We start from the raw sequence: 72089 nt of genomic DNA, 5'->3' as shown, positions 1-72089 counted from the left end.
TGCTACAGCCTATTATCATATAGTGGCTGAATCTGTGAACTCCCAGTGATCACAAAAAACACTTAAAATCGCTCTATCTCTTCTAGTTTAGCCAGAAAACGCGTTTAAAGTTTTGCAGAAGATTTTTTTAAATATCTCCAAAAATATTTTTGCTACAGCCTATTATCTTATTACTCCCAGTGATCACAAAAAAACACTTAAAATCGCTCTATCTCTTCTGGTTTAGCCGGAAAATGCGTTTAAAGTTTTGCAAAAGATTTTTTTAAATATCTCCAAAAATATTTTTGCTACAGCCTATTATCATATAGTGGCGGAATCTGTGAACTCCCAGTGATCACAAAAAACACTTAAAATCGCTCTATCTCTTCTAGTTTAGCCAGAAAACGCGTTTAAAGTTTTGCAAAAGATTTTTTTAAATATCTCCAAAAATATTTTTGCTACAGCCTATTATCTTATTACTCCCAGTGATCACAAAAAAACACTTAAAATCGCTCTATCTCTTCTAGTTTAGTCGGAAAATGCGTTTAAAGTTTTGCAAAAGATTTTTTTAAATATCTCCAAAAATATTTTTGCTACAGCCTATTATTATATATTGGCGGAATCTGTGAACTCCCACTGATCACAAAAAACACTTAGAATTGGAAGAAGAGCTTGTTTAACCAGAAAACGCGTTTAAAGTTTTCAAGAAAAAAAGAAAACGCGTTCAAATTTTGTAAATGCCCTATAAAAGCAAGAATTATTATGAATATATCATATAAAAATTTGAATGTTACCCCAAAAAATTTCCTTATTGTCATTTTTGTCGCATTTAGAACATTCCATTGTCATAGCATTTAATTTTTTAATAAAAAAATTAAATTTCTTTATTTTTAAGAAAAATTTGAATTTTCTTTGCATAAATATCCTATTTCTTTTGATTTAATAATGATAATATAATTTGCTTATCTTTAAATATTTGTAGTTTTGATTAAAAAAATGGTGCAATTTTTAAATTACATTTAAATCAGCAAAGAGACAAAGAAAATGAAAATTATAGAATTTAAATTTTAGACCACGTATGGGGATCTATTGTTCCCCACCACCCATAAGTGCGGAACATGGCCCTACAGCTTTCGCTGGAACGGCACCGCTCTGATGTAATCAAAAAACTTGTGAAGCGCGGAGAACCGAAATTTTTCCGCCGTAAAAGCAAAATTCCCCAGTGTTTGCGATTTCCTGCTAGCGAGAGCAACATATTATTCTCCAACATATTTCAACTGAACATGCAGGTGTCTTCACTTTTCTGACCCAGCCTACTAAGGTGCGCCCTAAATTTATGGTGACCCGTAAAGACCCCATGATTCTAGCCCATCTGCTGTAATATTTTTAAATCTCTTCAGCTCATAATCTCCCAAAAGCCAATTGAAAGACTTATCCATCTGTCTTCCTTGATTTCTTTCTTTATTCTCATCATTTTTCGCATGTTTTTAAAACACATTCAACACATATTAATGCAAAACTATGAATGCACTGCAGCGCATCGAAAAACAAAAAAAAATAGTACAAAAAATTTTCAAGAAATTTCAAGTTTTTTAAAATAAAATTTCATAAAAAGCAAAAATTCTGACTTTGACGAGCTTTATCTTGAAAAATGTGGCTCAGATAGAATTAATTGTAAGACTGAAAATAAACAACAATCAATCAACGGTAAAACGAATATATCTGAATACTCGTATATCGAATATCCACACAATTTTTTACTGGAAATCATCCCTGAAAACATTTTCCACCTCATGCGAAACCCTCTTTATAAAAAACCAATTTCATCCTATATAAAAAATATATACAAACATATTTTATTTACAAATTTAATTAAAAAAAAATATTCTTCTCTATATTTCTTAATTTGAAATTCATTAATAATCTCAAATAATGAATTTTTCGTATTTATATTCCATTATTTAACCACATATTTATGAAAATTTCAATTATAACTGACCATGAAATTTTTAAGAAAAACAGCACGTGCTTCATTTTTCAAATGAACATGCATAACATATACATACATACTTACATAGATATAGTAAAGAAGAAACCAAAATTTAAACAAAATTTATCAAAATTTACAATAAGCAAACATTGTTTTTCCATAAATCATCAAAAATTAATTAAAATTTTCTCCTTGATAAATGAAACTTTTCTATTGGTTCTTCTAATATAGGAATTCTAATATAGGAATTTTTTCATGTAACATATTTTTTAATAAAGAAAAAAAAAAATAATAAAATTACAATATTTCGTTGCAACAGGACAAAATAAAAACACTTGCAGTGAATGCAACAAATTTTTAACAATACGGTTTAGTAACATGTTCAATTAATATTTTAAAACAACAACAATGATATTATACGATTTTGGTATTAGTCAGGGTTGTATAGTTATTTTACTGCCATAACGATTAATGTCCACTATAATATGTAGTCAATGTTTTAGTGAGACTAGAAAAGTAAAATTTTCAAGCGTCATTATAATTAATTATTTATAACATTAAATAATTAAAATTTTAATTCTTCTGGCAATCAAAAATTTCAAAATTTTTCTTGATGCATTCTTTAATGAAACCCTGACATTTCAATTTCTCTCTAAAGCCAATTGGAAATATATTTAAAAGGTAAATAAATAAAAGATTATTTTAATATTGAAAAGCTTAAAAATAATTATTAGCAGTTTTCTGGTAACATTATCGGATAAAAAAAATCCATGTTTTACCATTGCAAATAAAAAAGAACAAATTAAAGTTCAAATTACTTAAACTGAAGATCTACAAATGATGCATAATCACATTTAAAAATGGTTTTTAGTACATTTTCATTTTCCGCTGCCCAAAAGTTTAAATAGTTAATTTCGTAAATTAGTTCCTGAAATATAAACAAATATAGAATATCGGACCTTAGAGAGAATTCTGTTTCCGAGCCCTGAACATAGCCCGGACAATTTGCCGGTTCATTTTCTTAATATTCAGATTTCAAATATAAAATTTCAAACAAATTAATTGATTATTTCTCACTATATGTGCCAAAACGTAAAACCGTCTCTTAATCTAGTTCCAGTGACCTGACAAAAGTTGATCAAACCGTACCAGATATAAATTTTCGTGAAAATCGATTTAACCGGACTTGAAATATTGATTTGCACAAATATATTAACAGACAGATCCACAGACATGTTTTTGAAATAAAATTTATTTACGCTTACTAACCATACAGAAGTGTATTTCCTACGAAAAATCAACATGTGAAATTTTGGAGACATTACGCGACCTCACTTATTGTATGCAATGTGATTGATGAAAATTTACTAATTAAAGTGGGAATCATCCCTGATTGAAAAAGGTTGTGGCATAATACCTACTATTGTAATGTTATTTTTTAATATCGTATACACACCTACTGTATGTATGTAAGGAGTAAAGGGAAACGCAATATAAAATATAAATTGCATTCACACATCCATCTATACATTTATAATAAAATGTATGCCATGTATGCGCATATTATATGTGTGAATAGTTCAGGATGGAAGAGAAAACCGATTAATTTGAACTAAAAAAAAAGAAAAAAGCCAAAAAAAAAAACAAAACCCCTAATGAAAACCTTAATTATTACAATGAATTTTTACATCAAAAAATGTACAATTGTAAGTTATTTTACGTTATGGTCTGTTATAGAATTTCGTTTTTATATTCTTTATTGGAAATGGTACTTGATTTGTAATATTATGTACATACATATGTATGTATTGAATTTCGTTGAATTTTGTAATTACATTATTATTATTACACAATAATATTCTAAATTTTTACGAGTTTGTGTGGTAAGTGCAAAAAACATTTTTACCTCATTTTAAACGTTGGCTGTATTATACGTCATATGTTACACGTTTAAAATCAACATACAAACATAATATTATACATATACCCACACACACACATATATATGCAATCATAACTACATACATTATAATAATAACTGTATATAGGTATAGCAATATTTTTATGTTATTCATGTGTGAAGTGTTGAATGCAACTAAAATTTTGTGTTAAACAATAAATCAGTAGTAATACAGATTTTATTTGTGATCATACAGGATACATTTTGTACACTAAACTAATTTATATTGGCCACTTGCAATAATATTGACATACATAATATAAAATGTATGAATGTACATAATTATATACACACATGCTTACACAAATAGCGAATTCATTTATAATAGCAATCTAGTTTTCTTATATTGTTCAATAGTATTGGAAGTGGGTGTACATTTGTTCAATAATATTCTGTATAAATATTGTAGGGAGAAATGTAATAAAGAAAAATAATTAATTGACAAGTACTTTTCATGATTGTATTCAATTTAACGTATAAATACGTAAATATATATATATATATATCTGCAAAGATGTATATTTTTTTAACACATTTTGTTAATTAAAAGAAGGTTAAAATTATTAAATTTTACGTTTGAAAACGATAAGGGACTGCAAAATTATTCTTAGAAAATAAAAATTTTTGCATTGTTCCATTGTTGAAATAAAATAATTAAAACTAAGTAAAAAGTAAAACATCAATATGTCTATGAAAATTTGAGACGTAATACAATAACGCGAATTTTTTTTATCCGAGATCTCTTTATCCCTAACGCTACATCTGTACAAGTTATAGATTTTTATAACAAAAATAGTTTGTGTTGTAATTAGTGAGGTGAAGAAGTTCTTATGCATATATATAATATATTAGGTCCGTTCACAAACCACATGTTATACAATAATGGAGGTCATGTTAGTTATAGCATTAAATTTCGCATGTCAACTGTCGGAGGAAAGGAACTTCTCCATTAATATCTCTTCCATGACATCATATCCTTAGTTTTTTTTTTTTATTTTCATAAACAATTTGGCACTTTCACAATTTTGTAGACATTTTGGTGATAGTTAAGGCTTGCTCGTATCAAATTTTTTTTATATCTGTAAAGTATTGAGTATTTGCATAATCATTTTAAGAACAGTTTTTTTGTGAGCCGCATATTATGACAAAATATTATTATATAACATTGTTCTATTAATCGAATCTATTAAATTAAAGAGGTTCTAAACGAGCTGATTATTGTCATTCATTAAGTTATATTATTGGGATTAGTAACAAACCAGTTTAGACATTTCAAATTTTGGAATATTAAGCAGCTGAGTAAGTATACACTTTATTCTATTCATTAAACAACCAAAATTATTGCAAAATCAAATTATCAATATAAAAATTATTTTATTCAAAAAAATTTCAAAAACTATTTTTCACGCAAACTTTTAATATTAAATTTCTAATTTGATATGGTTAGTTAGAAATTTACCCTTGCACAAAAAATATTGTTATACCTACATAAGTAATATATGAAATAATTGAGATTATTTACTTACCATGGTAGTTATCTTTTCTATTACTCAAACAAAAAAGGCATTTATTCGTTATAAACCTATTTTAATACGGTTTTCAAGTAGAAAAATAAATAATGAATTTAATAATTGGTGTATCCTTTAGTCATGATAAGGATCTAATAAATAAATTTTACATAAATTTTAAAATGCCTTTTTAATTAAAAGTTTTTAATACTCTAAAGTACTATGTAAAAAAGAAAAATTACATTATAAGCATGCAGATTGAAGAATGCCCTTTTTTTTATGAAAAAAATTTTAATTTGAAAAAAAAAATCAATTTTATGAACTATTTTATAGAACAAAATTCGAAAGGACAATTTATGAAAAAAATTTTAAATAAAAAATAAACAATGATTTCCAATATATTTCTGGACTTTCCTAATGCTATAGAATTGATATAATTTTTAAAAGTATCTATTCTGTACAGTGTTTTTGTATAGTTCCAAAACAAGGAAATGACTGCAAAACCGGTTCCCGAATCGGAGTCTCTGACCGAAAAAAAAGGGTCTCCAATTTAAAGTGTCCGAATTCAACCATGACATCAACTTCAAATCTCTCTATATAAATTTAAAAAATATTAAAACTAATCAAAACTTCGAAGATCCGTTTCCGTATCGGTGACTAAGAGTGAATACCAATTTCCAGATTATTATAAAATTCATTAATGGAACTAATTATAGAGTTTTTAAACCCTTTAAGATATGTAGCTGAAATTTTATATATATGTAGATCTTTGCTAAAAACTTATTTCGTATAGAAGAAAGTCTTTACCTAATTTATCCCTATCCCTCTTCTAAAAATTACAGCCCGTGAAAGTTCTAAAAATGCTATTTTTTGACTATTTATTGTAACCAAAGCCCAAGCATTTTTGAAATTGTGTAAAAGCAGTAATAAAAATGTAGTGTTGGGCCCCTTCTACCACGACAAGGCATTATTCAATATTAAAAATACAAAATGACTGCTAAAGTTAACTGTTATATAAGACCCGTTTTTTTTCAAATTTTGATATCACTTTTGCACCACTTGTTGATCAATGACAATATTTTAATCTAATCAATCAAGGCAATTTGTGACACAACGTAAATCAAAATCAAAATATGGACTTTGAAATTAAAACAGATTATTAAATATTAAGAATGCTCACCATTACTCTTACAGATTAATGATCGTCTCTTATATTGTTGACCTCAGTCTCCGGCATTTTCATTTCACTCTATTCTACAATTTTATATCTGATCATGAATTCTTCACTCTGCAAAGTATTGAAACTTAAATTACTTTTTGTTAAATACTTACCCAAAGATTGGATTTTAAACCAATCCTCAGCACTTTATAAAATTGCAAAATAAACCTCCAATTGCTACTGCATTCTAAATTCACTACATAACATTAAAAAATAAACTTAAAAAACATAAACTTAAAAAAAAATTAAAATTTTAAAATAGTAGAAAACTTTGTTAATTGTATGAACTTTTTTACTCTTATATTAAATTAAATTAATTAAACTACGTATAAACATAGATTATCCATATAATATAACATTATGGAAAAAGTTATACACACATATATATATTTTATATAAAAGAAGCTACGTACTGTACTCGGGTACATAGGGTTTAGTTATTAGAAGAATTTTCAAGGAAAAATTAAACTGTAAGGACATTTTTGTATGTATGATAAAAAATATTTAATCTACATAAAGAATATGAATGTGTACATATATACATACAATTTATATTATGAACAAATTACCCGTAAATGATCAATTTATCTTTTCACTTTTAAGACAAAATCTAATTTATCAATTGTTGATGTTGTTGTGGTTTCACAGTTTATTCCAGTTAAAAACTTTTTATATATCATACAAACGAGTTTAAGAAATATAATTTTGTGTATGTAGGTATGCATGAAATATATTGTAAGGTCTACTAACATACAAAGAATGATGAAACGTTTGATTAAATTTGAAAAATCGATATTTAAAGTATGGTTTGATGAGCCGTTCAGAATTTTCCCAATATTTTTTTTTTATGTAATTTTCAATGGAGACCTGGAATGGATTGCTCAAAATTGATAAATTCTTAAAATTACAATGCTTAAATTCTTTATGGAAATACAGAGCAGAAAAGGCGGATTTACTGACGTTGAACAGGAAAAATCTTTGTGCTGCTTTAAGTACTTGAATGGAAATCTTTATATCAGGTAATATGATTAGAAGAGTGAGTTTTACGACATCGAACGTGATCCATTATTTTCTAGTTGTTGCGTAGCAAAGTGTCTCGTTTGACATTTAAGAGACAAAAGCTTCTTGACCCATTTTGCTACTTGAAAATTTGGAAGAAATTCGAGGAATGGGAATCATTTAATATTGTCTAGTTAATACTAAGGATTATATTGCCCTTCCACTGCTTACTGATTCGCGTATTAGTCGCTTAGACGTGAAAGAAGTGGCTCTAATTGTACATAAATGTTGAGATCAGAAACATAAAATGGGTCGTCGTTGACTCGTAAGAATATCTGATAATTGATTTAATTTATACCAATTATAAAAAGGAAATCTGAAAATGCTAGATGCAAGAGTACGAATGATTCAATCACTTTCTCTTGAAAAAGCATGACGGGCATATAAAGGTCAAGAGTAAAAGTCTTTTGTAAGAAACACTCAATCCGAGCATATTCTAAAATATATATTATCTATGTATCTGTGACATAGTTTGATATTTTGCACTAAATTTCTTAACAATCCAGGTTTTATTTGTATTTTGGTATAAAAAAGAAAATTTATGATTTGCATGTTTTGTATCTGTAGGTTTTGCTGTGATGTTTGCGATATTAAGACCTTGTATTGGTTCAGTTTTTATTCAATATGTTAGCATGTGCGTATATGTATATATTTTGTTAAGATATGTAAACTAAATTCAATATTTTTTATAGTTACATAGTTTAACCGAGTGGAATAATGCAAAAATATTTTTTAGGGATTTCATTTTTATTATTTTAGTTTTAGTAAATTTTTAACAATAAATATTAAATAAAATAATCATCAATTTATTAAGGTTATACAAAGAGTGATTAATAAGTCTAGCCGAATTGAAATAGAAATTAATTGGCACATAAAATGATTTGGCATATGGCGTTAATTTAATGAAAAATTATTTTTTATAATAGGTTTGGTAAATTTATTTTGCAACTATTATAAATTTCATTTTGATTTTTTCAACTATTTTAGAAATTTTATTTACCTTCACATCAATACTTTCCTTTTTTTGAGTATCCTTATTAACTGTATATTACCCACTATTACCGGTGGAGGTTTATACTTTTTAAGTTCAGCATTTTTCTCTGGTGGAGATTTCTCTACTGTATAGTAACAATTTCTAGTGGCGGTTTCATATCTGGTGAACTTTTGGCTTTTCTTTTCCTTGAGTTTCTTTTGATTTCAGGAATCCAATCGGTTTCTTCTTTCTCATCTGCTTCATGCCGGACCACATCTATTTCTTGATTTTCTTGCCATTTGAAACTGTATTCTGGAGTCCAAATAATCTTAGATTTTCTGCCTACAGTCTGCAGAATTGTTGGCTTCATCAGACTTTCTTTCTATATAACTCATGGTTTTTCTTAAATAACATGATGGGGTCTGATCAAAAAAGGCATTTTTCGACAAGGTCGGGGTTGCAATAAAAAACATATTTTTTAACAAGATGGATGTACGGTACAAAAAGATATTTTTTGACAAGGTCGGAAACAGTCAAAAAACTCGTTTCATGACAAGGTCGGGGTATGGTGAAAAACGCAATAGGTATGGTGAAAAACGCAACAATATCTGGGTACGGTCGAAAAACGCGTTTTTTTTAAATGTCGTGGTATAGTCAAAAACAATAATTAATAATCGTAAATTAACAAGGATCATTACGGAGTTCCAATATAACTGCATGAAGGAACAAATTTTCGATTATTAAATCTTATACAGTAATCTAGATTTTTCTTACAATTTTATAAGAGTTAAGCGCTCGCGGTAATTAAATAACAATATGAATAATTTTGACTTATATTTCACTTAATTATTGGAACGCAATCTTAACCTTAAATAAAGCCTTTAAAATCATTACGTCATTATTTTCACAAAGCCCAATAAGATAGCAAGTAAAACATCGATTCTTCGAATTTCAAAATTTACATTAAAAACAAGTGCAGAAACAAAGAAAAAAAAATTCTCCAAGTAAAAAGAGATTATGGATGACAGGATTTTAATTGAAAACTTAAACAAAATGAAAAAAAAAAAATTACAAAATACAAACATTTGGTCTCATTCTTATTTTCGTTACAAGTTTTCATTCACTTTTCTTCCCGCACTTCCTTTTCTATTATTCTTCAAGTTTTCTTTAACAATTCTGTTGTATGTTAAATAAAATTTTTTTTTCCCTCAAATCTTAAGCGTTCGATTATTCTATTGTTGTACGTGTTGTCGTCTTCAAAAAAGAATAAAAGTGAAATGGGACAAAATTTCCTAGAAAGAAAAATTTTATTTAACGAAAAACTTTTTAAATTAAGCGTTTTATAAAAAAAGAGAAAAAAAAAGTGATTTTGTCTAATCGCTGTATAAGATAAGTTATAAGGAACTTATAAGGAAGAAGTAAGTAACGACAATAGAATAAAAAGTTCAATTGATTTAAAAGAAAAGGAACGGCAATATTGATATGAAACTTCATGTTAAGTAACATGGAATATTGAATTGAGCATATTAGAAACTTATTTTATAATTTTTAAAGATTTTCATTTATTCACGTTTAAAAAATTTATATTGAATTTAAATTAATATTTTTCAATTATTTTCTCTTTTTGATTATTGATTTTTAATACATTGTCATTGACAAGTTTTCAGTGTCCTTATCATGTCAATAGAATTGAATAATTAAATTCACTTGTAACAATCAAATGGAAGAAATCACAAAATAATAGAGCAATAGTTTAGGTATCCGTTATATTATTATTTTTAACTCTCCCTCCATTTTTGAGAATTAAATGACAAGAATAAATGAGTATAATAAAAAATAAAAGAGTAATAAAACAAACAATTTTTAACATTTACTTGCAACAGTATGTATTGTCACAGCAGTATAATTTACTCACTCTGAATTAAAAAGAAATCTTTGAATTTTTAAATTATTCTTTAAGAGATATAAATATTTATTTGAAAATACCGACATTATCTCTCTCTCTCTCTCAGGGCTGTTGTTTGGACTCGGAACGGAGCTTGTTTTGTGCTCACTTTTGTTTACACGTTCTCTCGTGCCCCACTGCTCTATGAAATTGGAACGTGTTTTGGAACATAGCATTTCATAGTATATTACAATATCAAATTGGTGGGTTCCTTTTCAAATTTGAAAACTCCGTTTTTTTTTTAATCGGCTACTCTGTAAAATTGTTAATCGACAGCCTTGCTCCCCTTATTATAAACACAAACCATTTCTATTAAAATTATACTTAAATATTCACTTCTTCAATATTCTATTAGTTGAATTTGCAACTTAAAGATAAAGATTTTAATTAAGCTTGCAATCTGTAAGTTTTCTGTAAATTTAGTTGTTCCTAACCACAACCATTGTCAATAGTTTTGTATAATTCTATTATTTTCGAAATAATTTTTAATTCTTTAAAATTTTCAATTTGAAAAACTTATAAGACTAAAAATGATTTCTTAAGTAATTTTATATTTTAAATTTAAGAATTAAAAATTTAAATTACAGAATTCATTTTATAAATCAAAATGCAAAAAAAAAATGAAAAAAACAAAAACCCTTTAAGATTCAAAATGTCGTAAAGAAAGAGAAAACAAAAAATCTTGAAAATTTTATGAATGGTCATTTGATTAATTACCATTGCATGAATTGCATTTACAATTAAAATAAAATTACAAAAAAAAAAAGAAAAAGAAAAAATAAAAACCAAAAGTACATGACGGAAAATTTTATCATCATCTTCAGATCTTCAGAGTTTTAAAATTTCATTATCCTTTTTTTTCCCTTCATTTTACATATTTTTTTGGTTCAAGTTTCCTATGTTCCATTTTCATATCCGGATCATTATATATAATATCCTTATTTTATTTCTCTTTGACATTGGCAATCCTCCTCATATTTACCTCTTACCCAATCCATGAATTTAGAAATGGAAGATTCATTTTAATTTTTTTTGTTTTTGTGTTCTCTTTTTTGAATCCAAGTCAGTTCAAGTTTCTTAACATTCCAGTGACCTATCCTCTATATACCTCAATTCAATATGTAAAAAAAAAAAATTCTTTTAATTCAGAAATCTTGAAAAATGGGTCCTAAAAAAAAAAAACAAAAACAAAAAGTTCAACTTAAAATACTTGAATAATTTAACTTTGAACTTTTTATATAGCTTAAAGTAAAATGTTCCTGGATACCTTTTGATTTCTTTACTTCCGTTTTTACCTTATTTCAAATTTTAATGATAACTGAATAGGAAAAGAATCACACAAGTATAAAAATACAGCTAATATGTCATTAAAGAGAAACAGTTAAAAGGAGTTGTTGAATGATTCCTTATTTTAGTTACAACAAAATTCTCATCTTATGTACACACAATTATATACAAAGTAAAGGATTTAAATTATCCTTGTCTATATCTACATCATTTTTATATTTTTTTTCATGCAACATCAGATGTTTACACAAGATAATTTAAATTTTTTTAAGAGAAAAAAAATATTTTTATAAAAAGTGTTACCATAAATAGAAATTGAAAATTTTTAGGAAGTAGTAAATTTTACTAATTTAATTATAGTTTTCATAACCCAAGGGTAATTGATTTTTTATTACAATACAATTGGCAATTTCCGACATAATTGATGAACTATATAATTGGGGGAATTGGAAATATTATAATTAATAATATTTATTCAAATTTTAAAACTGAATCATCATCTTTTCTAGGCAAGAGTCAATTTTTATTGGCTCTATTTCCAGTCACTCTTTGCATAATTGAATAATTTAGACTATTACAGGGTCATCATTAATAAAACAAGTATAATTTGCGCCTTGTTTCAAGAGAAAACCCTAAGTAACCTAAACAGCGTGATCAACTAATAATATGGATGTGCAAGGGCTACTCGTGGTTTTTTCTTAAAATTGAAAGAAATTTTTTTTCCAACCGTATTTAAAACAGAAACATACCCAAATTCTTGACAGACTATACTTCATTTACAATAGAAATCTCAAAATATACAAAGATTCCAATTTAAAATGGTGGTAGTACAAATGATTGCACCAAACAGTTAAAATTTTCTTACTTTGATGGCAACACTGTAATTTTTATTTACATTCTGTAAATAAAAATATTATTTTTATCTCCTTGTTTTTTTTGCTTCACTTTCAATGAAACTTTGTAATTGTTATGCAGTTAAGATGAATTTTATACAAAATTTTACAACCTGAATCTTTCTTGAATCTTAGATAATCGCATGAATGAAAGAATAAATTGGGGTTAAAACTTTCTTTTAATTGCTTGTTAATTCATTCTATCCAGAATATCTACAAGCTTTCATTTAAAACCATCTTCTTTTCATTCAAATTTTTATGTACACTTTTTGTAAGAATAAAAAATTTAAGAAGCATTAAGTATTATCAGTGTTTCCATTTCGTTTACAATGAAAAATAAGAAGAATGCTATGGAAATTCTAATTTTGTCTTAGAACAAAAATTTTACAAAGATCCTAAGAAATGTCTTCCACACGAAATCTCACTGCAATTTTGAAGAAATTCTTGAAACAAATAGATTTATGGGAGAAAGAAGATCCCAGTGTATGTTTTGTCTTAAGAATTACTGTAAATTCCTCTACAGAAAGAATATCCTATTATACGAGTGCATCAGTCTTCACAAACATTTTAGGGAAAACATCACCAAAATTATCATTATCATCACCAAAACTAAAATGAAAGGTTTTTCTCTAAAAATCCTACTCAAATGCTTCAATTTTCATTTTTACTTATTTCGAAATTTTCACTTACTTTTCGCTGTTTCCTGAAACCTTAAAATTACTTAAATACAAATTTAAGCATTACTTTGTATTCCTGCTTGCTTCGCATCACTTAGTGGTCCTCCCTCTATCGTATAACTTAATCATTTGCCTCTCAGAATATGTCCCTAATATGCTACTAGGAGCAATTAAAAACAGTTTAAATCTACTAAAAAGTAACTTAAGAAATTTTAAATAAATTTCTATTCTTGAGTACCTTATAGCTATTTAGATCATTCTTTTCATCTTTTATGTATACTTACGGTAAATATCCAATTCTAATCTGGAATCTTAAATCAGGTTTAAGAGAAATAAACTATTTTAGATAAGCAAAATCAAATATTCTGCATAGAAAATTTAATTTTAAAATGGAAAGCACTTTTAGCTATAAAAAAAATAAAGAACTGCACGTGCATTTAGTTTTCATATTTGTCATTTTTAACACTTAGAAAAATTCATGCAACACATGAAAGATTAAAAAATTAACTATGAAAAAAAAAAGGATAATAAAACAAAAAAATCCTTTCTTGAAAATCCTTTTTTTATACCTTTTTCTCTTAAATTTCTTTTATTTTTGAATTTTCTTGACTTTTCATTCATAATTTATGATTTTTCTTTTTTATCTTATGATGTGTGAAAAGTGAATGAAAAATAAGGATTTTTTTTTTATTTTTTATTTTATTTTCTTTTAAGGTTTTGTTAACATGCAGTTTAATTCATAAATAAAAAATATGTACGTGTAAATAAGTAAAGAAAATATTTTATAAAAGGATTCACTGAATATAAAAAAAAAATCCTTAACATTTTAAATTTGTATAGGTTTAAGGTTCTTAAGGTGAAATAATTAATGGAGATTTACAACGAATAAAAAACATAAGTGAATGAATGAATGAAAGGACATTCTTGAGTCCTTATAGAAAAAAAAAAAAAAGATTTTTTTATGGAGGCGCATTTATTTGTTTTTGGATGGAAATGTAGGGGCAGGAGGAGGGTCACTCAAAATTTTATTTAAAATTCTTTATAATTCTAAGTAATTTTCTTATATTTTAATTTGGAAAGAGTTAGAAATAGTAGGTACTTAACGAAGGTTAAATTTATAAGAACAAAAGTAATTCTTAAGAAGTTTATTACATAACTGGCACAAGGACAAAAATAATATTAATTATAGATATAGGGACAATGAATTCTAATTCATATAAATTGTATACCCTGACGATTCAAATAGTTTTCGTTTCAAAGATTCTGTAAGCCTTGAGATATTTCTTTGAATTTATTTTTGTTAAAGTAATTAGAGGCCAATATTATTTAAATAATTAATAAAATTTAATAAATATAGATTTTGTTAGTTTAAAGAATTAAATTTTTAAATTAAAGAAATTATTATTGTTATTTATATGGTGTGCTTATTGAATTTATTTTTAAAATTCAACTATTTTAATGGAGGTGAGTGGAAATATAAAATACAAATTAAGCTACAATGTGTTTGTTATAAGATTTTCAATATTGAGGAAACGGACTATGAGCTCATATTCTATTAATTATATAAAGTTTCATAATACAGTGAAATGGTTTTTAAGTTCCTGGTTAGAATTTTTGAATTCACATTCAGAAAATTAACAAATTCACATTCCATTTTTTTCACGGGATTGAGACCCTTTTGTCATTCGCATTAGAAGGTGTAACAAAACCTTGCCCAAACACCACCACCGTCTCATGCTCTTCGAAGCAGAGACGACACAACTCTCTTTCACCCTTGAACATCCATTTCAGGTGAACTATGGGAAAGCAATGCCTAGTGAGTAGTCCGACCACTAGCCTCAAGTCAGGATGGCTCAACGAGATCAGCTCTTTCCTCTGGTCCATGGCTCAATAATAAACTAATTGAACTGTTCCATTTTTAGACTTCCAAAGTGAATTGTACAATAGTTGATCTATTTGGACCGCTGTGGGCAGTCTCCCAAAAGTTTTTCAATTTATAATATTATTAAAAATTTTCAAAGGATTTTTTAAATACAGTAGCGAATAAGTTCTGTTATTGCAAACAAAATCTGTGTACAATTTGAACTTTCGAAGGATGTTTTCCATACAATTTAAATTTGGGGCATTATTTTCTATAGATTAACAATAGCAACAAATATAGACAATAGCAAAGCAATAAATGTAGCACATTGCGTATAATAATTACTTACTCTGCATATATGATAGATCCAGCGCTGCTAACACATTTGGTATGCTTGAAATTAAACATAATTTTACGTTTATACACTTGATTCATAACAAACGTGGGCAGACAATAATTAAAATATAATTTAATTTTAAATCTTATTAGCCTCAAGTTACATGTGCACATTTTTTGCTTTTCTATTTCTAAACTGTTTGTAAAAATGTAATTTCTATATACCAATGTATTAATAGTCTAGTTACATATTTCCCTGTGCTAGCGTTCATTTCATATTTTAATTTTCTTTCTTAAATACCTAAATCTATTTTTTTAATAAACTTTGAATTGACAAAGAACAAATTCTTAGTACACAATACAAAAATATTAAAAAATACTTAAAATTCATATAGAAATAATGTAAACCTTGAATTTATTAAGGATTTTATTTAAATATTATTTTAAAATCAGCTTTTTCTTGTTTATTGTATTTTCATATCAAATATGATGACAATAACATATTTACATACACACATACATAAATGGAAAGCAGACATAGTAAAAAATAAAGAACATTTTTATAAAATCATCTTAAATTTATTTCAATAATAATATTGCCTTAGTAGATATTCAAGGGCTCAAAACCCTTAAAACTTGTAAAATGAAAAACAAAATGAAAGAAAAAACAAAATGGCATTCAACTTAAATCTAGTGGCATTTCTTTTAATTTTTTTCTCTTTCATTTTAAATTTTTTTTGTTTTCTTCTTTTGTCTTTTTGATTTTTCTCTTTTTCAGCACTTTTCCAAAAAATTTTTGAAAAAAAGTGCTTATATATTTGGACAGTTTCACTTTGTCCGTCCGTCCTTCCGTGGATATGTTTACAAAACTTTTACACCCTTGAAGATAGAAATCTGAAATTTTATATATACATATCTTTGCTAGAAACTTATTTTCGTAGAACAAAATTTTTACCTATCTGACCCTCTCTGAAAGTTATACCCCCCAAAACCCTAAAAAAGGCTTTTTTTAACTATTATTATATAAAGACAGTGACTTGCTTCTCCTATCGTGAAAAAACAAAATGGCCATTCAAAATTACCGTTATCTAAAATCCGTTTTTTCCTAATTTTTGATGTCGTTTTTCTTCTAAACCCCAGGCTGTAGGAGCTTGAAGTAGATACTATTTATTAGTATCTAAAAGTAGCAGATTTGAGATACTAACAATTAGTTTATTTCGTTAGAAGAAATTTTTTTTCCATCTCCACCCCCTCTCAACTTATCACCCTTTGAAATTTGTAAAATTTGAATTTTTGACGCTTTATATTTCCGAAACCGCAAGTTTTTTCAAATTTCTATAAACTCAAAAAGCTAACGGTAAATTCCATAGCATTAAAAAATATAATTATTTTTCTTTACTCACGCAATTAACCCTTAAATCGAGCATTATGTTAACCCCACTTTATACTAATTTTTGCTTTATTTCAAAGACTGCATAAATCGTTCATCCTAAATATATGCAATCCTAGAAAGAGTTTTGTATATGAATGAAAATAATTTTTAGAATGTGTGATAGGTATACATAGACTGTATTTAAAAGCAGAATTTTCACTTGCTGAAGGGAAAAGTGCTACAATACAAACCATTGGTTTGACCCAACTTTATGTTTTTCTATATTTATTTTAAATTAATTATTTATTTGCATATTTCATTATAATGGTCATAAATGATAATGATGATGATTATAATAATGGTGCTCAATTCTATTTCTATCCAAGAATTATTGTAAAATGTAAAGCTATAATAATCTTGGATATAGAAGGTATGAGCTATGATTATTTTTAGTTTATACTTGTATATCTACTGTATGTGTGTATAAGATAAAGGAAGAATACTTGAATTACAATATTTAATTTTCTATTGCTTCCGTCCAGTTTCATTCGATGGTTACTATAGGCACGTTGTGTTTTTTTTTTATTTAAATATAATTTTAAATTAAAAAATATTTTCTATATATTTTATTTAAATTTTATTTTTAGTTATTTTAGAATGTGTTTGTTTTTTTTTTTATTTTTTTGTTCATCAACCACAATCTCTATTAAAAACAGACATTGTCTAGGGATTTTATGAGATTTGTTTTTTAAATTCATTTATATATTTTCGCGTTCTTCTAATATTCATAACGACCAAATACAAATTTTAAATTTATTAAAAAATTTTAAGTAAATAAGCAAAAGAAATTTCTTCATGCAACTTCAGGACTGGTGGATGACGTAGACCAAACTATGAGGTTAAGGCAAAAAAATTCTTCTCAAATTGAACTGGAACCAGTGATCTATACCATATTCAAAATGGACGCTCCATCAACTGAACTTCAGATGTATGAAGTAATCATGGGGAAACTTCAAGTAATGAGAGTGAAATTGAGATATTTAATAGTCTTCATATAGAAATTAAAAAACAAAAATTTCAATTTCTAAATTTTCAAATTTAAAACTATTTTTATTATTCACGAATCACGTGACATATAACTTGTTAATATAATTTAATAAAACTCGTATTCAAATATCGACCATATGCTTGGTATTAATATGACAATTACAGGAAACTTACTTATTATGTATTCCGTATTTATTTTTGAACTAACGATTCTACAAGTGAATATTTCGTTATAAATAAAAGAAGCCATTAATGTCACTGAAAAGAACGATTAAAATTTCATAAATTTTGTAGAACTTCAAAAATAAATTTACTTGATAATGCTCCATTCAACTGCGTAACTATCACAAAATATTGAAACTTCACTAACACCATTTTCATATTCAAAATTAAAATTTTCTTTTATTATCTTTTAAACAAAAAAACACTGAAAGAAAATATTGAAATGAATTAAGATTATTCTCAATAGACAAGACAGTATAGAAAGAAATATCCTTAAGGAAAAATTTATCCTTATTCCAATCATAACATTTATTCTATAATATTGTTGCATTACTTGGAATAAATTTTGAAGTACTTGTTAGATATATATATATATATGCATAAATAAATATTATTATTACACAAGTACAAAAGTACATCCACAACATCAAAAATATCAACAAAAATTATTCAAAATGAAAACTACAAGTCATTATAATTTCTTATGTTGTAGAGAAAAAGCAACATGAATAATCTATATAGAGTGATAGAGAGAGAGAGAGAGAGAGAAGGAGATGATATCAGAAGGAAATCAAGTACATGAGAAGAAACACAATTATTTAAATTTTAATATCTAAAGTTAACAATAATGAAAATTGTGTAAAATTCTTCCAGTTCCAATTTAAAAATCTTATACCTTCAATGTTGAACATTCAAAGGTTTTCAATTCTCTTGAATACCATCCTTTAATTTCATCACTGAAATTTTGATGACAGAAATTTTTTTTTTTTTGGAAAAAAATTTCTTTTGAAAAATATTATGAATGATATTGGTAAAATCAGATTGATAAATTGGGACACCCACCGACTACATAGGGTAGTTTTTCTATATAGAAATAGCTACCCTTTGTTGTATCTTGTTCTTAAATATTTTCAATTTTTTAGTCTTTTATTACATTTTCAATTTTTGTAATTTACTTTGTAGATGTTTTCTTTTTTGTGCTCTGCATATAATGAAAGTAAAGTGCACTTTTAATGGAATTTTTTTTTTTGTATCATTTTTATTTTCTCTTTCAATTGATTCTAATTTTTATGAATTTATTCTAGACGTAGCCTTTATATATGCAATTGAATTGTTCATAATTTTGTTTTTTTTTTAGTATTTATCAATTCGTATATTGAAAGATATTTTTTAGAAGAGACAAGAAAAATAACAGTAAAATGTTTTCAACGTCGAATTTTATAAAGTTATATTGGAGTTGTCCAATACCAGATATTTGTATCGATAGTATCGACTATACAAATTCAATGGGGTAATTTGAATACATTTCAAATTAAATTTTGTATTGGTTCTACAATATTCTAATAATCTCAAATAAATCAAAACTACAGTTAAAACCGACTGAATTATACCCTGTACCTGGACTTTCTAAATACAAAAACTTGTGTTTGAAATATTAAAACAATAAATTATGACAACTACCCGAACGCGTTATCCGAATCAGCCCAATTACAATAGCGGCCGTCCTTGAAAGAAAAGTAACAACTTGAAAAAATTATTGATGGCATTTATTTTATTCGTTTTTGAGTTATCAAGCGATCGGACGGATGAATGGACCAAATGGACATGTCTACATCAACGCAGAATTTTACCTAGAGTAGGAATATATATACATGTCCATACCGCAGAGTGACTCCTTCAAGTGGTTACAAACTCCATACCAATGTTAATATACCCTTCACGAAAATGTACGACATGGAAAAACCTAAAATTTTCTATTCATTTTCAAATGGTAAATCAATTTATCAATCTTTGTACAATTGCGACTAAAATACTGTAAAATATAGGAAACTAAATACAACAGGAAAAAAAACATAAACTCTATTTTAAAAGCTTTCAAAAATTCAAAAAAAAAAAAATCAGAAAAAACGTAGACCCCATTCTGAGTGCACCTTATTTACAATTATTTTGAATTCTAATTGATTGCTGTTCACTTGAAAGATATAGGAAAAGTTCAAAAACATTAAAAATCTAAAATGCAACTAACTTTTATACATATTATATGTATGTATGTATGTTTGTGTGTGCATAAAATGAAATATTTTAGTTTCAATGATGATTTTAGGATGACAAATAATATGTGCAATAAAACATTGCCCTATATAATTTACTAAAGCCGTTCATAGTTGTAGTTGTAGCTGTTGTCAAGACCAAATAAATTGCATGAAAAATTAAAATTTAGTTTCTTCTTCATGAAAATATTTTAAAAGAAGATGAAACAGAAAGGAGTATAGGAACTGATTTATATACGGCAGTAACAAAAATAAGGACCAAATCTGAAATAAATCTGAAGAAACAGTAAAGTAAAAGAAATTAACAAAATTTTATTTAATTTTTTTTTTAAGGATAACCAACAAGGTTATTGAAAATTCATATAGAAATAAATCAACATTATATTGATTATTTTTGTATATAAAAAATTGAAAGGATATGCAAAAAAATAAAACCAAATTGTAAATGGACAAAAGTGCATAAGTCTATATGTACAGGAGGACATATAGGACATAAGGATATACAAAAAGATAATATCAAATTGAAAAGAAAATTCTGATGTTGACATTGAAAGATAGAATAGAAAAAATGCAATTTCAAGTGAGTCTATGCCGTCTATACCTGCATACCTAACCCTATACATATATTAAAGCAATTGGTTATAAATTTTAATGAAAAATTCAAATTTATTTTTGTAAAAATAACCTTGTCCTTTCTATTTATTCATTTGCATTTTTTGTCCTATATTTCTATAGGTACCTTATATTTTTCAAATAGAAATTATTTTTTTTATTGATTTTGGTCATCTCTTTTATAATTTATTCGATGAAATCTCTTATTACAATATAAGAATCATCATAAAATGAACTTCAGACTGAAGACTATTGGTACCTGATATAGTTTATTGGATAAGATACCATCCTTATAATCCATTAAGAGTAAACACTTTAGACAAAAAATATTTTTGTTTATTAAAAAAAAAAAAATTGCAAAAAAAATAATCAAAATAAAATGGAAAAACAAAATTTCCTTTGAATGCAAATTCATTTGCGACATTAAAAAAAATATTGGAATTTTTTTATTGGGGTACTTGGTTTTACAAAATTGTGAAAAAATTTTAAGGTTTTCGTTTATTTTTGCTGGACAAACAGGTCCTTTTGACTTAAAAAATAAAATTTTGTCACAATAAAAATATTGTTTTTGAAATATTAAAAATTTTTTTATAGCTATAATGGAAAATAATCAAAAAATCCTTGGATAATTAAAAAAAACCCTGATGTAGTCAAGACAGCACATATAACCGACCACATGGTGTATTTTCTGAATAAAATTTTAAATAGTTGATTTAAGTTTTAAGAAAATGAACATCTAAGAAGTTAGTCTTCCTCCAAAAATGTTAAATAGCTTTTAAGTAAATATTTTACTTCCTAGAGCTCAATTTTTCGGAATATTGATCAATTAGTTTCGTTCGTAAATAAAGCAGAAACACGGGATTCCGTTTCTCAAATATTATCAGAAATATGAAATAGAACCATAATGAAAACTCGACTTCCTTATCCTGATTTTAGTTTAGAATCCAGTTAATCTCACTAATAAACTGAAATGAAATATCGAGTCTGAAGGAACTTGGTTGATTATTGCCTAAGACATTGTCGAAAACGTAAATTGAACCTGTACTACAAATGCAGTTGCTAGTCATGTGTAGCATTTCATTTCCTTGGAAAATATTTGTGGCCTCTGTGAATTAGAGCAGATTTTATAAACCCCAATTTCAAGAAAACGTAAAATAAAGAACTGAACAGACTTCAGAAACCATAAAAATTTATGATTATTTCACTAGATCTAGATACCTTTGATTAAAATTAGATCTAAGCTCGCATTTTATAGTGTTTTTCTTATTTTTAAATCTCTTTTTAAAGTGTTTTTAATCTGAAATTTTTTACCATTTTAATTTACAAATACCCACAACTGATAATCAAAGCTGCCACAACAACATTGTTTTTTCACATTAATTCCTTTTCAAAATTTTTTTCGGATACTTTCCATTTTTTTTTCTCTTTTTTGCATTTAAAAATGACTAATTGAATTAATTACGCATGTGTGCCGTTTATTTAGAAAAAATATTTTTTTCACTTTTTTACAATTTAAATGCAGACATACGCCTAAACAAACTGGAAAAGAACAATTCATCCGAACTACAAATAACTTGCATGTACAAAAAAAAAAAAACGATTTATAAATCAACAAATCAAATTTTAAAGTGGATTCTTTTTAAAATTATGCTTCCGTTCGAAACAGGAGAGCGACCAACACACATCGAACGTATGCCATTTTAGAAAAACAAAGTGAAAAATTTTGTCAGGACTGTTCCGTTTATCCTTTTGTTTGCTTTTAAAATTTTTACATAATTGTTTTGTAAGGAAATTGACTGGTCGTACACTGATACGTCTTGAAAAAACAAATGCAACACAAAATAAAGGAAAAAGATTACAATTTTTTTTATAGTTTCCAAGAACTGCAAGAGCATTAATGTAAAAATTTACTCTTGTAAAAGATCTTAATTTACTTACACTAATAAAGCATAACGTTATTCTTCAACGTCTTTAAAGTAAGTGATGATTCGTACAGTTCAATTAAGTGAACACAAAAGTGTTTTTGAGAAAGAGATAGATATATAGTGTAAAATGTAATTATTATTGTTAGTTAATAAAATTAGTTTCATTTATTTTAAAATTTAAAATCTTTTTTGAACCCTTCTGAATGGTATAGCAGTAATATTGTGAGAAGAGACATCGTAAAACGAAAACGTAGAAGAAGGTGAATCATCCCCCATTTAAAAATATTTCAAAGATGATGCTAAGCTGGTATACACATATTATGTATGTAGTAATATGTTTAATGGGTATTCTAGATCAGAAATGTTATTATAATCTCTGTAAAGATTTTTTAAATTGTAAATAAAAACAATAATTAAAAATAAATAAGTGAGAGTGTGTTCCTAAGAACAAAAAGTTTTATATGGAAGGCATTTTACCTTTAGTGCAATGAATACAATGAATATAATTTTGCTTTGGGGCAGATATTTGTACATTGCTGCCATGGTTTTGTGAGATTTGAAATAAGTAAATTCTTGAATAAGGCTCAACCTCTATTTTTAAACCGATACCGGGAGTATATGGGATCTTTTAGGTTAACATTCACCAACAGTATAAACTTTATACTATAAAGTATTGGCATCTCAGAATTATAATTAAAATATAAAAAGTGTTTTTCTTTAATAAAACATGCTCAATTGTGCGAGACCTACTATAGGGAACTCAGAATATGATGGCTGCTTTAGATAGGATTTTGTCCTGTCAATGATGAGTATTTCTGTCGCGACTTCCGTTTGTGATGTGGTAGATGTTTATTGTGGCGGTGCCGTTTTTAACTTACGAAGCTTTTGTAAAAATCTCTTGGACTATGAGAACATACCAAAGCATAACAATGGAGTTGATTCTCGGAGTTAATCCGTTGAACTATTTAACAGACGTTTTTTATTAGATCCATAGCATAATTAATAACAACGCATAGAGCCTTTTAATTATTATTTTCGCAATAACAAAATCCAGCAAACTAACTTTAAAATGCCCCATCATATAATAAGAAGAATGCAAAAATTAAAAGAATTCGAATAATAAATCAATACAAAATAAATCACTAGGCCATAACGAGGGCCACGGTAATTAATTTCATAAATTTAAATTATGCTTTTAAAATACAATATTTACGTCAGCTGGAGGCAACACCTTGAAATCAGCATTGTCTGCAATTTACATACTATGCAATGTACACTTTACAAAGCGCTTACGTTGAACGATTTCTTCCTTGACAGTATTTATGAAGTTTTCATTGTGGGTCCTTCAATACTTTGAAAATTTTTGATATGCTGGTTGCATAAGTTATTTCAATACAAATTTTTGTTAGGAGTTTAATTCAAATTAGAGATTGAATTTTAAAAATTTTAAGAATTTTTGTATTAGAATTTGAATAATATATGGGGGAATCTTAAATAAACTTATAAGACATAAATTCTACATAATTACAATTAAAATCAATAGAACCGTTTAAAATATTTTATTAAATTCACTCTGTTAATCAAGTTTATTTTATTCAACTGTATTCTTTATTATATTTAAATTTTATATTATCCTTTTAAAGGAACCGATAAAAGGAAATAGATTTTTGAAAAGGAAATTAAGTCTACTACGTAAGCAGTCAATGCACTCCCAATCCGTTCATTTGTCGTTGTAAATGAATACTAAAGACATAATATCCTTACAAAAGTTGTCTTTATTCACGCTAATTGCTTCAATAGCATCTATATACAAAGGTATAAGAACAATAATATATTATTGATGGTAGTTAGCTGATTTGGAAAGAATTGGATTCAAAAAAAGACGCATTTTAGTTTTTTTCATTTTTAATTTTTATTATTTTTCATTTTTAATTTTTGTCAATGAATATAAATTGGGGATTTCAAATAATAAATTAGTAAAAATTTACAATGTTATAAAAATGTGAATATTGCGCATAAGTTCATTTAAAAAAGAAATCATAAAATTTATAGTTAATCAGTGCACGTGCCAGAGGCGTTTTAATGTTGGCTCTTATACTCTTTTACTACATAAGGACATCTTTTTCTCCTGTTTTTTTGTTTTTTAAACTTTTTGTAATTTAAATTGTTTCTTAAAATAAAAGTTTTTTGTTTTAAAAAAAAACGATTACAATTGTTACAGAATTATTTATAAGGGTAATTTTGATGAAAATCAACAAGGAAATGAGAAAAGAAAAACATTGATTAATGGAATTAAAAGGACTTAAAAAGGATATTTTAAATACCCTTTAAAAAAATTCCGGTTTATTTAAGCAAAACTATACTTTTCCGAAAATATGCATAATTTATTTTGTCTGGAGCTCAAGTCACTTAGTTGTTTTTTTTTTGATGACAATATCTTTGAACGTCAAATAAAATTTATTTCATAAAAATTGTATATTTTTGCGGAAAATGTTGAACTATTTTATTACGATTTAATTTTTTTATTCATTCTTAAAAGTACACCACTTAAAATGACTACACTTTTTTTGAACACTGTGTGCTATATTGTGCGTTGTGAAAAGTAGATTGGTTTATATAACAAAATCAGAGTACCGTTTACCAAATTAATTGACAATACATCCATATATAGAGGTATTGGTAGATTCCAAAGTAACTGAGTCGGGCAACAGGACATAACCTGCGGGTCACCACAGTAATTCATGACTTATTGTAGCTTCCCCACGCTCCGACCTATAATATCCGCTCCCCAAGGGTGTTGAAGCACTTAGGAAACTCTGCCGAAGACAATTGCGACGTCGGATAGCCAGGACTAGGCCGTAGCAGAGAATGTACTCAATCTGCACAAGAGGGAGTCTGATTTCCCCAGCTTACGCAGGTGATACCTTACTAGGGAATGTTTTGTAAAGAAATTCGGAACATCACGAACCCGGTTTCTATCAATCCCCAACAACTCTGCGGTTAACTTTGCGAAGCGCGATGGAAGAAAAACCTTTCACCATTTCACGTTTCGCCAATGAAAGTCGCATTCCACTCCAAGCAGGCAGACACGCCTAGACCCCACGGCAGAAGACAGCAAACCACAGAAAAGCAGCGGCCACACAAAGTCACCCCCAGGTACATATAGAGGCACAGTAAAAATTTAAAATCAAAGTACTTGGGTTGTGGTTTGGACTACTGAAATACATAAATTCCGTATTTTCCATTATTTTAACAAATTAACTATGAATAGCAGTTTAGTTGCAAATACGCTTAGAAGTTTATCAACTTGCCTATATCATGTTTCTTTAAAAATTGAAATTTTACGATCATTTGTTGTAGCTATACTTTTTATTCCAGGAATTCAGATCTATTACAAAAAATAGTTTCCGTACACATATGGTGGTGGTATAGAGGATTGATTGTACCACTATGTAATTTTATTAATAACACTTTTATTAATGTAACTATTTATTATTAATTTAGTTATAATTATTATAAGGCTAATTATTATATTAGTATTAGTAAATAATTAATGAGAAGGAGGAGTAGGAAGCATATTACTTTAGGAGTAGGAAGTGGCGGTATTCATATAGGGATAGAGGTAGATAAAAATTTAAATTTCCGTCAAAAATCCGACATGCTAAATTTAGTACCATCACATAATAAAAACACTTCTATTACAAATGTTTCCACAATATGTTTAGTATTAAAATGCGCTTTAACTAACACAACTTGTATCTATGAATTTTAGAGCAAAATTGTCTTATAAGTGAGGGCGAGTATATTATGTAAGTATGGCTTTACCTTCATTATAAACTTACTTTTCTTAACATAACATTCTTTCTGTTCTAACCGAACAGAATTTTTATTTTAACAGTCTGAACTTTTATTTCCGATTAAGCAAATATTTAAACCACATCAATTATGTTATAGAGAGACATCTAATTATTTTGAATTCAATTATTGCTTAAAATGCAAATAAAATTAAAATTTATGCTTTGAAAAAATAAAATGTTTAAAATTTCACTATAAATTTACTATAACCTGCACCCGACATAGCAAATGTAAAAATATTCTAAAAATATACGGAGACTTTCCATGTAGTACCAACATTACAAAACTAAAATAGGAAAATTTTTGCTTTTTAACAGTTAGTATTGATGGAGTGCCATCTAGTGACCGGTATTTTAACTTTTTACTTTGCTATATTATTTTGGCCATCTGTTGAGAAAAAGATGTTCTATAAAAATTAAATACGAGATTTTACTTGTTTATTCATTGATTTTTGTTATTTTTGAATTTTATCGTCCTTATTCCTTTACTAAAAATAAATGCATAAATAATCATATTCCACCACGGATAACAGATAATGTTACTACTGCTACTTTTTGAGGAATAGAATACTCATAATACATTATGTAGTATGAAATTGAGCCAAGAGTAAAAAAACAACAAGGTTTACATAGTTTGTATTCCGTTGATAATTACTCTTACTGTCCACTATGCCTGTTGTAATATAGACCACACTTAATTGTAAATTGTAAAGGAATAGATAGCAGGAATAGTTACGGCCATTTTCTTTTTCAGGTGGCCGTAATAAAATATTCTACAGTATGTTGAAATTTTTCATTCATTGAGAGGTTTAACATTATTTTTGTTTTTCCTATGAATTTTAATGCTCAAAGAATCATTAACATTAACATTATTAGTACACAAACAATCCTTCTAGTTTTTTAACGAAAACTTTATTTCTAATATTATGGATTAAAACCATGTTGGATTTTTCGTTATATTTGCGGAATATACCTAATTCTAATTTCTATACTTAAATTGAATATTATTTTCGCTTTCTAGTACTAGATGTCGGTAAAACTGAAAAAAGGAAATAATTTCTATATGTTTAGCAAAAACACAAACCTACTCTTTAACTTGGAAAAAATCAATAGAGGTAGTAGGCTTGAAGTAAATTGAAAAGATAAAAGGATTGTTTCCTTTATCACTCCTCGATATGCCGATTTTTTGAAATGTATTAAATTAAAACCAGTTTTGATTTATATGCAATTTTGTATTATCAAGGTTTCTAATGAAAATCAATGTAAATTAAGATGAAATTATAAAAAATCAAAAAAATCATCATTCGGTCTGTTATAATATAAAACAATGAAGCTTTGAATGTTTTTGTTCAAATTGCATAAAGTGTACAATAATTAATTTCCCCCACTTTATAACAATCCCCTCTCTGATAAACAATTTATAATCTTGGTAACTGAAAATTCACAACCCTTATATTTCTAAAATTTTTTTCAAAATTATTTTGTAACTAAATATGCGAAAATAATAGCGAAAAATCATTACATGAAGAAATGCAATGCACCATTTAAAGTGTAAATGCAAAAATTATCCCCATATCGTTTGTTCTAACTTCTGACTGATATGATGCAAATCGTTATGAAATTCAGATGTGATTTACTTCAGAGATTTTTCTCTATTATACAAAGAATGAATAAAATAATTTGATACAGAAATTTTATTACCATATTGGAGAAGATTATTTTTGAGATATTTAATAGCAAGAACACATACCTTTCCATCATTTATATTTTCTCCCTCTGAACATGGATCAGGATCCTTAAAATTTAATTTGACTTATTTGTGACAAGTTTACTATTTAAATATTGTGATATCATGGTGCAATCTGTTATCAGTAAGTGAATACTGTGAATTGCTTTGCGAAACTCTATATTATTACACTCAAGTGTTCCCACACTTAAAATATGTATGGTTATATAGGGTATAAGCTAGTAACATCAGGTGAACGTTTTTATCGTACATTACTTTAATCTGTACATGCATCTAGGTTAAGTGGTATGGATGGATATAACGTGATATATATACGTATACTATGATATATGATATATATATACATATATAAGAATTATGCAATTGCTTAAGAATGGGAATCTGGAATATATTATTAAAAAGTTAGAGTTCATATACTATAGAAAAAGTGCATATACATTTTTTCTTCCCTGGAAATAAATTTTTACAAATATTTAAATTTTGTTCATATGAATATGTTCAAGTAGTTGATATTGAATTGGAATATACCTGAAAAACACCTATAATACACAATCCTTATGGTTCAAATGTTGGTGAAAAAAAATTCTTTTTTGGGATTTCCTTATGAAAATTGTAAAATTTTGAAAAAATGAAAAATATTCAGTATCACTATGCTGCGATATATCATTATACGTTACAATTACGTTGCATAAAGTGACTTTAGAAATGATAAAGTATTAAACACGGATATAAGGATAACATTTACATAATAAAAATTTAGTGATATTGCATTTACATAATAAGGACTCTCTTCAGATTTAAGATGGTTATTGAGTTTTATTATAAAACTAAGATTATGTTTAGTGGTGTATTCGTTGACATATTTTTGAAAATAAATTAATAATGTGATACACTGCGAAAAATTATTTTAAAAACAGAGTTTAAGTATAATAAATTGAACGTTTTAACAAATATAAACTGAACGCAAAATGAACACATTCTGAATTTTCAAAGAAATTGCTGGAGCTGAGTTTATTTATTGGAATTAGGGAATGCAATTTGCTGATGTGTTCCAATTTTCTAATTTTCGCATAACACGTAAATTTTCTTTTACTCATGGAATAGTGTTAAAAATTTTCGAATGAATTGTTACAACACTAATACCTTTTTTTTATTATGTGTACGTCCCTTGCTGGAATTCCGTATGATTTAATTGAAGGGAGAAAACGAACCAAATAGATATCCGAATAATTCGGAATTCGATTTATTTGGATTCCAGAATTTCGAATTTCATAAAAACAAACGCATTTCCTAATTTCGGAATTCCGAAATCCGGGTTGGGATTCCATCCGGATATTTCACGTTATTTTAGTCTTTTATGGAAATTATAATTTTATTTTTTTTTAAAACCAAACTGGTCAAACGCTTTCTTAATTCTCACATACATATACACTAGTTTCAATTAATTTTAATCACATACTTATTGCTTCCTATAAACAGTTTAAGGAATAAAATGGAATTAATAAATTGAAACGGTTAGGTGAATCGAAAAATTCTTGAAAAGATCTTCCTTCCTACCACTTTTACTTGTTTTAATTGCAATTCATAATAAAGCAACTAGTAGCTAACTTCTATTAACTACCTTCAAATTTTTTGAACCAAATTTTAACGCTTTAATTATTATAAAATTTCCCTAAATAAATCAGTTTTCCATATAATTTTATAAAAATTTCATTCCTTTAACCCTTTCTTCTCACTTATTTTTAAAATACCTTTAAAAAGCTTAAAATAATATTTTCCATTTCTCTTTTACTTCATCGAAAATTCATAGAACAAACATTAACTTAAAAATTTTTTTACTAAATATAAAAGAATTTTATAAAAATTTTTCTTCAACATCAAAATATTCACTGCAAATTTTTACCGACCGTATTGTGTAAACAATAGGTAGGTTATGTGATGGCAACAAATTTTGCATATCGAGTTTTCTGTGGGAACGTACTTCTCCATAGTAGGGAAGTGTAAATAAACTATTTTTAGCAACCTGTCGGTCTGTCGGTCTGTCGGTCTGTCGGTCTGTCGGTCTGTGTGTGCACGCGTGTATCTCAAGTTCGGCTGAACCGATTTTGATGAAATTTTATATGTAAGTTTGTTTCCACCATGGCACGGATCGATCAACTTTTGGTGTATATCAGGCCTCGGGAACTGCACTTTTTAGCGGGCCTGTTTTACATTTTTTAACATTTTGAAGAAAATATTCAACCGATTTACTTGAAATTTTATATATAAGCTCAGCTCGACCGTCCGCAAAAATTCGTATGTTTTGGAAGAAATCAGGCATCGGCAACTAGACGTTTACTACGGGCCAAATATACATTTTTGTGTATATAAAGAGAAATAATCAACCGAATTCATTGAAATTTAATATATGAACTCCTCGTATCAAAACAATGAACATGTAAATTTTTTGGAAAGATCAGGCATCGGCAACTAGACGTTTACTACGGGCCAAATGTACATTTTTGTGTATATAAAGAGAAATAATCAACCGATTTCATTGAAATTTAATATATGAATTCCCCGTATTAAAACAATGAACATGTAAATTTTTTGGAAAGATCAGGCATCGGCAACTAGACGTTTACTACGGGCCAAATATACATTTTTGTGTATATAAAGAGAAATAATCAACCGATTTCATTGAAATTTAATATATGAATTCCTCATATTAAAGCAATGAACATATAACTTTTTTGGAAAGATCAGGGCTCGAGAACTGATTTGCGGGCCGATTTTACATTTTTCACCATATCCACAGAACAAATTGATGGAATTTCTTGAAATTTGATATTTGAGTTCTGGTTGTTACCGAAACTAACTGGCGAGCATTTCAGGGAATTCGGGTAGCACAAAGCGAATCTCTACTAAGAGCCAAATTTACATTTTTCTAAGTATGTTAACTATAAGCTTACTAATGTCCTAAAAATTGGAAAGAAGTATTTATCAGACATTTTTATAATACTCTGTAACACTTTCATTTAACTAGACAATATACAATGCGGTCGGTTATGTGCTGATCACATCAGATTTTTTTTCTTAAATTCCAAAATGCTTTTTTGTACCATAAAAAACGTATGAGGAATGCATTGAATACAATTATCATCAGAATCATCATTAAGGTCGCAATTATATACGAAAACTCCATTAAATTACCATCATAGAGAGAATGAGAGAAAATTCTTTTTTTCTCGCAAGGATTTTTAACACACAAGGCGGAAAATGATATAAGCGTAAAAGAAAAAAAGGAAATGATTTCATTTTATTTTTGTATTCAATGCACCACGTAACGGAATACCTGTATGCTCATGGTTCATTAGATATTGAATGATTGGAAAGGAAAAAAAGGTGTCCTGATTTTGTCTGTTATTCTGCTTTTTATTTTTTTTCTTTTTTATTTTTCTTTTATGCATTTGTTTTCCCTATGCGGTGATAATGCCACATGAGTTCCGATTCGAGGTAATTTTCTTCATATTATTTTGAAATTTCAGTCATTTGTCTTCAGAGACAGATATAATATATAGAAAAGAGCAATAAGCGAGAGAGAACAGGTATAGATGAGAAGGATAAAATAAAAAATACAAACAGAAAAAAACGAGGTGAAAATAAAAAAAAAACAAATTTTTGCTAAGAGCAGAATTTTTTTTAATTTTTTGCATATTTTTATTTAATTCTTTCTATTATTTTCCCGACGTAATACCGCAATATATTGCAGTTGAATAAAGCATTGCAGATCAAGAGCTTTGAGGTGTTGTTAAACAATGTGTGAAATAAAATTTTTAATTCTGGCCTAATATCAATTTGTAAAACTCAATCATTACATATCATCAAATAAATATCTTAGCAAATCAAACATTATTCATTAATCTTACAAGATGAAAATTGTATAATGTTCTCCTTTTACACATCTAGTCTTCATTTAATTCTAATTACATTAAAAAATTTCAGTAAAATACCGGCTTTCTAACTATTGTAAAATACTGGAATTTGTTGTAGCTTTAAGGAAAAACTTCTTAAATCAAAAGAACTGCGAAATCTCATTTATACTTAAAGAACTATAATTATAGTATTTTAGATTTTCTAAAAACTTTATTTTGTACATTGCACTCTTTGGAAATTACGGGAACATTCGAGAAAATCACGCCGTGATGTAAATTTTTTTTTCATACTGTTTGATGACACAATATGGAAAATATGTTTTTGAGAAAGGGTGTATGATGTTGACTTGATACCTCTTATAATATTTTATTCCTCTTATATCCTTAATATACACACAATAATATTATTGAAATATTTTGAAAATATTTAAAATCATACAGAGTGTATGTATAAACGGTTTCCAGTTATAATGTAATGGAATCAAAAAGCAAGCTGCTAAAAGACTTAATAAAATTTTGCAGAAATAAATTTGGCATACGAGATCCTAGATATCTGTGGATAAATTGGTGAATTTTGAAAAAATGGTTTGGGACGTAGGTATAGATACAAAGAAGACAAAATTAGTTTTATAACGTAAAGCTAATAAAAATGAGTCGTAAAAAAATTCAAGCTTTGTTTGAATGACAGGACGAATTAGCCACCCTAGGCGGCTGAATTTTAACTGACTTCTGCTCTTTGAGACTCCCGCTCTCTAAATCATACAAATATTATTAAAAAAAATATGAGAACAAATTTGTTTCCTCGCATTTTTCTCAAGAGAAATTTCAAATAAAATTGTGAAACACTCATTCAATTTACTCATACTCATTCTCTCAATTACTTTTAAACAATATTATTCTCATTGTGAGCATAGAAAAAGTTACTTTTTTTTACTGTTAGAAATAAAGAAGTTACTGTTTTTTTTTTTGCTTTGTGTCTTTATAGTCAAAGATTGTTACTTTATTTAAAATAATTTATTTTTTCTTTATAAAAGTTTTGGTTTTATTTGCCCTTTTCTGACATTTTGAATAAGAGAGGAGCGCGTCAGAAACGATCAACCGTGAAAGCGTAAATTGTAAAAAAACGAAAACAATATCTGTGGAACCGAAAAAAAATGTTCTCTTACCTTCTGTTTTTTTTTTCATTATGTTTTTTAATATACGATAAATGTGACACTTAAAGTGAATTATGACTCTTAGTAATTGGCTTTGTGCTTATGCTTATGTTCAATGTATAAGAACATTGTATTGCACATGATTGTACACCTGAAACATCTGAGAAAAAAACTTACTGTTTTTTTTTTTTAATAAAAAACAGAAACGTGAAAAAAACTAAAATGAAAAATCGCTTTAAAACATAAAGAGTAAAACAAATAGATATTAAGGGGCGGGGCGGAGAGGATTTACTACCATATAGAAAAGGAAGTTTCAAGGAAATTTTGTGATTTAAAAATGTTGTCAACTCTCTTTTCTGTTCTACTCAATGTAGGTATACGGTATACGGAGTTATTATAGAAAATTGAGTTAATAAATTGCTTTAATCTATATGAGACAAGTTAATTTTTAAAAATAAATTAATAATAGAAGAATAATGGTTGATGTAATTTATTTAGAGAGGAGAAATTTTATTGTATTAAAATAAAAAAAAAAAAGAAATCTTTTAATAAATTTTATTAAAATAATGAGAACAAAGGTTCTATTTTAGTATAAAATTAGAATATTAAATTGATCGTCATGAAATATGTTTCAGGTGTTTATACACTATAATTTCATAAAGAGTACAATATTAACTAGAGTCTAGCTAGAGAATTCAGAATGAGAATCTCTAGCTAGAATCTTGATAAGATGCTGGAAATTTTCATAAAATTTCTATTGCTGATGTAAATATTTGAGTTAAAGTGCAAGAGAAATAGGAGTTTTAAAAAAAAATATTTTCAAAATAGTTAATAAAGCTCTTAAAGCTACTGTAATAATTAATTGATGGCTTCCGGAACGATTCCGGCGATATCCGTTATCCTCAAAAATATATATTACGTATAATATTCTAGTGACACCTTTAAAAATCAGTCCAATGACATTTCAAGTACACTAATACCTCGCTTGACGACATTTCATATTGCCTTAAAAAGGAAATTTTTGCATCTTTTCACTTTGCGACGTAAAAAATTTTGCCTTGCGACGACGTATGTATTGTATGCTGTGTGTAGCATTAACATTGTAAACACGTTAGCGCAATTATAATAAGGAAAATCCAATATAAAATATTTATAGCTATTAGTGTCTATGTCTGTACATCTAATAACATCAGCCAATATAGAATTCCTAATAAAGCCAAATTCTGATTATTCGTAAACATTAAAAATTCTAGATTTTAACAGCATTGACACAATCTCTTTCCAATTTTAATTTTTTAACACTTTTCCAAAAAAATTTTTGGAAAAAAACTGCTTATTAGTTTTACTTTGTCCGTCCGTCTAAGGGTTTAGAAGTAAATATGTCCGTTCGTCCGTCCGTGGACATATATACTTCTAAACCCTTGAAGATAGAAATCGGAAATTTAATAGATCTTTACAAGAAACTTATTTCCGTAGAAGAAAATTTTTACCTATTTAGTTTCTTCAAATTCTAAATAAATTTAAAAAAGAAAAATTATGTTATTCCTCTCCTTAGAAGAATTTTTTAAATTATATTTTCATAAAATAGAAAATTGTTGATTTCATTATGAAAATTTCATATTTTATAAATTTTATTCTGAAAATAATTAAATTTCTATTGAATTTATTTTTGATTAGCAAAATTAAATTAAATTCTCTATTGAATGAAAATTGAATATAGAAAAGAAATTAAAAGATATTGGCATCATTTTGCCCATGTATGTATATATATATCATCTATAGAAGAGAATATGTTAATAGAAATTTAAAATTAATTTCAAATGAATTTTCAAAATTACAAAAATCTTTTATTATTTCAGTAAACCAAAGATGCATAATAAATATTTTGAATAAAAAACAACATATTGTAAGTTCTGAATAATAAAGATTATTGCACAGTAACACTTCGGATTATTTTAGTGCCTGCAGATATTTAATATGACTGTGCAATACGCCAAGCAATTTAATTTCAAGAAAAGCTTTCTTAATGTGCCCAAAAGCTCTCAAATAACTGAAACTGTGTCATACAAATGTGCAAGGCAGGTGATACATCAAAAGAATTCAATGTTCAATTCAATTCGGTGGCCTTCTGTATTCAAAATTCAATTCGGTGGTCTTCTGTATTATTCATTAAATTTAATATTTAAAATAAATAAGAACACTAAATTAATATTGTCAAAAACTAATGTAAAATTCATATATAAAGGTACTTAATTAAAGTTAAATAGAAAATTTTTAATTAAAAATTAAATTGAAATTTAAGAACAAAGGGAACAAATAGAATTTAATTAAGGGTACAATGATCAAGTAACAAAAAAAGAATTGTTTTTGTTTAAATAACTTTTTTTTGTTTTCTATTGGCAATTAAATTAATTTATTACAAACATTTAAATATTTTATTAATTTGCACATTGCATACAAATGAACAAGACAAAAATGGTCTAATGTAAAACACATTAGACCTAAGATCAATAGAACAACTTTTTTTGTTATACAAGCAAGTTCTTACCAATATTTAACTATGTTCTTTCTTAAAAATGTTTCAATAAATTTTTAATTCAATAATCATACAGGTGATAGAACAATCGAATATATTATGTATATAGATCACTTCCTTCTATAGGATATTGTGCGTCTTCTTTTGTCAAAAATGAAAGATAGTGAGGTGTTATATAGAATATGTGTATATAACTTGCTATAGCGTTTTCATTCTTCTTTCTATTTTAGCAAATTTCAAGCAAAAAGGTAGTAAATTTTAAATATAGCCATAGTATAACTCATATACAGTTTGTAGGATCCAAATCGCGCTTGTTTTAGTACAAAATATTTATAACCTACACCAAGTGTTGTAATTACTGTGGGTAATTGTATTTTTGGGTAAAAAATAAAGAGGGTAATTTGTTGAGATATTATGAAATTCTTGAAATTATTTGGTCTCATATATAACATGTCTTTAGAGTACTTATACATATTTTAAAAATGAAAAGTAAATATTGTCTTTATTTTCTAAATTTTTCAGTAAAAAACAACATTGTGTATGAATTAAGAATTGAAAATAAATTGATTTTGAATAAAAATTACTATTCTATTAAAATTTAAAGTAAAAAAAAAAATTATTTATGGCTACAGAATTTTATTCTATTATTTTATATTGTTCTATAATATTATTAGATCTCTGGTTTATCAAAAATTTCTTTCAAAGCCAACATGTTCATAAATTAATGTGGTTTTTAAAGTTATGTAAAAAATAATCCAATATAAACATATACATGTATAAATGCATGTATGTTTTCCTTAATAACTTCAAGATAATTTACTTTAAGATATTTTGGTCGAATTTTGAAATCTGAACACGAATTGCCAAAAATACGAATTCGAATTGCCATTTTTAAAATATTCCACTAGAATATTCAAAAACTATAAAATGTAATTGATGATTTTTGGGAATATAAGGTATAGAAAAAGTGGTTCAATTTCATTGAAATTTAATAATAACAAAAGTCTGATGTGGCCAGCAGATAACCGACCGCAAATTTTTCAGCTTAGTTTAGCAAAAAACGTTCCAGAAGATTATGAAAATGCCTTTTAAATATTTCATTCAAATTTAAAAGACGCTAGTGAACTTTTAGTTAACACACCCATAGAAAAACGGAATGTTGGCTCTGAGTAGAATTTTGTTTTGGGCCACCAGAATTTTCTGAAAAAGCAATGTCTGTATATCTGTCCGTTTGCCCGTATGTTCGTCTGTCCGTTTGTCCATCTGTCCGTCTGTAACTCTGTCCATCTGTCCGTCCGTCGATCTGCCGTATATTCGTCTGTGCGTTTGCCCATCTGTCCATCTGGCCGTTTGTCCATCTGTCCGTCTATTCATCGTATATCTTTCCGTCCGTCAATCAAGCATTACTTTTTGTTAAAATTGTAATGTGATTCGAAAACCCTTCCTTCCTGTACATTTTTAAAGTAATTCATCTATGTCCAATTATCAAATATATTCTATTTTACTAGCTTTAAAAAATTAGAATTCTCGTTCCATTCTGAAAACTTACACGAAAGAAATACATATCATGCTAGGTAATTTTTATATATGCATTTATCCTTAAGATTATCACAAATTTTCAGCTTCTTCAACGAGCACAATATTGTAATATCCTTAAAATCAAGATTGTTACTATGTCATTGAAATTACTTTAAAAAGACAAAAATTAAAAGAAAGTGAAATTCTACTGAAAAGATTAACGAGATATCAATTACCACCATTACCACTATTACCATCACCATATCATAATTATTATACACGTATCATCATTTCAATCATCATTATTTTCATTATTATATCAACATCAAAGCATTATCATTTTCATATCAAATTAAGAAGTTTTGCTTTAAGACGATAATGGAACACACATCCTAACATAACATGTATGTATACTTTATGTACAATTATATGAATTGTATATATGTACATATTATATATAGAGATATGAGAAATACATAATGTGAATGAAAATGTAATGTTAATGCTATGATTTCAAAACAATTTTACATAATAAATTAAAATTAAAAGTTATAAAGAAAATTTCTCATTTTTTCTAATATTTATATCCTATAGAGTATAAACTAAGATTACAGCTCTTTTGCGGAGAGCTTCTATGTATTTCCTGCATGATTTACATTAATGAGTGTTTCAAATTTGCACCATTGTCATGTTCATGTGTTTTGTTTAAATCATAATGGAAAAACTTCATATAGAAACTTTATATTTTGATAAAATATAATTTTTGCTCATTATGTGGTTACCAATAGCTAAATCGAATTCGAAAATGACATTCCAATAAATTCGTTTTTTAAATTTTTGAAAATATATTCCCGATTTCTTAAAAGAAAGTACTCGTATGTAAGTCTTTGAAAAATTTGGTTCATATGTTTTGATCAAAAAAAGTTCAATATAGTACGGCAGCTCGAGTCATCGAAAAACTTTTTTCCCCCTTTTAAAGTTATTGCTTCTTAGAGTACTAAAAATATACAATTTTCTGACAATGCCACCGCTTCCAAGTTGTTGCCTTTTGAATTTCGAAAAAATTTTGATTTTCGTTTCCTAATATACGAAAACGGCAAGCTTTTTCAAATTTCTTCTCTCGTACCGAATGATAAATCGAAGCTGTTAAAATAATTATCGAGTTTTCTAGCTCTAAAATAATTTAAGAGTATCAAAAATCTAAAAGAAACTTAATAAAATTCCACTTCTAAAGGATTGTATGTTTGTGGGTTGGTTAATTTTTTTTTCGTTTTTAAAAATATGGTTATTATTATTGAGTTGAAATTCAATTTACAACACAAAAATTTCTAATGAAATATAAGTACGTATACATACTGTACGTATATTAACTGTACATATGTACAGTTTTGTACAGTTCAAAATAAATTACTCAATCGAATAAAAAAAAAAATTGTATTTTCACTCTAATTTTGATGAAAAAATTCAATTTCATAAAATAAAATTAAAATTTTTCAATCGACTTACAAAAATATTACAAAAATTATTGAACCGAAATAAAACACATACGTGACCAACTTCATTTCTAGAGAAAACCAAAAACGAAAACCCCAAAAATTTTGCAAACAACTATCAGGATCATTTACAGATTTGTTCTACGACAGAAGTAAAATTTATAAATTTGCGAAAACTGTACTTGGAGGTATTAAACCAATTTTTTTAATGACTGGAATTTTGTGGATAAAAAAGTAAGTTCTGAAAATTTACCATGCTTTAGTCAAAAGTTCAACCAATTATTCTTAAATTGAAGACAGAACTAGTTTCTCCAATATTCTCCTGGCAGAATTGTATTATTAATTGTATTATTAAGTGCCAGAACTTATTTCATATTATGTTCATAATATGCAAAAGCTTCATTTGCTAATCAAAACGGCTGCCAGTTCCAAATGCAAGAAACTTGAAGAAATTTTCTGAAAAATCTATTTAAATAACGTCATTTAGTGCAAAGAGCTTTTACAATTAAAATTTTAGATGATTTTAGTAATTTTTTAAAAATCACTCACTATCTTGAGTCTAAGCTGTAATTTGACCATGTATGTTATAGGTTTTAATATAAGTACCATCCTTTAATTCATATGCATAATAAGTATGTAATATGTAAAATGAGTGTAGAAAAATTTTGTAAATAAAATGAATTTTAATAACATTTTCCACGAAATTAATGAATGCAAAGTTGATGGACGTCATATATTTTTGAAAAACGTATGGGTTTTATTAAATTTCTGTTGGTTTCATGTTCACAAAGAATATTCCTGGAATGACTGTCAAAAGTTTCTGAAATGAAAAGAAAAAGTTTCATTTTTATTCAATAATTAAAAATTTTTAGAACAAATTTTAAAAAAAAAGAAATTCCTATTTCCATTACAATTTCAGCGACATCCAATATGCTTAATAGTGTTTCAATAGGATTAGCGAGAAATTTGAAGTATTTTTAGTCAGGGTAACAAAAATTAATAAAAAAGAAGTATAAATAATTCAAGTATGTGAGGAATTCGACTACTATTTTAAATTTACTGAATTTATATTTTGTGAAATCGTGGCTTTTTGCTGGAAAAAATGCTCTAGCAATTCTGAAGATAAACATGTGAAGATAAGGTTTGTGACCCAATGAAAAAAAAACAAATTGGATCCTCAAATATAAAATTTTTTTTATAATCTGGCACTGAAATCAATTGAACATCAAATATTAGATTAGAAGATTGTCTTTATTAAACAGCCTTACGATAATCAAACGCCAAGTCTTACTAACCAATCAAAAAGTCTTGCATTCGACATTTTGTTTTTTTTCTTCAAAAATTTCAATAACTCAGATATCTAAACCCTTTGAAGCTCCGGAATACTCAACCTTTAAGTTGTAACTTGCGTATGCTTATCCTTGTTCACTTATTTCATATATAAACACATATTTTTCCAAAGAATTTTAATTATACCAGAAAAAAAAAACAAACAAATTTTAATATTCTTAATAATTTTTGGAAAATTAAATTTTTTCTCCTCTAATCAACAATCGCATCATAATTTCAATTTCCAATGAAAAAAAAAATTCATTTAATTCTCAATTCTACTTTGTATGCATTCAATTTTCTGTAAAATTAATTTCTAAAATTCAAAAAATAAAAAAAAAAAAAAAAAATTAAAAAATGGAAAAAAATTGGTTTTTATTTATTTGCTCTTTTTTTTTCTGCAACAAAATTATAAACAATACAATTGAACTCACCATGAATTGTACATGGTTTTGAAAAGGGAAAAAAATGGAAAAATTTAAAAATTTAATAACCATTTAAAGGATAACTGAAATTTTTAGAAACCCATTTTGCTAACAATAATCTACTACAAATTAATATAGCTATTAAACATCGTTCTACTAGTCAATCTATAATTTAAGGTGCACAAATTGACCGGAACCCCACAATTTTGATATTTCGAATACGACCCGATTTCAGTTTTTTTTTTAAATTTCAAATTCATCGCAGGCTTCAACTTTAAACCTTTGCATATAAAAACAAATATTTTGTGAACTTGGAATTCCGGATCTCTCCAGCCAAATTTTATTTTTGTGAAGAAGACTCTGACCTCTGCCTCCAGCAATGAAAAGACATGAAAACTTCGACTCGAACTTCAACTTCGAAGCCCATATTTTCTTTATTGAGTTAAAAAATATTAATTTGTACTCTAAGCCACAAATGTTTGAAATGTCAAATACATTTATTACCAAAATTGGCAAACACTTATATTCTCATCTGGAGCTTTTGCAAAGTTACAATTATTTTGAATTCATGTGATCACAATATGTTTAATCAGGAACCTAGATTAGCAATATCTCCAGATTTGATTTGTTGACAAAACCTAAAAAAAAAATAATATTTTTTTTACAAAATTCTAAGAAATAAGAAAGAATGACCAAAAATTCTTTTTGTTTACTCTAAATTGTTTAAAGTCTAAAAATCTATTCCATAATATTGATATTAACAGGAAATTGTATTTTTACACTACCGTACAAAAATTTTAAAACAAATTTTAATTTTAATAGACGATCGAAATAAAAAAAACACATTAGCCTATCTCCGACGTAATGAATATGCTTGGAAGAGTGGCGAACAGGTTATTTTAACGTTTCTATTATAAAAGAAGAAGACGCCTTAAAGTGCGATATTTTAAGTTTTATTAAAACTTTCTATCCAATACTTTTATACTGTAGTGTGAGTTCTATACATGTATTTACATTGTCATTGTTTATTTTTAGTAAAGTCAGTGACCTAGATAAATATATAGACTAAGTAACACAAATACAATGAATATATAGGAGGAATAACCTATACATTGTAAAATTTCTATAGTATTTTATAATAAACAATCCATTGTTTATTCATTCAAAGATATCGCCATGCTTATCAATGTTTTTGTTTTTTCTACTGGTGAATAGAACATTTGAAAATAAAATCTATAGAGGACTTGAGAGGACTCTATAGAGTATTTTGAAAAACATGTTTTTTTTTTTAACTGAAATTTTTGTTTTTGCAAATATAAACGTATTCAACAGTATAAAAAATTATTGTATGCAGTGCAGACACATACACGTATGTTTATGTAGAAATAATCATGGTTGAAGTGTTCTATGCTTTTAAATTGTAATGTTACTGGGATGTATTAAAATTGTATTTAACACATTTTGTTACAATATTTTTTAGGAAAATGTGTTGAATATATCAATATGTTTTTAGAATACTAATTAATTTCAATCTCTCCGTTCTAACGACCATCTAACCGCCTTTGCATCTGTCCGGTTGTCTATTTTCCCTATTTCTGTTTTGTTTCCCTACTATAAAATTATTACATCTTTTAAAGCTGAAATAAAAATATCTAAATAAAAATATTACATTTACCTTTCACTTAGCTAAAAATAAGGATTCTCAACTCAATTATGTATCTATGCCTAATTCCACGAAACTAAAACTGAGAGTCTATTGAGGGAAACAGAAAAATGCAAAATGACTACTGTTATATAGGATTATATTTTGTTTCATTTTAAGCTTGTAACAAAATTAACTTCAACAATAGTAGACTAAACAAGTTTTTTAAATGAAATTAATTAATTCTCTGAGGCTCATGCTTATTCTACAGATAACTCAATAATCTATGTAATCTATGTTTTTTTATGAGTTGGAGTCAAATATTAATGACGGTTCAGTTTGACGACATCCTGATCCTACAGATGTAAATACCTTTGTTTTTTATTGATTCAGTTGAAAATTAACTTTATTAACTCTTTTTTTCTTTTTTTTTTTTTTGCGAGACATAATTTTATTTATTCAAATGCGAAATGAAATATTTTTATAAAAAAAATATTACTTAAGAGAATTTTATTTATATAGTCCTAAAAATGTCCAAGATTACAATTAAAATTAATAAAATTTTCCTTGAAAATAGTACTAAAGTTTTTGGGACGGCTATCCAAAACGAAAATTTCATTCTTCCACAAAAATATGAGATTCATTACATTAACTTTATTTGGTTTGTTAAAGCTCTTCTATCATGTACATATATTAATTTGAATTTTATAACTTTGGGGTTCTTATAGCTTATTTGATGATTAATGACAAAGTAAAATGCGATAACGTAAATCCAAACTGTGATACCTACATTTGTGTTTATACAAAAGATTCAAATAAACCAGAATGCAGTTTTGATTCTTCTGCAGAAATTGATTCTTTAATCATGAACCAGGTCATGGCATTTGTAAACGTATGATATTTTAAATTCCTACAAAATATAGAATATTGCCAACATGATTTTATATTTATTTCAGCATATAAAGCAGCTGATAATCAAGATTGCCGAAGAAAAGAATGTAAATGTATAACGCCTACTGGTCCTACTGCACCTTAATATTTAGAAATACATAGGTAAAAGAAAAGAAAGTAAATGTAATTTATTGAAGGTATAATAAAAGAATAAAAAATAAAAATTTTATTATAGTTGTTGAGATTGTTTTTATTGTCTCTATTGACAGCACTAACGATAACCGAGCGTTACCAAAATAGTAACAAATTACTCATTTGGAGCTGCCAAGGGAAATACCCACTTCATATGGGGCAGACGTGAAAAAGTAGATACATTTTTGTTTCCAAATATATTTTAGTTTGTGTCCGCACTTCTGTATATAAGTTTTGAGCCAAGTTTCGTAAAAGTTAATTATGTGAATTTAGTCTGCGAATGTTATATATTAATACGAGTATTAACTTTTGAGACCCAACTTTTGAGCTATTAGCACAATTATCAATGAATTCGCTTGGAATTTTAATGATGAACCTTTTTAACTAGGAAAATGCTATCCATGAGGCAATTTTTATATTGAACAATATTTATAAATCTTTCTGTGAGTTGATTTTCAGGCTGTTACGATGAAAAAGCATAGTTATTTATAGTATACAAACTTATTCCTAGCTGTACCTGAAAATCATAAATATGCTTCCATATTGGCAACAAAAAGCAAAATATGCAATAAAGTTTGAAAGCACTTAATATTTGGGACAAAGAACTTTGAACTTGAAAATTTTTTGACACTAAAGATTATTTGTCCAGTCTACAATAAACAAGTACAATATGTTAAATTTCTGGAAGTAAATATTTTGGTCGCCATCAAAATTAAATATTTATTCCTATAGGTACATTCATAATTTACATAAAAAGTTTTATTTTTAAATATCATAAATGCGCTTTCAGTAAGTCATAATTGAAATGAGTCATTATATAATGTACAATATAGTGTTGTGAATTAAAGCACTAAGTGCACAGAGGAGTTAACTTACATTTGCATTTTAACACATTTTTCATTAACAAATTGTAAAAGTATTAGCTTTTTTGTTACTTAACACCTATGTGCACTGTCAATCTCGTTTTCTATTAAGTTTCTTGCTATAAGAGTAATCACAGTTAAAAATATATGAAATTTAATGATGTTCTATCCGAAAAGCTCGATTTTCGTTAAAATGTTAGTTAACGTCTTTGTTCACTTGCCTCTTCTGTTACATATAAGTGAAGAGGTTAATTTGATATTAGATTACAAGGCAGATTAATGCTATTCTTTTGTCCAGGTTTACATATATCGATATATTATATACCTTAACAATAGGCCTCTTCATAAACACGGTATATCTCGATGTATAGTAGAAACTATACTATATTTATGATCAAAAGCAAATATTTTTTTAATATTGCCAATTCCATAAATCATAAGAAATGTTTTGATTTCATAGAATAGTTAAAATATATTGCATATTCATCACGTTATGCTATTGCAGTATTCCGTTTTGCAGTTTTTATTTTCTAGTACTGAGTTTATGAGAAAATCACTAACGTTTTTTTCCATTTACAGCAATGCAGCGAAATTCTGTTCGTTTTCTAACTTAAATTCCTTTATAAGATTTTTGATTTTATTTTAAATGACATTAAAACAAACGATTACCGGCGAACAGAAACAAATATTTAATTGATAATTTTAGGTTGATCGTGACTTTCTTTCTGCTAGATTTTGTGCAAGAACACTATGTTGAAGTTGAGTTGCTAAATTATTTGTGATGGATGGCAAGAATTTTCATTTGAATTTTTGAAAAGATGTTAAAATGCTTTTTTCCATGACATTAATGTTAACAACAGTTTAGTAAGTAAAACATTAAATTATAATTTTTATTACCGCAAAAGTTCAAATTTATTTTTTTTTTCAATTATACTTATAGATTTATTTAACAAACTTCACTAAGAAAATTTCTAGTCAATATTGTCTAATTATTTAATTTTGGATATCTTAATAGTCTATTGCGTTATATAGGATATTGTGTTTTTAAATAAAACCATACTTGATAACTATATAAAATTAAATACTATACAATTTACACAGTTATTATTATTATAAAAGGGCTATTATAAGACTCGTTTACTTATTCTAGATTTAATTAAATCTTCCTCTTAGTAATTAAAGAAAAAACTTTCCTTTTAAGGATTTATTTTTGAACAATAAATTAACAAGTGTTATTCAAAACAAGTGTTTTTCTTTTTTTATATTCGCTATTTTCAGCACAAAAATATTGATTTTAAATTTAATAATTAAAATAATTTACTTTAATTTTACACTTCTTTAATTTTACACTTCTCTATTTTAAATTAGAAATTATTAGCCCTTTGATTTTAATAATATTTTTTAAGTTACTCAAACTGTACTGCACATTTTGAATCACTTTGTAAATAAACAAATAAATAATGATTGCATAGCAGGGAAAAATATAGTATTTGAAGTAGGAGAACGTATCCAGAAAAAAAAGTTTCACTAGCGTTAGCTATAAAATAACTTTTTAGAATAATAAAATTATTTTCTTGCTCGGCACTTGCATTTCCGCCGTCTGCAATTTTGATTCTTTGCCACTTTGTACGCTATTAAAAAACATTCATTATTTTTAAAATAATTTCATTTCTAAAATAAATACTTACGTAAACATTTTCCTCTATATCTTTTGTTCCACTTTCTTCTTGCCTGTTCTGATTCAAAGGTACATAAAACTTTTTTCGGATTCACTGTATACACACATATGTACTTATTATTACAAGGAGGTTTTGTTGGTGGTTTAGTTGGTGGTTTTGTTGGTGGTTTCGTAGGAGGTTTTGTTGGACAATGAGTTGGGGGTGTCGGCGGAGGTGTCGGTTGTGATGTTGGTGGTGGAGTAGGAGGAGAACTTGGTGGTGGAGTTGGTGGAGTTGCTCCAGTTGGTGCAGGTGTCGGCGCAGGCGTGGGCGCTGGTGTTGGTGCGGGTGTTGGCGCAGGCGTTGGTGGTGTAGCTCCACCCGGTGCAGGTGTTGGGGCAGGTGTTGCTCCAGTTGGTGCAGGTGTTGGGGCAGGTGTTGCTCCAGTTGGTGCAGGTGTTGGAGCAGGTGTTGCTCCAGTTGGTGCAGGTGTTGGTGGTGTTGCACCTCCCGGTGCAGGCGTTGGAGCAGGTGTTGCACCCCCAGGTGCAGGCGTTGGAGCAGGTGTTGCGCCCCTAGGTGCAGGCGTTGGTGCAGGTGTCGAACCAGTTGGAGCAGGTGTTGAACCTCCAGGTGCAGGTGTTGGCGCAGGTGTTGAACCAGTTGGAGCAGGTATTGAGCCTCCAGGTGCAGGTGTTGGCGCAGGTGTTGAGCCTCCTGGTGCAGGTGTTGGAGCAGGTGTTGCACCTTCTGGTGCAGGTGTTGGCGCAGGTGTTGTGTCCTGGCTATTAACGTGTGTTACCAGTATGGCTACATAAAAAAAGGTGATTATATATTTTTGTTTTATATTTTTTTTATCTTATCATACATACCACTTAAAATAATTATGAGACATTTCATTTTATACGAAAACAATGTTTGATAGTCCAATGCCAAATAAAATGGATTTAAAAATTTTTGTAGATTATATACCACTTTTTCGGGACTATATATTGTCTGTTTGCGAAAAATCTAAAAATAGTTTTGTAAAATAAATTATATTGACATTTAAATTTTTAAGAATTTTATTAATTATTATGGAACTAAATTACATGAGGTACAGCATAGCATAAGATAAATTAAATATTATTATGGAAATTCAGGAAATGACGTTTTCATTTCTATATTGTTTTTTTATATTAATCACTTGTTTAAATATTGTAAATAAATACAATATTAATAAAGTAAATAAATATGCTGGTGAACTAATAAAAAACTGAAATCATTCTGTGTTTTTCCTGTGTGTGTTTTCAATAAAAATACAAATAAATCAATATTTGAACTAAAATACGTCCGCTCGCTCATTGACATAATTTAACTTCGCCTTTATCGTAAATTGAGATTAAGTTTAAAATCAAATCATAAAAATGTCAAATGTCTTGATATTTTGTATTCTAAATAAAAATATCCTATTGATATTTGATTTGTTCCCCATCCCCTACCATAATAATTATTTGATAAAAGTTATATAACGCCCACCCGCACTCCCTCCCTCCTGACAACAAAATGATAAAATGCAAAATGTTTTTATTTATAAAGGAATTGTATGCAGATTTAGTTTCGGATGCATAGAATTTGCCGTGAAATTTGTAACTGCATTATTTTTATGCTTTTCAGGAATATTATTAGTCTTTAAATGTTTAATTTGAGAGCAATTAAATTTTACACTGGTGTTACACCATTGACGTGTTATTCTATTCCATCTTCAAGGAAAGGAAGCAGAATCTCTCTTGATATATTTAATCTAGTATTTCAACAAATTTTCTAGAAAACTTTTATATTTTTTCTTTTAATAATTTTAAAGTCTCCGAATCACCAAGATTTCAAAATCTTTTTCTTTAAAAACCATCGCTTTTGGGTGCACAGAGACATTCAGAAATACATTCATTTATATTTTAGACTGAATTACTTTAGCAGTGGAAGATAAGAAATTAATGGAAAAATAATGTTTTTTCCACAGGATTTTAAAATAAAATATGTATGCACTGAGAATCTTAGGATAACATTGATTCAGTTTCGTTATACAATATTATAACAAGCACAAGAGCACAAATGAGACATTTCTTTAATATAAAGAATAGTGCCATTGGAAGGAAAAATTGAGCAAGCGAAAAAATGTTATTAAATTTACTTTTAATAAATTTCATTACCTGACTGTGTTATTATTTGTGTATATAGATGAAGAAATACGTTTTCAATCCGTGATATAGCCAAAATAAACTCACATATAAAATTTCCAAATTGGTTCAGCCGAACTTGAGGTGCACGCTGCAACCATAGACAGATCGACGCACCGACAATTCTGTAAAAATAGTTTATTTAGGCTTCCCTACCATGGAAAAGAGAATAATGTAAAAAATTGATACATATCTAGCTACATAATTAAATATTTTCATCTTATATTTTTATTGCATAACTTTAGGATATTAAGAATTCAGAATTTTTTAACTTTGATCAATTTTTCATCTTAATATTTTATGCTACTTAACTTTTGTTTTTGCTTGCAGTTCTGTAAATTTTTGAAATAAAGCGCTTAAATTAAGAATACAACAAAATTTTTGTTCAAATAAAAGACTTTCGGATAAATCACTTAACTAGTTAGTAGGATTATAACAAGTATTTTCACATTTTTAGAGCTTCCACAATATTTCAAGAGATACAGATGATGCTCGAAATAGACAAAATATTCAAAACAAATAATTGTAACACAAGGAGCATTAAGTTAGATATTCTAGTGTTAAAAATCCAAAAATGTGTTGTTTTTTTTGAGGCTCCAATTTTGCAGCGGGAGCACCAATATTTTTTTCGATGTATGATTCTCGCAAAATCTAAAAACACCTACGTTTTTTTTTTATTACAGATTTTAAGTCAAAGCCTTAGGTAACGTACAGAAAAGGTTGATCTCTATGACTTATACGCATTACCCACTTTAATTAATTATTTTTCGAACAAAATGAAATTTCCCAAAGGCCATTAAATAGAATTTTATTATTTTCTAGTCATACTTTGTTATAACCAGAAAATTAAATAAGGAACATTATAAACCTTTACGAATATTATTTGAACTGAATGAATGTTTTCCGATTACTAGAACTTTTATATTTTATTGTATTATATCTGCCCGACTTGGGAAAATGTGTACATAATATTGTGTACCCTTTTGTTTATAATGCTATATTTATCCAGATGCATTTTTTTGTCTTTTATATTTAAAAACTCAAAAACATAATTTTGTAGTTTTTTTGTTACAGGAGAAGTATTGATTATTCATCATTCATGAGGTCATTAGATCATTGACCTTTTCAAAAGTGTAATTGATTATAAATTGATAAACTAATACTTAGATTCGATAACTGAATTGTTTTCCCATCTTATTTTTTTTTACTCCATTTTGCTAAAATTTTATTATTCAAAACATTCGTTCTATAAGAAGCACCCTATCCTATAAATACAGAAATCATAATAACATATTTACTTATAAATTTATTTAACGTGCAATAATTCAATGCATATTCGTCGTCCGTTGGCAAATAATATTAACCAAGGTATTAGTTAAGTGCTTAACGTAAATACTTCACTCAAAGAGATGTAATCGTTTTATTTAACACAATTTTCAATATTGGCTGCTTTAGCGATTGAGTAGAGAAATATTTTAAACAGTTTACTCAATGCTCCAGTAGCAAAAGCTTGGCCTTAAACCTGAATCGTCAGTAAGATAAAAATGATCGCCATAACCACTAACACAGACCTGATGAACAACACAGATCTAATTTTAAGTTTTTGCAGAAACAATGCAAGAGACACCGAAAATTAAAAAATAGTTTATCTAATAAAGTTGATAAATATATGAACTGCTAATGTAGACTACCTACACGATTATCTTGTTGGCGAAATTTACTTCTTATAGCAGACAATCCTAATATACGCTTTATTATTATTACGAGTAGAGTAATTGAGAGAGAGACAAAAAAAAAATAAACCTAATTTAATAATTCCAATTTTAATAATTCCAGTTTGGTCGTTAAGGGGTTAAAATTTCGTTTTGTTTTTTGTTGAGTATGTTATTCAATAATTTTTGTTATTAACTTTTACATACATATATATGACTCGTATTTGTTCATCTTTGACATGCTCACCGTAATTATTTAAATAATTGTTAATGCTTACTCACAAAAAAAACTTATAAAAGAAAGTGGTGACATTCAAAAAAAAATATTTCATTCTTGTGTGGTCGAAAGTGGAGTAAATAAGTTTTTCTATATAAGAGTTTTGTAGACTTATTGCGGGAAACAGAGCAAAAACTAAATATGAAACTGTTATACGTTATACTAATTAGTTAGTTAAAAAAATTTTTTATAAACTGTTAGAAAAAAAATATATATATATCTTAATAATTTTAATCAAATTTAGTATGCATATTGGGAATTGATTGTGGAAAAACTCCTACTGCAACACGTAAAACATCAACAACTACAACAACTTCAACAACTACAACAACACCAGCTCCAACAACAACACGCACAACGCCAACAACAACTAGTACAACAACAACGAGCACAACTACAACAAGCACAACAACTACCAGTACAACGACGACATCAACATCTACAACAACGACAACAACGACAACAACGACGCCAGCTCCCAAACCAATTTGTGCATGTTTAGATTGTGAAAAACCTATATGTACCTTTAATAGTGTCAAAGAAATGCAAAATTGGAATAAAAATCATCCTAAATGCAAATGTAAGAAAATGGTATTCAAAGCAATTTTAAAAAATTTTAATAACATTTTAACTTACAGCATATAGAGTGTGCTCCAAACAATGCTGCATGAGAAAACAATGTCCTTGTTTTAAAAAACCAACGCACTGGTGGTGGAGAAAATAAGCATTAAAGCCCGAACTTCATATTCTTTAATGGGGTCTTGTTTATAACGATATATAAAAGATGTATAGGAAAAAAATTTCTATTTTGATTATTAAAAAGTGAATAATGTTGTTTTCTTGGACCTATTGTTGAAACCCATAGAAACTGATATAGTTTGTAATAGGTCCACACGAGCTAGATATTAAAAAAAAAAATAAATAAAATTTAAGAAAGTCTGTATACTTTTAAGTTTGAGTTTACCGAAAGTATTTGGGTTTACCGAAACCATATAAGTATACATAATGTTCGCTTAGATGGATTTTGTGTTCGTCCTTTGAAAATGTAGCCTTTTGAACTTCAGCTGAACTTGAATGACTTTTGTCTTAAATGATTTTGTACTCTTGTTTTTGATTGAATTTCACTATTCGCTCTGAGGGTGTTAATTTGACTACATTTGCTAACGTTGCGGCAATATTAGCAGTAGGATCTTATGTTGAAGAATCGAGAAAAAAATTACAGGAAGCAAGTTCATATAAGTGAATGGGCAATAAATACATGGAAAATAAGACTAAATGAAAGTTAACCTGTCTATAAAAATAAAAGAGAAAGTTAACCTGTCTATAAAAACCTGTCTATATAAATTTCACAAACAAAAATATGATAAACCCACCACAATTGAATTCGAATAGCGTTATAGTATCAATCCAAAACTCAGCGAAATACCTAAGTATGATTTTGCATGTCAAGCTCAGATCGAAAGAACATGCAAAGAAGGAAAAACAGAATTAGAAAATAAATATAGAGAAAACTATTGGATCCTAGGTCTAAATTGGCAACATACAATAAGGTTTTGATACATAACCAAATGATAAAGCCTATATGGACATATGGCTTGCTGCTATGGTATTAAGCCAAGCAAACACATATCAAGAAAATACAAACTTTCCAGAACAAATTCCTTCGTGATATTGTGGTTGCTTCTTAGTATGTTCATAATAGTGACATTTTTAGGAATCTGGATGTTCCCGGAGTAAGTGAGGAAATGTGCCATGAAACGCGCTTAGAACAGCATATTTATGTCGACCTCCCGATTTATAGATCCTTCGATGGATATTAACACCTGTATCAAAAAAAAGAAAAAAGGGTATTAGCTGTGGAATCGTATTCACTTCAACCAATTATCTGTATCCATTAGTGACTGGAGAAATAATATTCAAGGAACATAAATAGTTCACAGTGTTCACATAAATAACATTTATTATATAATAATAATTACACTAATTTTATACTACATTCTAATTACAAAATTAAAAAATAATTTAAAACTAGAATTCTACAAGTCACTTCTCACAATTTGTTTTCAATAACTGGATATAACTGGATCCGTCCATTTCCACTCCATTCCATTTTCATTGAAAATTATTTCCATTCAACATTTTTAACCTTATAATGGTGAAATTGATAAACAGTTTTACTTGTGAAAGGCTCTCCTATTAAACCATAATAATTTAAATCTGGGAACCAAATTGCTTGAAAAATTGATGGAAAATTTATTACCAGATTTCGTACATAAATCACTACAATTCAATTAGAAATTTAGAATTAAATATTTTTAATAAATAAAATATTTTATTTTACTGAGAAATACTTACCAAAAATAACTATGACTGATTTGAAAATCATTTTTAATTGAAATGCTTAAACAAAATGTTTTATTGCTCTTTTATAATCATTTGAAAAATGAGTTCGCAAGCCATTTTATTAGTCTCGTATGTCTATATGAAAGCACAATATTCTAATGAAAAAAAAATTTTCCCTAATAATATAATTACGGTAATTCAAATGAATAATGTCTTTCAAAAACAAGCTGAACTAATAAATCCGCTTTAGAATAATTGTTCCTTGTTTATAATATTGTTATTGAGAAAATAAAAATATTCAATAAATATTGATTAAGACTTTGTTAACAATATTAGCATTTTGTGTTATTAATAAAGTCATCAATAAAATTAGGAATCCCAAATGGTATTCCCAATATTTTTTGCTTTTTTTTTTTGAGTTCATATACGCGTCTATCAGTGTCGTTTAAGATATTTTGCAAATTGGGAACACTTACTTACTTTTTAAGAATTGTTTGAGTTTAATAAAGCAAACAATGCAAAATTGATGATGTAATGGAAGCATTTGATTTTTAAATTTGAAAAATACATGGGAAAGATGTGTGCTTGAATGAATTGCCGCAATTCACTGCAACTTTTCTTTTCTTTTATCCTATTTCACCTCTGGGAGAAATATAGGAATAATACATAATATGATAGAGGAAAACATCCGAATTTCATGTGCTCCTTCGGTTACAGGACCGGTGCGATAACTACTGCACCATTGTTCAGGTTATTAACTTTGACTAGTTGACGATTATATTTTAGCTGAGACAATCGTAGAACTCAATTTTGAGCTGTAGAATAAAAGAGATTTTCTAAATATCAATATAGACACCATGTTAGCATATTTATAGCAGCTTATTATTAAAGTAATGCAAATATATTTTCGCTCATTTTAATTTAAAATGTCCGCGGCATAGTTTGATTTATTCAACTAAATTTACTTAGGAACTTATAACAATTTTACCCTTAACTACCCTAAAATTTAGGGTAGATCACGCATGTAACCAAATGCCTTCACACAAAACTGCAACTTTGTTCAATGCTATTTTTGTTGAAACACAAAATTACAATTAAATTTTCTAACATTTTATTCATTTAAAAAACACTTAAATGTTAAATACTTTAAAATTACTCTTGTTATCATAAGCAACTAGAACCTGACAGAACCGTAAGTCTTACGTTATTATCTCTTTAAACTTAAACTCAAAAAAAAAATTAATTTACTAAAACCTAATAAACTAAAAATAACATATTAAAAATTTAAAAAATTCCAACCAAAAATTGCTAACATGAGACCACCAAAGAGGATGACAAGTGCATTTCTGTTTTGGGCAATCATTCCTATACGATCTTCTATATTCTAAAAAAAGAAAGAAAAAAAATATACAATTAAAAATTTGTTAATCTTAGTTATTAATAATTTTTATCTTACTTATACAATTTGGATGTTGTGAATTCCATTTAATCATTTCATCTAAATTTTCAAATGAACAAATTGGTACTTCGATACAACCAACTTTACTTAAATAAGCACACATAAAGGGTTCCGTTTTTGGATAACTAACTAATGATATTTCTTTTGAACCTGTCTCAAGTAATGGTGTAAAATCCCATTCCTTTAAAATTTCTTCCATATTTTTAATTTTGCCACTGTTAGAGAAATCATATTTCACTTGTGCTTTTAGAGTATTATCATTAGTACTAGGAATTGGGTTTTGTACTTTTACTGTAATTTCACTAAAATTAACTACTGCAATATAAAAAAATTTTTTATTAGAACACAATATTAAAATTATAAATTGATTATTTTACCAAAATAAAATAAAAATATTAAAAATTTCATGATGTTTCAATTCTGATAAGGTTTTACTTAATGTTTAATACTGTCCATTCACATGAATTGCAACCCAACCAAAAATTTATGTTTATACCGTAACTGTACGAAGTTGCTTTATTCCTCTTGTGTATTTGGTTGTTTTTAATAATTTCACTCTATTTAATTTTTTATAGTAAACAATTGGTATAGCAAATACTCATAATTCGTAAAAACACTTAAAAATTGGAGATACCTAGATGTATGACAAAAATGACTCACTGATGCCATGGAATTAAAAACAAAAGAAGTAATAACAGAAGAATTTTTTCGCTGACAAATTATTGGCAATGTCAACTGTTCGCTCGTATGAATGAATGACTCCAAGTATTATGTGATAACTACCACGTAAACTAACATTATTATGCATCAGTAGTCCTTAGCAATACTTATTTTGTGACCACATGCAAAATAAACATATTTTTAAAAATCTAGTTAATTTAGCTTATCAGATACCAGATTCGGGCAGGAATGTACACAATCTTAATATAATGTACCTACAGTATGTTCCAATAACAGCGTCACGCGAATTGAAATCGCAGCGTCACGATTCGAACGCTTACATATTTTTTGCTTAATGAATATCGTAAATTCATACGTAATACTTCGAAAAATTCAAATGTTCGAAAGCAAATTCTACGTAAATTTTACTAAAATAAATAAATTATTTTTGACCTTGTTTACATTATCGAATTCACTTTTCGGATAGAAAATTCGGTATGGAATTTATGAAATTGTACTGCCTTAATTTCAATGTCATTTCGTTTGATCTCAATAACCGCTGCTAAAATAATTCATGAGTTAATGTTTACCTTTCACCTGTATAACATATTTTGTATAAAATACATAGAAATTCATATGTATGTGCATGCATTAATTTTTTTATTTTGTTATCCTAAAAGTATGCATTTTTCATTTAAATTTTCATTTTAATTTTGCTTCGATCATGTAATTATTATAAGTGCTAAGACTCACTATGCCTGAGGTCAATCTAGTTACAATGCTATTTCTGAAAAAAAAAACTGATATAAAATTATACAATAAAATTTTTTTAAGCAAGAATATTTTGGCTATCAAAAATTGAGTTGCTTTATTCATTCAGCTATACAGAATGAATAAAATTTTAAAGAACAAAACACCTTTATTTTTTATTTGAATGGGTAGTTTTTCTAATGATTTTTTAAAACAATAATTAAATATAACAGGGTGTTTCATATCTTAGTGCAATGCTACATTGTACCATTGCATATAATAAATTTAAAACCCATTCTGTAGTGAACAGAACTACTAGACCGTTTACTAATATGACATTATTCAGGTCATCAGTTTTGGCAAATGTAAAGCTAAATTAATTGGTTAAGATGAACATTTGCATAACAGAAGAGAGACACCAATGAATTATTCCATTAATTAATTTGAACAATTATTCTAAATTAAAAAAAAATTGGAATAAAAAATATTTGCAGTACTTAATTTTTCTCAGTAATTCGTAAACCATAACGAGTAGGAAGATGATTGATAATATCAAACTAAGCTGAGGATTGCCCATTAGGCTGAAATTAGAAAAAAATGAAAAAGTAAAAATTCAAATTACATTGAACTTGAAAGTTATGGGACTCCGAAATCAAAAAATATTACAACTAATGTACAGAAAGCCTTTGGTCTGAATTTTCGAAATTATATTTAATAAAACAGCCTACATATATAACAAACGAACGGAGTTATATTTGAGAAGAATAATTTTGAGTCTATGTAACTCGGAACCTTTTGACGAATGGAAGTTGTCTCTAAACACAAGCTTCATCTACTCATATGGGAGTCTATGTAATGCTACATGACAGTGTACTTAGATACGAGGTACCCTGTATATAGTTTCTAATAAAATTTTATAAATATTGCTTACTAAACCTATCTTAACCTATTTAATAAAACAGTCTTTTATTAAGTTTAACATTCATATTAAGTATAATAAAGCATAAAACAATATATTGAGTAAATGAACAAGTGTTTTTTTGTAATGACCTTAATTAAAAACTTGAGTAATTTTGGATCGAATAATAGAAGAAAATAATAAAATTTAGATTTGCAATGAATAAATTCTTTTCAGTTACGCTTGAAGTTTACGGAAATATGGTAATGAAATGTGTATGGCAGACTCATTTCATTCTACTTCAAAATTGTGTTTTGCTAAGTCGAAAAAATGTGTTCGAAGTGAAAATTAAGCTCAAAATTTGTTGATTAATTAATTTTATAGAAAATACTGTAGTTGAAATACAGTAACCAAATTTTTGGAGAAACCTTGAATTAAATTGTATGAAATTTGAATAACAAGCACATAGAGGCTGATCGTGTATCTCACTACTTTAATTGCCAAGTGGGAAGAAAGTGAGCAATTATCACATATTTGTATAATGCAAATTTCGAGTGAGTAACTCATTTTCCTTTTGACGTTGACAGGCGCACTCGATAATTTATGAAAAAAATGCTAAAATCCACTTGAAGAAATGAGTAATCTTATTGGAAAAACCAAAAATTCTGATTTGAAATCGAATAAAAATTGAGATAGAAAAGCGAGGACCCCGCGGTTAGGTTGTAAGTATTATTATTTTCGCTTGAAATCTGACAACTTAATTTCATTCAACCAGTTATAAATAAGATTTTCCTATCTCTTAATTTTAGTTGTTTCATAAGCCAATTAAAAATAAAAATGTTTTCAAATTGACTTATTGTTCTTTATACGCTCTGTTCCTTGTATACATTTTTATAAAATAAAATTCTACTATAAAATAAACATAAAAATTAACTATAGAAATTAAATTAAATAAATAAAATTATTGTTGTCTTCTTTACTTTCCACTTAATTTATTAAAAATAAAACCATCAGTCTATAAAGTTCCTTATTCAAAAGAAGATATTCTCTTTAATAGCTTCGGTTCTGCTTAATAGCTGTTATATTCATTTCATAAAGTGAAAATATTTTTCTTCTTTTTACTACTTTGAAAATTCTAGTTTTATGACAGAATTCATAAGTTCACAATATACAAATAGTTATAGTATATTCTGGCCTCAACTGCATTTAATATTTGCGAGAAACTAAAAGCGTAAAGAGGCGAATTCTTATAATTTGAGAAAAAAAATCTCTTATACTTAAATGGAAAAACGAAAATGAATAATGTTTTTCTTTAATAATAATAATTTTAAAAGAAATTTTCAAACGAAAAGAAAAAGAAAAGTATATAGCGCTCAAAGACTGACTGACTGACTGAGGTTCTGCTGTTGATAATTTTTAATTTTATTTTTTTTTTTTAAAGAAAAATAGTGCCACAAAAAGAAATGTGATAACTTGTTTTCATCATTTAGTAATTTCCATTAAAGAAAAAAAATTTTTCTTTGTACATAAAAGGAAAATATTAAAATAGTATTTTTGAATGACTGAAGTTTGTATAGAAGAAACAAACAAGTGAAAATGAATTATGGGGATGTAGATATAAGAGAAAGAAATATTGAAAATTAGGTCAGTTAAAAATATATAGAAAAAACTGGAAAACTTAATACTGAAATTAGTGATGCTAAAGACGATTTACATAACAAGATAGTTTATAATTACTAATCTATTATTTTTGTAAAATAAAAAGACAAAGCCGAAAGGAGGGTTTATAAAAACTATATAAATAAGGAAGCCTTCCGATAAGGGATTCAGTAATTTTAAGTTGGGACACTCCAAATTGTTTTGTGTGAGACTCACTTGTGGTATATTGTGACTTCTTCAAAACATTCGTACTAAAATTATATTAGATTTTCTCTGTTTCAAAATAAAAAAAATATTCAATAAATTCTTCATTGAAAATCTCGATAATTTTTCAGAAATACATATAAAATTTTTTTTAAGTGTATGGAAAAAAACTCGCTATTCGGAATAAATTAGTTCTATTTTTGCTAATATATTTCGTACTCTACATACGACCTTTATCTAAGCTGATTTTCTTTTTAACTTTGAAAAATGAAGTTCAAAGACAACAAACATTAAAATTAAATTTTATTAAATATAGAAATATTATACCTCACTTAACCTAATTTTATGCCTGACTTAAATTTAATTTTTTTGTTATTTATTAATTATAAACTCAAAATATACCCTCTTTAAACCTTAAAACTGGTCAAATAGTTAATTTAAAGAGCCAAGTACCCGCGTTACTTTCGTCCCTGTTTGATTTTCGTATCTCAAAATATACCTGCTTTAAACCTTAAAACTGGTCAAATAGTTAATTTAAAGAGCCAAGTACCCGCGTTACTTTCGTCCCTGTTTGATTTTCGTATCTCAAAATATACCTGCTTTAAACCTTAAAACTGGTCAAATAGTTAATTTAAAGAGCCAAGTACCCGCGTTACCTTCGTCCCTGTTTGATTTTTGTATCTGTATGCTTTCGTGAACTTCTCTCCTTTGTTTTCCTTTCACCTCTTTTAATGCCTTCAAATTGTCTTCCGTAATTGTATAATCCGTTTCATAAATGTGTTTTGCAACCATTAAATCGAAATTCCTATTAATTCCTACCCTCCTTGCATGTTCTACCTCACTCAAATGTTCCTTACGCCTTGTTATAACAGATGTCTCGCTTGGCCTATGTAAAATTTGTCGCAATTATAACATTCGATTTTTTCAAGTTTTTTTTTAATTTATCCTTATACTATTGGTTTCCGATGTCCAAATATTGTGTAATTTCTTTAGTTTTTTGTTTACCAAATTTGTCCAATATGAAGGTTACTTCTTTTCTAAAATCCTGTTTAAAATTAAAAAAAACATGTTGTTTTAATATTCTCAACCATTCCGGATTCCGATACAAAAATTAATTCAAATTGTCCTTTTTAATTTCGATTAAACTACTCGCAAGAATATTGAACTTCAAGAAATCACAAAACTATTTGACTCGTTTATTGATCAGTTTATTAGTAAAATGGCAGATAAATTCGAATAATATCGAGTGTCCCCATAATTAAATAAGTACAATAATTTTGTAAGTTACAGTTCGTTCTGTTCTCAGTCACATTTCTTATTCATATACATAGGTTCGAACCCCACACTTTCATGATAATCGCGTATGTTGCATAACAAGAATTCTTATAAATTGGCAATTATTATGGAGGGCAATAATGCTTTTTAATTATAGGCTGTATGAACCTGTGAACTCCCATATAATATAATCATACTATATTTTGATTTTTATAATTTCAGAAATTTTTTTTTGTTATACCGAAATTTCAACATATTGCAACTACATATATTCCAAGGGACTATTCATTATTTTATTTAATTGAATTACAGTACTGAGTAGTTCTATCACCTAAGAGAAAGTAGATAATTTAAAAATTCAAGAATTACAGTAATAATAAGCTCCCATTATTCAAAATTACTATTTCTCTTCTCATGAAATTTAAATAATCTTTCTTTTACACATTTATTTAACTCAAGTATCAAAGTGAAATACGCAAGAATAATTAAAAATTCTATATGCAATCGTGTATTAATTCCCAACCTTCTAATTTAAAATATTAAACCTCCTTCTATTTTAATAATAAATAAAAATTTTCCGTCCGTTTTTCAGTTCTTGAACAAATAAAAAAAAATAAAATTAAATCTTTGCTTCTATGTGGCTTACATTAAACTATAAAGTTAATTTCTATGATATGGATGACAACTTTTATTAATCTAAAGGGAATAATATTTTATTGGGACTCCACCTCCATGTAAGAACTTATATATACATACATATACAAACATATATGAATACGTCATAAAATTTGCAATTGGACTAGAAAAATTCCTTGAACATTTAAGGAATAAATAAAATAAACAGTAATAAAAACATATTTAAAGAAAAGAAAATAAAAAAATATCAGCCCGATGGCTGATTGTTGTATTTGATGGCATACACATACCAACCTTATAATAATATTAAATAAAGTAAATCTTTGGACACTAATAAAATATCATATGATTTTATTACTATTATACTTCCAGCTAAAGAAAGACCAGAGGAGATTTTATCTGTCTTGTTAGCTTTATAGATTTTAAAGAAAACAAAAACACTTTGCCTATTTATTGATGATTTTTGTGCGGTCGTTTTGTTATACTTTAACCGTTAGCTACTATATAATGCAAGTCTCATATAGATTTTATAATATTTGTGGAATTTGTTTTTGCAATTTTTCCTATAGCTGCAAAAAATGTTAATTCTATAGTTCTATAGAAGGTGAGTATACGGTAAAATTAATTTTTTGTTCTATTTCTTATAATATTTGACATTAAATATAGGAAGGGAGACAATTTGATGATTTGCGTTTAATAATTTCAAATTAGAGATCCAATAATTTTGTTAGAGTGCTACATTCAAGTATGTTTAGCTTAAATTTTGAAATTTTTTTATATTATAATTTTGAGATTGACATTGCAATTCCAGAATTACACACAAGAATATAGGAAGTAAATATTTCTGTGGTGTCAAAAGAAAATTTGTTAAGTCGAAAAATTATTAATGGAGTAAATAAAAATGAATATTAAATGTTATAAAAACTTAATATACCCAGTAAGTTTGACAAGATGTTCATAACTAGAATGTACATTAGAACTATTGCGAATTCTGAAGGAACCCGTCCGTAATACAGATTGTAATTGTGATGTTACATGAAAAAAATGAAGATATGAAATTTGTGAAGATACATAATATTATGCGTAGCTAGTCGGTTGTACAGCCTATTTTAATAAATTTTTTAATATATACCATTAAAAATGCGAATAATATTGTAACTGATGAATTTGCACCTTACGTCTAGAATGATTTCTTGAATTAGACCTTCAGTTAAGGTTTAAGGTTTGACACTTATATTGTTCCCGTTTTATACAATTATGTATTTGTTATCACTAAAGAAATATTATAAAATAAAAGTCCATCACAGCCTTTTCGTTATACAAAAGCGTCTCTATATGTAAAAATCTACTCCTTGATTTCAATAATTGTAAGGTTTTAGAGAGGTTTTCCGCCACACCATGTCAAATTTACTTGAAAATATGTACAATTTGCACATTTTCAATAGTATTAGTGAATTTTGATTATATTCTTTTCAAATTTTCCTGAATTGATAAATTGAACTAGAATTCTTTTCCATCTACTGTTGAAGAAAATTGAATTTTTATTGTGCCTCATGGCATTTTTCAAATTTATCTTGAATTAAGAGTACTTATAGGAAGGCCTAGTAAAATAGAAAAAAAATTATAATTTTAAAAATACCTAAACAATATCCGATTAGAGCTTAGGTTACTTATAAATAAAAATTACAACATAAATAGCTATAGCTCAATGAAGTTAATTTGCAGTGACTACTTGTGCGACAACAGTCAATTGTTGATTACAACAATTAAACCAGTTTGTTTCATATGCATATTCTTATTTAATAATATCATGATAAATTATAGTTGAGTTCGAGAATGAAAGGAAATTACATTATATAGAAAAAAAATTTCTTCTATGTCTATTATGTACTTGCTATGTTAATGGAAAGCCTGGCATTACAATAGTGTTTAGCAGTAAATTAACTATAAAATTTTATTTATTTAACCAATACCACTATTTAAATTTTTGAAATTTAATTTTATTACATGCGTACTTATAATACAGGGTGATCTGGGAGTAGTATTAAAGCTCTTGGGGGTCGAATATTTAGAACATATTTCTTTTTATTAAAAAAGAGATCGCGCAGGTAATACATTGGGAACTGTTGGCTATTTTGGGTTATTTTCGAAAGCTTAAAGAAAATCAGATAGAAAAAGTTCTGTCTGACGAATATTTTCGATGCTATCAAATATTTTCATAACAGTTTCGGAGCTGGGAAAACTAGAACAAAGTGCTGTTATTATATTTTTTCTCAGTTAATAGACTTACATAAATAACGGGAACCCTACTATACTTTGTATTTATACAAAAGTTTGCTTACACAAATTATAACTTTTCTGACAAACGATTTATGATCAAGTGGTAGAAAATTATGAAGTGCATCGAAAATAAAAAGTTGCTAACTTTTATGAGAAAATTAACGTTTTTTAAGAAAGGCTCTGTTTTCAAACTCAAAATTACATTGTCGAGCAGACTATTACTCGAGAACCGATAAGTCTGACATTAACCATTCCCGTTATGTAGGTCTATTAACTAAAAAAATGTTGTGAATGACATATTGTTCTAGCTTCAACATTTCTTTCGAAATTATTGTGAATATTCCTGAGGTAGAATTTTTTCTATTTAACTTAAAATACCTACTCCGAAACATGACGTCGAAGTTCCCTTCACTATTCACACGCGTAATTTTCCTAAAAAACTGCAAGTGATCTCTTTAGAGGGTTTTAACACTACTTTTTCACCACCTTGTACACGTTTTTGTATGAAATTATAATAAAAAATCATTTTATTATTTAATTCGTTGTAATAAAATCATTTTGTTTTCTAACTCTGGCTAAGTTATAGTTTATTATAAGCAAAACATTTTTTTATTGTTGACAGTTAATTTTAATTTTACTTTGTTTTAGGCATTATAATAAAAATAAACGGCTGTTATTAAGTCCGAAGTCTTGGTTTTTCTTAATGTACCTTAGTTCTCCATTAATTTTTTTTTTAATTTAATTGAAATCTTTCTAATTCTATGATTTTTTTGCAATCTAATAAAAATATTTATACTTCTTAAAATACGTTCTATTAAAATTCAATATTAAAATTGTGGAAATTATGGAGAATGTAATTTTGAATTACACTGTCGCTGTTTATGACTGTAAAATTAAAATATTTAAATTTTTGTAGATGTCATAAAATTTGTATAAATGCAAAATTTTAAATTAACAAAAAAGCGGTGAATTCGAAATCGTCCTTTTGACTTTTGACCAACCACTTTTGCTGGCACAATTCTGCAACACACATTTACTTGATTCAAACCTATACTACCATCACTACAGCCTCCAGTAATACAGTAGTATGTATAGTAGACAAAAATAATCTAACTGGCAAAAAGAGCCCTCGTACTTGGAAAATAAATTGCGGTTGAGCAAACGATTTGAGAACTAAAACAATTACATTACTGTCCAAGCTGTAATTTTTGACCCATCCATACTAACTGTGTGATTTTAGCCGTAAATGTACACACATAGATAGATGTAAGACAATATTGAAAAAGCTTATTAATGCATTTTCCAATACTTGTCTTGTATCTTTATAAGAATTTAATTCTCCAAACTCAGTTTTAATACTACATAAGATCGTACTTCCAGCAATTAACAATAAATCTAGAAAGGATTTAGTTTTCAACTGCAAATAATAAAACGGGATGTGTCATTGTAATATATTTTTTATTTACTTTATGAAAGAAACAGGGGGAAAAAAATTTTTTGCCTGCCACAACGCTATTTCAACGAATATTTACCTTATTTCAATCAACCACTCATTCCGTTCGCAAACTATAATACATAATAAGTTCTGACTTTTAAATCCATATGACAATAATTATAAGCTTGACCAATAATTAGGTGAAATAATATTTTCATTTTGTCATTCATTATATTGCTGTTTCATTATCTTATATAAAATGATAATTAACAGTTAACAAGAAACTCATAATAATTCTCAAGAATTCATTCAATTAATCATATGAAAAGTTTCCCATTATTAAAAATGTAAAACCTCTGTAAAATCCAGGTTCTATTCTACATATACATATTCACAATTAAAATGTTGACAAATTTAATATGTCAAATCAAATTATAACAATGTATTGCCAGTATACTACAAAAAATTTTCACAAAATACCAACTTGTATTCAACACCACAGACATACAAAAACATTCCAAAGATTCTATATGGTATAGGTAACATATAGAAATGCTCGTACATTAACGCAACTTCAAAAAGAAAAAAACTATTTATCTATTAGCACTTTATTTGAACATTTCCAACTATAATTACTAATTTAAACCATAAAAGGACTGTCTGTATAATAATTTACTTTATTGTAAAATACTGACTTTTGTTACATTGTTAATCAATCACACCAAACTATTCGCAAAGCGTTATCTTTCAATTTAACATTGTATTTCTAAATAAATGTGATTTTAAAAATAATATTTTGTATTGCGAATAAATTGAACACATTGTAATGGTAAAAGACGGTAAAATGTTTTGAGATTATTATGCGAATGCAATAAGATTAAAATCAAAATCTCATGCTATACCATTGTCTAAGAGAATTATTGAAATCTATTAGCACTTACAATTTTAGTAAATGGACGATAATTATCATAAGTTTTGTTTCTTATGTTCTACATTTGCGGCTCTTTTGTATATAGTTAAGTAAAAAGAACTTGAATCGGCAAAATAAAATTCAATAACATTACTTTTATTAAAACTAAGCAGTACTTAAATTTTAATGGCTTTAAGTGTAATATTTTTTCATATAACTTTTTTAACGTTAATGAATTCATTAATGAGTGGAATTTTTTCAAATGAAGTTAAATATAATCACGTCTTAGATAATTCTGATTATATTTTTAAGTTCAAACCGTATCTGTAGAAAAAATGCGTCAATATTTCTAATACTAAGTTTTGAGATATACGAAGCGTATTAAACAAAAGTTCGTACTAATTCAATTGTTCCAATTATACTATATATGTAAATGTATTGATCGTCCTATAACAATTATATGTTTCTGATTTTCTCACAATAGTAAATTAATTGGAGTACAACTACCTTGTGATTGACGGTCAATCTTCCTACTATAGTCAGTCTTACAAATTTTTGGATAAATGGTCTTTGTAAGAGCATAAGAATTGTAATATCTCTTACATAGCTGAAGATTGAAATATTTTAAAAATTTTACAGTTTGCTATTTGCTTCATACCATACAATTTGTATTGTATGAGGCAAAATGTCAACTAAATTTTGTTTTTACAAACATAATTTACAAAAAAACATTTTAACATTTTTCTTACTTGAAAATAATAGACTTATTATGTACGGCGAATTCGTCAAGATATATGGCGAATTTGACAGTTTTGGTATATTCGCCTCATAATCGGTTTGGTGTATAGCAAACTCACCAAACTTGTTTGTAAAAATTCAACAAGAACGTTAGCGAATGAAAACATGATGTGACAAATACTCGAATTAGTCAATAGCATAAAAAAATCTATTATGTTCATTTACGCTACATAATGCTGGCGAATTCATTAATCCACAAGAATTCGGCAAGTAGTCAAATTCACAATACAGTATAAAATAGGGCTAATAATTTTAAGAAAACATGATACTTATAAAATTTTTTCTCATCCGTTGGTGACTAAGAACTAAAGAAGTTATAACGAAAGTCTTAAATAAAGAAAATCAGTAAAAATATTTTAGTAATTTGTGACCTTATTAACATTATTCCACTGTACATAAAATAAATATTAATCCACAATATTTTGTATAATATTCACTTAATATGTTAAACAAGATACCTACAAGTAATTATTTATTATTTTATTATTATGACATAAACCCCACATTTTCAGTAGCATTCCATAGCACCAACTACTACTCTCCCATATCTGTAATACACAAATGAATATTGCATACTTTGCATACACAATGCAAAGAATAATTTTAAGAATCTTTTAACCCATATATGCAATAATGTTTATTTTCCAATTTATATTTAGTATTTTCTTCATTCAACAAAATCAGAGCTAACAAACGTAGTAATAGCCCTATATATAATTGAGATAATATTTCATTTCATAAATAAATAAATAAATAAATAATAAAAAAAAAGAGAAAATTAAGTAGAATAAGAATTTCTTTTATTGATTCATAGCATGCAATATGAAATTGTCTTTCCTTACTCTTATCATTTACCTTCTATCTTCTGATGTTCTCCAAAAGTTTCCGTGTTTTCGAATACACATAAGGTATACAAGAGATATGATGACTTCAAGTATTTGTGCTTTCGTTCTTTTTCCTTACAATTTTCATTCATTTTGTTTTTGTTATTCATTTTGTTTTTCATTTCTCTTTCGAATTTTGTTTACTTTTTTCTGTTTTTTTTTTGAGGAAAAATCGGATGTGCGTGATTGGAATTTTTTCCGTTTACAAAAATAAACCAATTTTTCTTATAAATTTTCTCTGATCAATACCATGGTAAATGTTTGTTATTGCATTTTTCTTTTGAATCAAAACCGAATATCATTCATTTTTTATATATATACAAGTGTGTATGCGTATATGTATAGTTACAGAACCCAGAAATTTTCTGTTTTTCCTTTAAATATTGTGCTTTATAAAGAAAAATGGATTAACTTGTCATTGATATATAATAAATGATTACACAATTTGTCTCAATGGACAAATTTCCAATAAAAAAAAAAACGAAAACGAAAAAAAATTTATTGGGTTCTTTAAAAATTATAATAATAAACAGGGTATTATATTGTGTGTATGTGTTGGTAAAGAAAAATTATAAAAAAAAAAGGTACACATTATGTACCGGGAAGAAAAATTTAAGTATTGCACGATTCAGTCGACAAAATTATTAATAAAACAACAAAGAAATGCAAGGACTTTCCTGGCAAAAAAGAAAACTATGCCCTGTTAATTTATTCTTAATTTAATTTTTATATTTGACAAATTTTTTAATTAATTGAGATGAAATGAATAAAGTGTGCATAAATTACCTTATAATCGGTCATAATATTATTGTTATAACCCTTTTAATAAACGCAGTATATCGCGATATATATGTATATATAATGACTGAACTATTTATAACAAATGCTGCAAATCTAGTTTGTTGACAAAAATTGGCAAACTATTGGAAAAAGAGAAATTTTTATTACTAGCACATAGCTTAATCATATGAACTATTTTGTTTTTATAAAAAAACAGTCAAAAATATATTGCAAATCCGACATACAAATAACATTTTCGCTTTATATGCGAAATTGGCCCAATATACTACTCTGAACTATCTTAATTGTAAACGTTTTTAAAAAAACAAATTCAAATCTCCAATTACGTGAAAAAATCGCAGTCCATGATAGAATAGTGATGAGAACTGTACCTGTCTTAGTTCTGAGTTAACGAATTTTCTGATAATAGATTGAAATATTCATTCTAGATGTTCTTGTTGGACGAATAGTCACGAAACAATTAGGTGTGAACCCAGGAATGGGTCCGGCACCATTTGAGTTTTCACAAAACTCAACCAATCTATTTTGAGCCATCACAAAACTAAATCATATTACTTTGAGCCGAAAGAGGGTAAGTGACAAAAAAAAACCATCATAAGACTATCTCTTTCCATTGCAAATAGTCAATCCACTACGATATGTTACTAAAATACGTTGTCAAGCTCTTATCCACCATTAAGCCAAAATACCGCATTAAGCTTCGTAATTTGAAGGTAAGCGCTCATTCTCAATAATTACTTTCATCCTAAATTTAATCTTTCCGTTATGGTGCACGTGATTGGCACCGTCATGCAAGTAGGCCAGATACAGTTTCACATTATCGTAAATCATCCGATCCCTAAACCGAGAAAGAACGTACATATGTACTATAGTCTGCATCAATAGAATTTTTAGTCATGCGAACTAATAGAGGCAAGAGTGGAGTTGACGAGTTTTTGTGGATAGCATAAAGTTCAATTGGTTAGGTGAAACCACTATTATGTCTAGCTGCCGATGCATAAAAATTTTGTAAAAAAACGCATATTGCAAATTTATTGAAAATGTGCTGGAAAATGGATTGTTTAATAATCAGCTGAAGGGGATGTCAATTAATTTTAAAAATCTTTATAGTTACAAGAAAATGATAGCCTGTAGCCTTGACAGCTACGTTCATTATTTAAAAATTGCTATAAATTCCAAACTCCATACACACATACATAAGTGTTTCACCTATTTTGCTAGCTTTACGTGTACAATATGGAATATCGAATATTTGTGTAATCTCAACTTTTATAACTAAAAAACATTTTACACTTTTCAACAAAAAGAAACAGAAAAAAAATTTAAATATCAAATTACAAATTTCCGTTTTTTTTCTATTTTCAACATTCTAACTGTCAAACAAATCCTTAAAGATGAAACAAATCGTTTGTTTTCATTTTTTTTAATAAAAAAATTTTCGTTTATTTTTCTTTTTCCCTCCATTACGTATTCTTTCGTTCCATAGAGCCTTCCTATACTATACTACGTTTACAAAGCACAATAAATCAAAAATTTTTCTCCTTGTTATTGAATATAGTCTCTATGTCTACCCATTAAGTGAATATATGGGCATAGGTATTTTGTCATTGATTTTACGATATTGGATTTGAAAATAAAAAATGTTTTCTTTGTTTATTGATTTCTATATAGCCATCATTATACCTTAGTACATTTTAAACAAGAATGCCTCATAACCTTCTTCATATTTAAAGTAAGTTTTTCTTCACAGTTTTATTCAAATCATGCTTCTATAAAAAGTTTCTTCTTATCGGCAATAGTATATGTGTTTGGGTGTACGAAGATGTAAATGAAAACAGTGAAATCAAAAATTGAATAATCGTTGGGGCACGGTAGAAATGCGAAAAAAGAGAAGGTATAGAAAAAAAAACCGAGAAATAAAATGATTTTTTTTTTTGTAAGCAAATCGAATAATCAATCTTTTATAAACAATTGGCTGGAAGCCCTTTTATAATATCCTAGGATGCTTTAAAAGTTGTTAAATTAAATAAAAAAAAAATTATAAGAATTTTTCTTATATTTTTGGATAAGAAGTCACGCTAATGACACTAAAATTTGTGTTTTTTCTTTTATTTGTTCCTTTTATTATCTTTTAACACTGTCATATTAAATTGAAAAGCTATGAACCATAAATTAAAAAAAAATGGAAAGTTGGTAATACCCAATATAGGGTACGATAAAATTTAGGCACCACAGAATTTTATTCAAACTCGAGTATTTTTTCATTTTTAATATAAGCTCATCAGTTGTTCTTTTAATAGATCCGAAATAGATTTCGAAAGTATGATAACAAAATGCGTCTGCTCTCAAAATTTTAAACTTACGGCTACTCATTCTTCTCTTATTAATAAAAGAGTACCAGAAGAGTACCATGTTTTCTTCAATTTTCTAAAAACTACATTTCGCCTGATCCGAATTATTTGTATTTTTAAATTGTATTTAAATTCAAGGTGTTATATCAGTATGCTGACTTGAACAAAAATTTCACATAAATTTGAAACAGAAGTTTGAACTGAGCTAGATCTTATATGTAAGCAATCTATGTAGTTATCTTCTAAAAGTTACAAATTCTCAATTTAAGTGACAAACGGTAAGTGTGACAGGAAAATTAATTATCACCAAGTTATAAAGATTGAAGTAACGGACTGAAAATAAAAATAACAAACATTTTTGAGATATGTACTTAAAATGCTTGAAAAAAACCTTCGTTTTTAGCACTTTTCCAAAAATTTTTTGAAAAAAGTGCTTATTAGTTTCACTCTGTCCGTCCGACCGTCCGTCCGTCCGTCCGTCAGTCCGTCCGTCCGTCCGTCCGTCCGTCCGTCCGTCCGTGGACACTTTTTTTGTTTACAAAACTTTTACACCCTTGAAGATAGAAAGCTGAAAGTTTGTATGTGCATAGATCTTTACTAGAAACTTATTTCCGTAGAACAAAATTTTTACCTATCTCCCCCCCTCTAGAAGCTATACCCCCCCAAAACCCTAAAAATGGCTTTTTTTAACTATTTGCTGCAAAGAAACCATAAGCATTTTTGAAATTCTGCAAACGCAGAAAGGCAGCGGCTTACTTCCCCTAGCGCAGTATACTATAGTTAAACTTTAGAAAAACAAAGTGGCCGTTCAAATTTACCGTTATCTAAAGTCCTTTTTTTCCAAAAGTTTTTATGTCGTTTTTCTTCTAGACCCCAGCCTGTAAGAGCCTGAAATTTTAGGAGCTTTTAGACATTAACAAATAGTTTATTTCGTTAGAAGAAAATTTTTTCCCATCTCCACCCCCTCTCAAGTTATCACCTCTTGAATTTTGTAAAATTTGAATTTTTGACACCTTATATTTCCGAAACCACAAGCTTTTTCAAATTTCTATAAACGCAAAAAGCAAACGGTAAATTCCATGACATTAAAAAATATAATCATTTTTCTTAACTCACACAATTAACCCTTAAAATCGAGCATTATATTAACCCCACTTTATATTAATTTTTGCTTTATTTCAAAGACTGCATAAATTGTTCATCCTAAATATATGCAATCCTAAAAATAGTTTTGTATATGAATGAAAATAATTTTAATAGTGTGATAGCTATACATAGACTGTATTTAAAAGCAGAATTTTCACTTGTTGAAGGGAAAAGTGCTACAATACAAACCATTGGTTTGACCCAACTTTATTTGAAAATATCATACTCAAGCAACCATTACTCGAAAACGATAAGTTTGACATTAATGATTAGTATTACCGTTATGTACATGTTCTAACAGATTGCTCTAACTTCAACCGTTTTAAAGGTCGTTGAATAATTATCAGACTAGAAAAACATAGACGTCTGGAATGCCTCACCTCCGGTAACCAAACAATTTTTTCCCTAACAAACCCTGACAAATATGTTTTACTCACTCATTTTTTGTATTTGTTCCTCCTAAGCTTTATAAATGGCTAAACAAATTTGTTATACTTTAAATATTGAATTTAAGAGAAGAAAAAAAAAACATTTTAATGGTATGAATGTGAGCAGCAAAAAAACATTAAAAGTTTGAAAGTCTGAAAGCATGCAGGAATAAAATAATGTAAAAAAAAAGAATTAATTTATTTTATTTTGCAAAAATTACCGTTATAAATGGAAAAATATACAATAAGTATGTACTAAATGATGCACAATAATTAAGATACTAAGAACTTAAGAACTGAAAATTTAAAAATTTAAGAGAAAATCTTTTATACTTTGATAATTTTTTAGAATGAGCGAAAACTATTTTACGAATTACAGTCAAGGGAATTATTTAGTTGCGGAATTAACAGAGAAATTCTTGATCTTTATAATTGTATCCTATTGTCATTAAATATTTAAATTATTTTAAATCACACGCTTGCGGCAATTAATAACCATAAATTATGCTCCACTTGAAGGAGTCATCTGCGGTATCAACATGTAGGTATACTCTTACTCAGCGTCAAATTCTGCATTAATTTCATTCGTCCTTCCGATCTCAACGATTACACAAAAACGAGCAAATACCACAAAACTTTCACAAGTTGTTTCTTCTTCGCCAAGGACAAACCCTGTTAAATTGAGATTTTGGCTGTACTCAGGGCGGTGGAATTAGCTGCCACTAAACCGGTGGGGGGATGCAAGCTGGCAATTTTTGTGGACAGTAGGATGGCGATTGGAGCCCTCGCGTCCTATTCGGTTGGGTCGGCTTTGGTGGGTCGATGCAGGCGGGCA

The 72089-nt window shown here is 27.3% G+C and overlaps 2 protein-coding genes across 2 annotated transcripts; one reads left to right on the top strand and one right to left on the bottom strand.

Annotated features, from left to right (window-relative positions):
- Window positions 1–46162: 46162 nt before the first annotated feature.
- LOC129611589 (basic proline-rich protein-like) lies at window positions 46163–48020 on the bottom strand (the record flags this gene model as incomplete). Its single annotated transcript, XM_055524798.1, has 4 exons — window positions 47988–48020; window positions 47005–47143; window positions 46267–46942; window positions 46163–46205 (listed from the first exon to the last, which is right to left on the bottom strand). Coding segments are annotated over exons 1-4 (891 nt in total), but the record flags the coding sequence as incomplete, so codon positions are not given.
- Window positions 48021–49892: 1872 nt separating this feature from the next.
- On the top strand, window positions 49893–51008 carry LOC129611588 (integumentary mucin C.1-like). The gene is made up of 3 exons (XM_055524797.1): window positions 49893–49947; window positions 50582–50928; window positions 50976–51008. The coding sequence occupies exons 1-3, from the start codon at window positions 49893–49895 to the stop codon at window positions 51006–51008; spliced, it is 435 nt and encodes a 144-aa protein (XP_055380772.1).
- The last annotated feature ends 21081 nt before the right edge of the window (window positions 51009–72089 follow it).

This window comes from Condylostylus longicornis, unplaced genomic scaffold (assembly GCF_029603195.1).
Source record: "Condylostylus longicornis isolate FDR11 unplaced genomic scaffold, ASM2960319v2 ptg000053l, whole genome shotgun sequence".
Classification (NCBI taxonomy): Eukaryota; Metazoa; Arthropoda; class Insecta; order Diptera; family Dolichopodidae; genus Condylostylus; species Condylostylus longicornis.
Note: the sequence above shows the minus strand (reverse complement) of the source record. Positions and strands in the feature narration are given on the sequence as shown.

Excerpts from the sequence above, each read along its gene's own strand:
- LOC129611588 (XM_055524797.1), top strand. The coding sequence starts at position 49,893 with ATGATCGCCATAACCACTAACACAGACCTGATGAACAACACAGATCTA. Across the intron at positions 49,948-50,581 it reads CAACACAGATCTAATTTTAA|TATGCATATTGGGAATTGAT; the intron begins GTTTTTGCAGAA and ends AATCAAATTTAG. Across the intron at positions 50,929-50,975 it reads AATGCAAATGTAAGAAAATG|CATATAGAGTGTGCTCCAAA; the intron begins GTATTCAAAGCA and ends TTTAACTTACAG.